The sequence below is a fragment of the Lagenorhynchus albirostris genome, chromosome 21, assembly GCF_949774975.1.
Source record: "Lagenorhynchus albirostris chromosome 21, mLagAlb1.1, whole genome shotgun sequence".
NCBI classification, from domain to species: Eukaryota; Metazoa; Chordata; class Mammalia; order Artiodactyla; family Delphinidae; genus Lagenorhynchus; species Lagenorhynchus albirostris.
In genome coordinates, this window is record NC_083115.1 from 24,899,057 (window position 1) to 24,971,145 (window position 72,089).

The 72,089-nt window shown below is 47.5% G+C and overlaps 1 long non-coding RNA gene across 1 annotated transcript; it reads left to right on the forward strand.

Annotated features, from left to right (window-relative positions):
• The first annotated feature begins 33,619 nt into the window (after nt 1–33,619).
• Nucleotides 33,620–37,045, forward strand: LOC132512722 (uncharacterized). The gene is made up of 3 exons (XR_009538301.1): nt 33,620–34,210; nt 35,898–35,942; nt 36,840–37,045. It is a non-coding gene; the product is annotated as an uncharacterized LOC132512722 (long non-coding RNA).
• Nucleotides 37,046–72,089: the final 35,044 nt, after the last annotated feature.

Sequence of the window (72,089 nt, forward strand, 5' to 3'; positions counted from 1 at the left end):
GGCTGAACACAGAGGTCAGCACGTCCACCACGCATGGCCACTGACGACGCTGGTCACAAGCCGAGGAATGTCCAGTGTGTATGTCCACAAACACAGCAGCTTCAAGGTCTTATGGGTACTTGTGCCCAAACCGGCCGACACCCCTGGAGGTCCTACTTCCTCAGAGTGCACGGGTTTCCACAGGGGTGTGTACAGAATGTTGTAGAACAAGTCCAGTGCAGTGCCCACTGCCAGCCCCCCCAGTCCAGGGAAAGGGGACCTCTTGAGCTCACAGGCTGCTGGCCACATCGCAAGTTGCAGGAACGAGACACTTGCCAAGCTCCCTGGACCCTGGGTCTCCCATCCCTTCCCGCTGCCTCTCCTCCCAGTGGTACTCAGGGAGCAGGGAGAATAGAGGCCACTTCACCTTCACCTCCTGGGCTCACAGCCTCTAGCCTTCCTCCAGCCCAGGCTAACCTGTGTCCTACGGTGGGCTGTAGCTTTTAGATCATCAGTGCTATGGTGCATTCTACCTTATCCGTGGTCCTTTGTTGTGGTTTGAAGTTCTTTGTCATTTATTCAGGACAGCAGAGCCTTTCTATCCAGCGGGCGAGGCAGGTAAGGTGTGCAAAGCCGGCTGCAAAATCAGTGCCCTAGGAGCGTAGGTGCAGGTGGCAGGGAGCCTCCTCGGGCGTCTACGAGGGACGCAGCCCCTGAGCGACGAGAGGTTTGTCAGGTAGGGGGTGGATGGAACACCGGAGAGGTGGCAAGTGTAGCTGAAAAAGGAGAAATTTTGGCACAGGTTGAAAATTCAGGAAATGCTCTTCTTTTATTTATTTCCTTTTTAACGTAAAGCAATGTGCTGACGCCCTTTGGAAGGGGTCCCTGACCATCGAACTCTCCTGTATCTCATCTTTGGGGGATGGTAGGAAAGGTTATGTAGTGATGCTGTAAGGAGGTGGCTCTCCTCAATTGTTCTACTCGGTGTGCAGGAGCTATTTGTCTCCAGTTGGGGTGGACTGTTTCTAGAACCTTCTAAAACACTGTGGTCTGTCTTCACCTTGTCAACATCTTGCTGGCTGGTGGAGGGAACGTGATCCCAGTTGACTAATTGCTGCTCTCATCTGCTGTTTACTGTTTCAAGTGCCAGATGTTGAGAGTTCAGTGGGAATCACTAATCCCTTGTTTGTTTTCATCACAATACGTGTTGATAATAAAAATGACCATCGTTGCCTCATCGAGGTGCCAGGGTCTTGAAGAAAATCACCTCTGTTCTCTCTGGAGTCCTCTCTCCATTTGTAAAATCGAGACAGTAACTCTTTGCAGGGTTATTATGAGATTGAAAAACAACTTGCCCTGTGAACAGAGCAGATAGGAGGCCTCGTGATCTTGAAACTGATGGCTTCTCCCCTCAGTCTTTGGTTCACAGAGACGTCACCACGTGCGAATATTCAAACTTTGTCAACTTCAGATTTAACAGTGATTTAACTTCCTCTCCCTGAGCTCTGCTACCTGCATTTCTAAGAAATTGAGACTTAGCAGTGAGCTAACATTTTCTTAATCCAATTTTCCAAGTCAGACATGGAAAAAGGATGGAGCAGACATCCATCCTTTTGAAAGGGAGCATGATTTCTGTCTTTTTGAAAACGTTAGCCATTTTTATCCAGTGTTGTCGTTGCATATTTCAGAACGAGGAGGGGAAAAGCTTTATTTTTAGAGCAGCCACCGTCCTGGGCTGCTCTAAAGGATAATGAAGAGACTGCTGTCTATGGAACAATTTGTGCCAACTTTCTGCCGGCGGCGGAGGAGAGGGTGAGGGTGTGGCTGACAGTTTTAGCAGGAACTTAAGCAACAGACGATCCACACACACCAGCTGTCCTGCTTGTTCTCCTGAAGGAATGCGCCTGTCAGCGCTCTTGCCTGATGAAGTGTATGCTTGTGTGGCTTATGTAACTCAACAGGCTATAAATACTCCCAAGTTCAAGGTCATCTCAGCCAGCATGTCTGGACGTGGCCTCTGGCCTCAGAACTTCAGGAAAATCATCCTTTAAAAGTTAAATGCCTCTTTCTCCTGTGTTGCCCTTTGCAATCCAGTGTAATTCCTGTTCCTTAAAGTATGGTGTTGACAGGTTGTTTAGGTGCTGTAAAAAAAAATTTCTTTAAAATAGCATTTAGTATCATTAATATTATTAAAATAATATTTAAAAATAAATTTTATCCATGAAATTTGTGTCAAAGTAGGAGAAAGTGGAGAAATTAGGAAAAAATAAGAAGCAAATGAGAAGTGTGTGTTTGTGTGTGTATATGTATATGTGTGTGTATATGTATGTGTGTGTATATGTGTGTGTATGTGTGTGTATATATGTGCGTGTGTACCATTTTTAGGTTCAATGTTTTGTTGTGTGGATCAAAATTTTCCTCTGGATTTCATTATTTTTCATTATTTAAAAAGAAAAGTACCCACCAAATACATAAACATGTCTATTTCTAAATGATTAATATATTTAATTAAAAAAATCTCATGGACCTTATTTAATTTACAATAAATCTTATCTACTAAGCAAACACAAATAAAATCATTTAATAAAAACAGTTCATGATTACACTGTTAATATTCTGCTATAAATTCGCTGGAAAATACATGTCTCTCAACTCTTTTGTGGAGAGTGAATTAAACATCAGTGTAGGTCTCTCTTTGCTCTGTCTCCAATCTTAGATAACCCATTTGTGCTTCTATCTTCCAAATATAAAGTGAGTAGCAACTTCCCAGGTGGTCCAGTGGTTAGGACTCCACGCTTCCACTGCAAGGGGCACAGGTTTGAACCCTGGTCAGGGAACTAAGATCCCACATACCTGGTGGCATGGCCAAAGCGGGGGGGGGGGCGGGAAATATATATATATACATAAAATGAGTGAGTATATAGTGAAGGTGTCTTCTGAGATAATTTAGAATAGATCAGAAATTAGATTATCAACAAGTGTTGGTGAGGGTGTGGAGAAAAGGGAACACTTGTGCACTGTGGGTGGGGATGTAAATTGGTGCAGCCTTTGTGGCATTTTACATGTAGAATTTAAAGATATATTACATTTCAACCCTATATTTGTTTTATATTTCTAATATTTTATCTATGTAGTATCTATTTTTATAGAGTATGTATATGTCTAATGTTCTGCATTTTTAAACTATTGAAAGTAATAAGTGCTCATTGTAAAAAAAAAATACTGGAAAGTGGTAAAAGGAAAATAAATCCTTGCTCATTTTTATTCCAGTTTCCTCTCTTGTGCTCCTTTCCTTACCTCTCAAACCACGTCATCAGTGCTAAGAATTTTATTTCTGTTCTTCCACATGGGTGTAGAGGATTAATAACATCTTAACTTATCCTATCTTTCTATCATCTATGTATGTACGTATTATCTATCATCTATCTAGGTATCTATCACCTCTGTATCGATCTACCCTATTTATCTACCTTCTATCTATTCATCCATTCATCTGGTAAGTCAACCTATCCTGCCCCTCATTTCAAAAGTGTTTACAAATTATTCTCAATATGTACAGTGCAGTGACACAAAGTGAGGGGAAGTTAGGTCAAAGAGAAAATTAAAAGGGAGTATTAAGATTAAAAAATTAACACACAGAAATTCATGCGGAGGTGAGAACTTACCCGATGACTGAATATGGAAATAATTTATCTCTGAGCTCAGTAGTGTCCAAAGACAATGAGGAAACCTGATCAAGACTTAAGAAAACACTGAAGTGATTCTCTGGGTGCCGAGTTCTTTGATGTACTGGGAAAGGTAACAAAAGGGAAAATAGCTTCGATCTTAACAGTTTTAATATATGTTTAATTAAATTAAAAAATAATAAAACCATCAGGCTGTGATTCCCTTGAAACATGTTCTAAGGGCCCAAAAGTATGTCCTGAGTGAAATGGCAACAGAAACATAAAATAACAGTGAAAGCTCCGGTTTTCCCAGCTCCCTTGGTGCGCCAAGCAGTTCTTTTTATCTGTTTATAAACGTGTTCATTTCTTCTTGGTTCTTGAAAAGCATCTTTTCAGGTGGCATCAGGAGGCCTGGCACTCAGCCTGAGTAAGTCGTCCACCAGGGGCTTCCGTGCAAAATCGCAGGTGGCAGGCAGGTGGCTGGGCAGTGGTCCTGGAGGGTTCTCCCCCGGGCTTCACAGCTGGTGATGCTACCGGGCACTGAGTGACAGGATGCCTGCCCTCTGTGTGAGAGGTCAAGTATCAGAAAAGAGAAGAAAAGGAAAAACCCCCAAGCTTCCAAAAAGCGTGCAGCTCAGCGAGACCCACACGCAGTGCATACATTCCCAAGGTCAGGTGTAATTTATCTGACTTTGAGGCCTTTGATGAAACACACCCAGAGAATGAAAAGTGTGTATCTGTGCAGGAACGGCTACTTCCCCAAGGCTTTACAAGCCGGTGCTGTATGAATATGTGAGTATATTATCCCGTGTGCACCCAGCACAGCCCACTCAGGACTTCTCCCAGCCCCGAATTGTTCCGATACCTGCCAGCTCATGCCGTCCAGGGTCTAGGAAGCCGTTCTGGCCTCCGCCCTGGTGGGGAGGGGACCCTGAGATCAGGCCAGTCCGCAGTCCCTATTTCCTAGGTGCGCTCGGTGGTGGAGTTTACAGTCCAAGGACCAGTGCTGCCGACCTGGAAAAGCCGGTGTCCCTGAGCCGAGCCCCCCTGAGCCACCTGCAGGAGGGGTGCCCCCTCCCTGCCAGCCTCCCTGGGGTGTTCCCCCACTCCAGGTTCCCGTGGTTGCAGTGTTTCGGGGGGTCCTTCTGTTCTTTCCAGCTCAGATGCTCCTGAGGGGGCTATGTTCTACTTTGGTGGGAATAGGACTGAATTGACGCCCTGCATTCAGTCTGTGCTTTTCCTGGAGTTTCTTTTCTGAGGAGAAGGGCCGAAAAAGCACCATTCCAGGGCGCGGCGCTGGGCTTGCCACATTTGGGAGCGCCGCCTGGAGTTGGGCGCACAGCCTCCCGCCGCCCTGCCGTTGGGCTGGTGGAGGCCGCAGCGCTGTTAGGGCTGCATCCGTTTTCCTGTTTGCACTATTTCTTTTTGTAACCATGGCCCCGTCTTAAGTATTTCCAATTGAGAAACGAAACCTCAGGAAACCGAACCTTAACCAGCCGCTCTCGCTTCTGTAACTACGCTTGCTGACCCCCCCCTTGTAATCATCCAACCAATCAGACGGCGACTAGTGTCTTTGTTTAAAGGTTAACCAATCAGTACTCCCCACCCCTGGAAAGTCCCGAACTTGATTGTACCTGTCTATGAAAGAGCTGAACTAAACTCCATCGGGACCTCTTAGCGCCACCGGCAACGAGTGCGCAGAGGTCCAGGTTCGAACCTGCAATAAATGACCCTTGCCGTTTGGCTTTGACTCTCGACTCTGGTGGTCTTGTGGAGGGGTCTCGCGACCGTGGGCATTTCACTCCCCCTGGAGTCCTTGGGAGCAAGGACAGGACGAACACTGAGCACACAGTCGTCCTGCCCCCGCCTTGCGTCCTCTGAATACAGCAGCTTCCCTCCTCTGGCCCGATGGTTACATGGACCGTCCTTCAGATGGAAGTTACCGCTGGGTGACGCAGAGGTGGGAGGTGGTCCAGGGTGCCCCTCTCTGTAGGAGGATAGAGGCAAGAGACACTGGCAGTGGTCGTAGCACCTCTCTTGATGGCGAACTCTGGGTCTCTGAGAGCAGTTCTGTCCTTGGTCCAGACAGGAGCCACCCTGACCCCTGATGTGACCCTCTCAGGCTGTGTTCTGACTGGTGGGGTCCAGGGGATGTGCCCATGGGGCCTTAGATGCCCTGGAGATTGGCCTTGATTCTAGGGGTTCTTGGGCTCCTTCCCCATTTGCAGGTGGACAGAGCCTGGGCATCGATGGTGTGTGTGTGTGTGTGTGTGTGTGTGTGTGTGTGTGTGTGTGTGTGTGTGTGTGTGTGTGTGTGTGTGTGTGTGTGTGTGTGTGTGTGTGTGTGTGTGTGTGTGTGTGTGTGTGTGTGTGTGTGTGTCTGTGTGTGTGTGATGCCACTTGCATCATGGGAGTACCCTGGGATGAGAAGCCCAGGGTGTGGGGTAGGGCCGGGGCCCAGCCCTTCTTGCAGCTCACCCCCCATCCAGGTGAAGCTCTGAGAAGACCAACAGTTTGTAACAGGGAAGAGACAATTTTGACTCCATCTTGGATCTGTTTCTTTGACTTTAATCTTTGCTTTTGTTATTATAATCATACATAATGGCCTGCCTCAGGGAACCCTGCCCCTCTGCCTGAATGTTAAACTAAAGGGCCTTTGTTCAGCTCACCAGGAGACAATCTGACCCTGCCCACCTGTGAATGGCTGCGGAGAGGAAGAAATTAACACATCCCCTCCCTGATGCTGGCCACAGGAGATGTTTTGCAAGATAAGTGGCCTTTTTACTTTACTTCCTCACCTCCTCCCCTTCTCTGTTCTGTAAAAGAAACTGGCATCCAGGGCCCGATAAGATGGTTTTTCAGAGACACTAGTCTGCTGGCTTTCCAAATAAAGCTGTATTCCTTGCCTCAACGCCCCGTCTCCCGATTTATTGGCTTGTCCTGCAGTGAGCAGAGTGAGCTTGGGCTCGGTGACAAGTTGTCAGGTAGAACCAGCTCTTCCTGGATTTCATGAAAGTGTATCTGCAAAGGGGAGTGGCCCCAAAGCTTTCTACTTCACTGCTAGGTAGCTTGACTTTCACTTTACTATATTTAGTGATGTGATACGTGGATCTCCTTTTCTACTCCCCTGCCAACCTTGCAAATTTTATGAGAGGATATGTCAAAACATGCAAAAAATGGACTTCCTGAAATACGTCTGTAGTATAGTTTGTGATCTTGCCAGGCGTGAAGGAATGAATTACCTGCGAGCACTGGGCCAAGTGAAAAGAGCTGGGAGGGCTTCCCTGGTGGCGCAGTGGTTGAGAGTCCGCCTGCCGATGCAGGGGACACGGGTTCGTGCCCTGGTCTGGGAAGATCCCACATGCTGCGGTGCGGCTGGGCCCGTGAGCCATGGCCACTGAGCCTGCGCATCCGGAGCCTGTGCTCCACAACGGGAGAGGCCACAACAGTGAGAGGCCCGCGTACCGCAAAAAAAAAAAAAAAAAGAAAAGAAGAGAGCTGGGATTCAGTGTTCATCCTCCTATTGCAGGAATAGAGCTGAGTGCTGAGGAAGGGACCCTGTCAAATCAGGATACCTTCTATAACCAGAACAGGTGGCCATGTGGGCAGGTGAGGCCTGGGAAGCATTCAGCATCAGAAATGTCCACCAGGGCTTCTGCAGGGGCCCCCCGGGGGCGGGGCTGTTGAGAGATACAGGCGGGCAGGTGGATCATAGCGAACAGATGGGCCAGGAGATGTCAGGATTCCCGGGTGGGAGATGAGGAAATCACAGGAGTGCCCATGGGAGGAGCTGAAACATGGAATGATGGTGTGTTCAGGACACAAGGACAAAGCTATGACCCATTTAATATGCCTGGGGCACAACGGCAAGGACCGTGACCAAGCAGGGAGATCCCTGAGTAAGGACCCCTGGCTTTTCCATCCCACTCCCCCCCTCCCCGGGGACAGGAACGGTCCCAGACCCTGGGTGGATACCTGGATGAGAAGGAGCCTTACTAAGGAGAGGGGCGCACTTTCAGGGCTGGGGGCTGTCTGCCTCTGGGGAGGAAGTGGCTGTGTGGAGTGTGCTGGGAAACGATGCTCATGTAGGACCTTCTGTAGCAGCTGATTTCCTGTTACTTTTCTTGTCGAAGAATCGTTTTATGTTTAAAAACAGGCAATGGCTATGCATTTTGACGCATCAACAGATAAAAAGAATTGTTGTCATTAATTAGCTTATTGCAGCGTGCTCTGTGTGGTGAACACTTCTCAGGAGGGACTGAACACATGTGATCACATTATTGTTAACCTCTGATTTCATTTATCAAGCCGACCTGTAAAACAGATGGGCTTCTCTGGATGTAACCTTGCTCCATCTTACAGCCTCAAGGAGAATTTTTGTTTATTTATTTTGCTAGTAAGGGATTTCCCCCCAATAGTGTTTATTTACTCACTCTCATCTTGAATTTAAATTACTTCCCATCAGCCAAAGGGGCATTTTCATTAAAAAAATTGAACACTGTTAGCACAAGGTGGCTACACTAATCCTGCCAGAGGTGTGAGTAGTAAGTGTGGTTCCTCAAATTTAAGACACAGGGAAAGGGCTGGGTTACTTTTGGTTCCATGTGGCTGAAGGATGCTGTTTGCTGAAGTGCACATGGGAACTGGCCCAGAGCTGCTAGGTGACATGGCACAAGGCGCTGCTTCAGGCGAGGTGATGTCAGAGCTGCATCCTCCACTGGTCAGTCTGTAGCAGATGCGAACAGCACCTTCCTGAGGGGAGGGGCCATGTCAGCCTCCCCCCGAGCTGGGCTCACAGCTCCCTGGTCCCCTCGGTCCCTCAGAAGCCTCTCCTGCAGAGGGAGGGGAGGAAGGAAGGGAAGTGGGGAGTCCCCTCCATCTCCTCTTCCCACATCACTTTGTAGTTAGACGGGGGACCGTCCACAAATAATCATTTCTTTACACCCAAAAAACCCAGGGAGGAAGAACGGTCACTTTACAGATAAAGACTCACACTTTGCGAAGGGCTGAGGGCGCAGGAGAGGCATTTCAACTCCTTGCTCTACCACGTGGAGTCCTTCTTTTCACTCCCGGTCCTTCCTGGGAAGTTCACCCGGGCAGAGCATCTCCCACCAGAACGGTTCAAGGTCACTGCAGAGTCTCCAAAGATTGATTTCATCTCCTCCTCCTAAGCCATTTAAGTTTTCTTTTTCTTTGTGCATTTCTCAGCGCTCAATGTATCATTTCTGCAAAATCGAAACAAACAGCAAACACACGTGCGGCTCTGTCATGGAATGCTGGAGAGCCCACGTGAAATGAATTTGGTGAAATCCTCACCGGACCCCCTCCTTTCTTTTAATAGATAAGAATTAGTCTCACTGTCAAGCTGCTTGTTTGGTGACCCCTGATATAATTAAGGGCATTTCCATGTTATAGGCACATACATCCCGTTCCGTCACCCCAGCTACCTCGTTCAGCCTAATGAATTATCGAAGTGCCTGTTTTGTGTTTCCCTCTAAGTTCGTGGAGACTTTAAATGCTGTCAGTATGTCCGCGCAAATTAATATGCTGAATTAAAAAAAGAAGAATGATTAAAATGCCTTTAAAATGATCTATAAATCTTTCATTTTAAGGAAGGGCAGCACACATTATCCTTACAATCTAAGCGGGAGTAATTAGTCTCCCTCCGATTAAAGCTTGAATTACGTATATTTTGGTAGATGCAGTCTGATATCTTGATATTTTTTAAAAAGACCATAAAAGGCACTTAGAGTCACGGAAAAGCTTCACTGCAGAACTCTGCTCTGTTTAGAGGTCATCGCGTTCAGAAACATACACTAGTGGTGAACCCCCAAAGGGCTACCAAACAACAGGACACAAACAGCTAAGCATGAGATCTTAGCCATCCCTTGCGGGTCAAGATTCATGCAGTGAAGGTGGGATCCCTGAATCCTCTGGAGTAAAGAGATATCCCTGGTTATTATTCTCTGTGATTTCCCACATGCTTTCATGTTGGGCGGGGTGACCTCTGAGCAGTATCTCGTGGGACTCAGAATGTCCCTGAGATCACTTAACCCAACCAGCCTGCACTGGTGATAGCGCAGGGGATGCAGAGCAGGTGTTGTGACCGTGGCAGGTGAGCAGGAGGGAGGAGCCCGCATGGGCCGGAATGAATTTCCTGCAGCTCACAGTATGGGTCAAGCACACAGTACGGACTCAATCCATTTCTATTTAATTAAATTCAGGAAAAAAATTATTTTCTCCGTCAACCTAGCTGCCCAGCGCATACCCCAATATCTCATGGCAAAAATATCTATAAATAGGAAGAGAAGTGGTACCTTTGAGAATGTGAAAAATTGTTTTGAGAGGTAATTCATGGTTATTTCTGTAGATAACAGATGTGATGCTGTTCAAATTTGGCTGAAATTATGGCATATAAATCAGCGATGTGATTTTTACGGCTATAATCTGAATTCTATGATATGATATGAATCATGCAGCGTGATTTTTCCTGCAGGTTCTCCTCGCTCGGTGCTCGGAAAATGAGCATAAATCTCAAAGGAGTAGCTACACTTAAGCAAGCTGAGTGTGATTAAGGAGAAACCGATGCATATTCATGACAGAAAAGAATAAATAAAAGGGGGTGGATAAACATATGGATGAAAGTTGCAGAATACAACAACTGTGCAATCTGGAGTCCCAGTACCAGCAGCTAACTTTGCACAGAGGTGCTCCTTAAACAGCGCTTTTTTTTTTTTAAGATTTTTATTTATTTTTGGCTGTGTCGGGTCTTAGTTGCGTTACACGGGCTCTTTGTTGTGGGGCATGGGCTTCTCTAGCTGTGACGTGTGGGTTTTCCCTCTCTAGCTGTGGCGCACAGGCTCCAGGGCGCGTGGGCTCTGTAGTTTGCAGTACACGGGCTCTAGTTGAGGCGCGTGAGCTCAGTAGTTGTGGCGCGTGAGCTCAGTAGTTGTGGCGCATGAGCTCAGTAGTTGTGGCACGCGGGCTCAGTTGCTCCGCTGCATGTGGAATCTTAGTTCCCCTGACCAGGGATCGAACCCGTGTCCCCTGCATTGTAAGGTGGATTCTTTACCACTGGACCACCAGGGAAATCCCAGCGCTTTGTTTATAACTTAGTAATTATCTGTGTTTTCTCTTCTTTGTTTGCTTATTTGTACTCTGAAAACTCGTTATGCTAATAATTCCTGAAGGATGCGTTCGGTGATGAATCATAACTAAACCTCATCACATCAAACTGGAGATACACAGCATTTTTCCAGATATAGGCATGTAGATGGGTTTTATCCATTTTTAAATTTTTAACAAAATCTTGAATGTGTAACAAAATGCTATATACATTGTATAGCAAGTTTATTTTCCTTTTAGCGTTATATCGTTAGAGAGCCCTATCGATTTATCTCCAAATTTCTGTGCACCCACATGGGCACAAACGCAATTTTATATGGATAGATTCATGTTACACATGCTGTATTTTTTCATGCATTTTTTGCTTGCCTTTTCTCTCTCCCTCTAACCCCTAAATCCACTGGCATTCATGGGGAATGGATGGGGTATGTGTATTGATATCAAAATTTCTAATTACCTACTTTAGCAGGCAGGCAGTGGTTTACTTTGCAGGCCAGGCTTCACAGAGGGAACCACAGTCACTGCATCTGGAAACCTGAGGGTGACAGCAAGCATTAGGTCCTGGGGTGCAGGGCTGAGGGCAGGACAGAGACGGGGTGTCGTGATGGACAGGGTCCAACAGCTCAGAGTCGTCTGATTCCCGTAGACCCGTGGCCTTGGCTGCTGGACCACGGTGCTCCCAGAAGTGAAGTAGGTGGGATGCTTACTAAGTTCTTATGTGGTTAACTAATATGAAATCAGCAAAAGTGGGGAGAGGTGCTCCGTTTTCTTTACATAGAAACTTTCTGGGGCTTTAGACTGTGTCAGTGGAAGTTTCCAGAAGGCTCGGCACGGAGCGGGAGTGATGTGTAAAGGCGGAGACGCACGATGAGATTTCAATCAGTTCCCCATTCACCCTCTTCGGAGAACCCAAGGCAAAGCCCGGTCCACAGAGTCCCATCCGCGCGCCCTGGGCCGCAGATCCCGGCTCTGCAGCCCCTCAGTGCCTGCCAGTGGCTGGCTCCTCTGAGCGCAACATGCAAGCTCCTTTTCACTTGACTCCAGCTCTCAGATCTGTGCCGAGAACTCGGAAGGCTGTTACAGCCCATTGTACGGCTCGTGTTGGTTTATTAGCCCCTGTCAGGCTGAGCTCCTTTCTATTTCGGATCCGGAATATATTAAGCCTGGTCTTTACTTAGGCAGTTCATCAAAGGCACTGCTGAATCGCTGCCCTGTATAAACACCAGAGCGGGTCCCCTCTCCCTCTCCCTCGCTGTAATTGATTCCAGGCCTTTCCCAGGTTCCGGGGGGCCTCTGGGATCTTCTATTTCCAGGTAACGCTTGTTTGGAGTCTCACAGGCCCACTTGGGCCACTTCCCCTAAGATGGTTTGTGGGGCTGGGAAGGTGGTTTTGTGGGGATACTGGGATTACTGACTGGTGTGAAATGTATTTCCACGTCGGTGGGAACAGCTCAGCCCAGGCATCATAAACTAGTAAGTGCAGCTGTGTAAATGTTGCTGAGTTTGAAAATACCCACAAACCTCACCTCTTCATTCTCTGGTGTTAAGGGCAACAGACAGATTCGGGTTACATGAAAGTGCTTGAGTCTCACGTTTTTTTCCCTTTAAAATTGTTTATTAGTATATTTCTTCTTTCATCAACCTGTCGTTTTACATAGTTAATGATGGAAAGAACTTGCGAACGTTAGAATGTGCCGGGCGCTGTTCTCAGCACTTGATACACGTGAAGTCATTTACTCTCCATGATGACCCACGGCGAGGTGTCACAATTATTGTCAGAGGAAACTGAGGCCCAGAGGTCAGTCCCTCCCCCAGAGTGTGTGCATCCTGTCCCCTCTGATCAGCATGATGCCATCGGTGCTGCGGGTCGCGGGTTCTCCGGGCTGCCCCGCTGGTCCAGACCCCCTTAGACCACAGCGTCGGTGTCCAAGTGGCGGCCACTAGCCTCCCGGGTCCATCCTGCACTTGACACGAGGCTGGTCTAAACTGAGGGGTGCTCTGAGGACAAAGGACACCCTGGTTTTTCAAGATTTAGTATGAAAGCAAAGTTGTAAAATTCCATGTTCATAATTTTTATATTGATTGCATGTTAAATAATATCTTAAATGTATTGGGCTAAGTAAGAGACATTACGAAAATTAATTTAACACTTTGCTTTTTAACATGTGGCTGCTGGAAGACTTAGAGTCACCCTTGTGGCTCCCGTGGGGTTTCCCAGGGACAGGGCTGGTCTGTGATGTGGGAGAGGACGGGGCGAGGAAGCGTAGCCCCGAGGCGGGGCTCTAAATGGAGATTACTGTGTGTCCCCTGGGAATCCAGCTGTTTTTCGTCCTCTTTTCTAATTGGAAGGAGGAAGAACGCCTTCAGCAAATCGATGGCCACACACCTTCTGGCCAGAGCCTCAGGAATGTGCTGTGGAAACAGCACTCGGGTTGGGTGCTACCTGGTGATACCGGGCTGGTCCACAGACGTTGGCCTGCATACAGCCGTCCCCAGCAAGCTAAGGGGGGTGGGACGGGGACCACCACCCTGCACCCCCCGGGCGCACCTGACAGCCCACTGGACCCCACCGAGCCCACATCCGTTCTATCAGTGCCCTGTGTGAGCCCAGCCCTCATGGGGTTCATGCATCTCTGGGGTGCAGAGCTGAGCCGTGGCCACAGAGATGTGGTGTCTGCAAAACCTGACATACGTGCGGTCTGACTGTCCACAGGAGAGGTGCGCCTGCCCCCACTTTACGTCTTTAATTAGGGCCCTAAGCTCCACTCCCCTCCCCGTTCCCCGGTGTGACAATGGTTTTGATTTGACATCTTGGCCAGGGCTTGTGGGTAGTTTCAAAGTTTCCCATTTGGCCTCTTCACTGCGGTCACCTTTACACCAAGGGCCAGCATCTTGGGTTCTCCAAAAAAAACAGAAGTAATAAGATGGATGGATGGATAGATGGATGGATAGTTAGATAGGTGGTAGAGACAGATAGATATAGCCAGATAGATGACCGAGATACAAGAGGAGATTTGTTAGGAGAATATCGGCTCTAGTGATTACGGACGCTGAGATACGCTGTCTGCAAACCAGAAACCAGCAAAGGCGGTGATGCAATTCAGCCTAAATCCTAAGGCCCCAGGACGTAGTCAGAAGATGGACATCCCAGCCCAAGAAAAGACAGGGAGAGAGTTCTACCTTCCTTCCGCCACCCACACTGGGGAGGCTGATCCTATGTACTGTCCGCAGATTCGAATGCTGATCTCTTCCAGACACACCCTCACAGACCTGGCCCAGACATGCCGTTTCCCCAGCCCTCTGGGCGTCCCTCAGCCCCGTCCAGGTGACACAGAGAATTACCGTCATAGCCGGGGACCTAGCGAGGCGGCTCCTGCAACTGCAAGTGCTTCAACCACGTGTATCTCAGCCCCGCACGCGGGGCTGGGGGAGGGACGGGGCCACCGTGCGCTGGGGAGCGGGTCGCCCCTCATCTCCTGGCCGTGCAGACCCTCACCCTCCACTTGGATGGGCGGCCGCGGTCACGCTCCGGTGTCCCCACCCGGGGTCAGCTCAGATGGGCGCAAGCAGCCCTTTGCCCGTTGAGTGTCCTCTGTCGTCCAGGGGACAGTCACCCAGCAAGTGGTCCCTCTGGTGGAGCACGAGGGGACTCTCCACAGATACTGCCTTCGTGTGGCCGGGTCCCTCCTGGGGTCCTGCTCACCACAGTGGAGTTGTGCCGGGCACTTAGCATGTCTGAGACCCAGATTCGTTAATTGTGTGATGGGAGCGAAGATACTTTTCTTTACTGCTTCGCAAGGTTCTTGGGGAATCGAAAGGCGTGATGCATGTGATATAAATAAGTGAAATAGCAACATCAACACCATTCAGCACTTGTTTTCAAAAACAAAATTTACAAACGAAACACGCCTTTTATCTGGCAATTAGGATCACGTTTTCTCCCTGGAGGAAGGGAAATGTAGAGGGTCAGAGACAGCGAGCTCTTCCTCTGTCAGGTCCTGCATCCCGCCTGAGTGTCAACCCCGTTCCAGCTTTCCTGCCTCCTAACTGCTTTAATGACACTTCTCACAGGATGAACATCCACTGGCAATTTCAGCGGGTGTGACCTCAATTTCTGAGCAATCATGTCTGTTTCAGAGGTGAGCACCGTTGCAAACGCTTCTGCACGACAGTTCTGAGGGATGGAGGCTACGGTCCAGCACTGGGATTTCCTTGCTTCTTGGAAACGTGGAAATCGCTTTGTCAATCAGGCTGCCTTTATCCTTTACAAAATGGGGACCATGACACCATCACATTTCCCCAGAGAGGCAAAATGATCATCCTATACCTTGAGACGTACGCCTGAACGCGCAGGAGCCCTTCAGCAGCATATTACTTCGCTCTCGTAAATGCATGGCAAGGGGAGGAATGCCGGTGAGACTCTGCACTAAGTCATTCAATACTCATTTTAAGCCTTTTCCCCTCAGCATCTTCTGGAATCTCTCTTCTCATATATTAGATCTGTAACATTACTGTGAACAAATTAATCTCCTCCTAGATTTAACCTGAAACCATTTTGAGTGATAAAGATGAGCTTATCGAGCTAATTTTATACGAATCCCACCCAGAGAGCAACACTTTGATACATTTCAGAGGAACGGGAAGAATTCCTGATGGTGAGGACGCCCACGGGTTTAGCTGGTCCTGTCAAATTGCCCCTTGAAGTCATTAAAGGAAATACAAGCTAACAGCTTATTTGTTTAGTGATATGGAGTGATTCTGTCCAAGTCTGTGTCTGAGACATAAGAAAACCCTGGGAAATTGTCTAAATTTCCACTTGAAGCTTGCACAGTCCGGGCAAATAAAATAGCCACCGGGGGCTGAGATCATTACATCTGTGGAGGTGTCTTGCTGCCCGGCTGACCTGCACGGGGATTGGCCCTGTGTGTTTGTCACCAGGGAACCCCAGCCTCTACTCGCCCGGTTTCACAAGCGCGGAGAGTGTCAGGCTCACACTCCACTCTTGTTTAAAGTCCCCAAAGCAGGTGACAGGTGTGGTGATGCCTAGTGGGGTTCAGGTTTTTAGAGCAAGAGACTCTGCCGATGTCTTGTTCAGGGCGGGAAGGAGGGGGCTGGCATGGGGGGAAGATATAGGATGGTCCTTGATAAGCACTTTTTGTTCTTGGAATGAAGGTGATTTTGCATCCCTGCCCATGGCCCACGATGCACATTAGCTGAGGATCTCGCTCTGATGCTGCCGGCTCCCCCGCCCCATGGAGTGGATCTGAACTCAGGTTCTGGATCTGCCGCCAGCTTTGTACAGCATCACGGCCTGAGAACTGGAAAGACCCTGGATTTGAACACTTCTGGTTTCTACAGGGAGTGAGAAGGATGCCGCTGAGAGAGGAGAAGGGTGACATCATTGGACCTCACCAGGGGAGGCATCTCAGTAATGCATCTGCTGATTTAAACCCATGGTGTCTTTCAGACTCAAGCCTGGGTTCCCTCAGCTTGGTCTTAGATTTCTCTTTTTCCAAATGGTAACGGCAAGCCCAGCACAGACAGACTTTCCCAACACACCAGCCCCAGGGACCAGTGCCGAGTGTAAAATCCAGCTAAAAACAATGACTACATGCAGTCTGGGTGTGAAGGGTGACCAAAGGCTGCTTCACGCTGATGAACAAACACGTGCTCCGTACAAGAGTCTCAGTAAGAGCGGCTGGGCTTTGCTGTGCGCATTTTTAAAAACTTCATTGAAACCTGGGTGCTCATTTGATAACGTTGCAGTGAAGGTCTGCACGCCTCCCGCATTTGGGCAGGAGATTAATGGAGACACCTGGTTGGGGTCTCTTTGGAGCCACAGATACGGTGTAGGTTTTCTACTAGACGTGTTTACCACACACTCTAATTAAGAAACACCAGCTTGAACATCGAGGCCGACTTCAGGTCAGGCAGTTCCCCTGTTCTTTAGAAAACTGTCCTGTTTTGTTCCCTGGGGTAGCTGGGACTGCCCCTGTGGGATGGTGTGTGGAGACTAGAGTTGCCCTCTCCCCACCTTATAAATATCTTTCCCGCCTGCCAACCAAAGAGTCAGTTTAGATTTTAGGGTGACATCTTCTCCATGTACCTCAAAACTCAGTTATACCTGGAGTCAGAATACACAGGGACCAAAATAGCCTCCCTCTTGGGATGAGGTGGCGCCTTCCCTGAGAGAATTTGGGGGAGAGTCACGTCTTCCTTGCTTGCGATAGTAGCTAGTATGCAATTACACTGACACCTTTCCCCGGATGTGCCTGACAGCTGTTTGCACTTGAGTCCTAGACCCGTGTGTGTTTATTATCTAAGCTTGTCACTGTTTCAGGTTTGTTACTGTACAGGGACAACGAGATGAACAGGAAGCAACTGCTGTGCATCGTGGGCGGTGCCCTGGAGAGAATGCTTTCCAGCTCTGTGACCAGTAGGATTGATGGAGATGAAGGAATCTTCAGTCAGGTGTCTTAGACCATCGAGATAAAGGATAAGGACCTTCCAGGTGGGGATGGAGTCAGAGGACTCACAGGCTGAATAGCGCTGACGTGCACCTGAGTCACCAACTATTGACACTCCAGGACACAGCCGCTGTGTCAACCCAGCCACCGGGGCCACCACAATGGGGATTTTGGAGGCTTTCAAGACCCCCACAAAGCCTGCTCTTGCCCTTCCTGCCGTCCTCAAACCAAATAATGGGAACCCCATCCGCAGGTGGTCAGGGTACCCCTGAGAAGAACCAAATGTCATCATCTGGTCTCCTTATCTGAAGGAGACATGATGGCAGGAATTAGGTCTTTGAGGAGAACCTGCTGTACGGGGGACCAAGGCTGGAGGACACCAGGGAAGCAGATCGCGCCTGAGGTGCTGCCTCTGCTCCTGCAGATAAACAGAAGGCTCTGGAACATGCCTGGAAGTCAGGATGGCTTCCTGGGCCTCAGGGGAGGTGGGGAGGGAGGGGCATCAGACCTGGTGCTCAGATGAAGGCAAGGGCATTACTCAGAGAGCAGAGGTCTCTCCCGAGCACTTTGGAAGCGTCTGAGGTCATCTGAGCCCTTTTAGAAAATCAGATTTTTCCACCTGCTGGTCTCTCTGTTGGCCACATGTGCGTTAATGTGTGCTAGAGGGGAATTCCATCCAACTTTCCAGTAGAAAGATGATCACTAATGTGCCCAGTTTAGCCCACATCTTAACTGCTACCTTAGGAGGCCAACTTTTTGATGCTGTAAATAGCATCACCGTTTAATTCCATTTTGAAACACTCACTAAGCGCTCACATGAGTCAGCTATTGTTTTGTGCGTGGGTAAACCGCTAATATGCCAGCCCTGCCTTTAAGGAGCTCAGTATCAACAAAGAAATCAACAAATAAGTACCATGATAACTCTGCATTGTTCTTAGTGCATCTGCACAACTAACCCCACGGAGTGTCGCCCAGGCATTGAGAAGGGAGGAGTCCTGCCTGCCTGAGGGTTTGCGGGGGGGGGGGGGGGCGCGTTTCCACAGGAAGTGATGCAGAAACTCAGCCTTGGAACAGCTGGGAGGATGGATTGGAGAAAGAGGCTTGCTGACTGAGAGGAGGACGGAAGAAAAGTCAGAGTGATGGAAATTTCCACTTACATCGTGGGAAATTCAAGACTGGATCTTGTTCCATCACCTGGTTGATATCAGTTGCTGATCTACTAACTCTTCTTGGCAGAAAACTAAATTCCTAGATAATATAATCTGTATTTCTCATAAAAGTATTGAGTCATGAGTGAATATTATTAAATCACACTTTAAAGACAATTGATAGAAAACGATTCCAAAACCCTATTTGAAGTTATTTTATACTAAGTCCCAGGAGATTGAAAGATCTGCAGTGTAGTGAAGAGTAAGTTTGGTTTCACTTCTCTGTTGAGAGCTAGTCCAGTCCCTAGAACATAAAAAGTGCTCAAAATGAAGGAATGGAAGTAGGTTCTATAATGTTTAGTGATTGTGATTTAACTTTTGGGGGCATATTTCCTCTAAATGTATAGTGAAAGGTTGGATTAGATCAGCATTTTCTGAAAGTACTCAAGGAGTATTGTAACTGGAAAGTAGCTGCTTTTTGCTGGATACCATGAAATAACGATGTATTTAATTGCATTTTCAAGTAAGGGAAAACTTTTCCACTCGGTGAGATACACACAAACACACGTACACACACACGCACATATATATACAAAATAAACTTAGTATGAGCACACAGTCCCAACAAACAAAGACAAAAAATGAAAACAAGCTACAGAATCACGAATGATGGTAGATCTTCACATTTTGGGGGTGATATTTCTTTGTGACTTATTTTGATATTAATCTTTAATACTAGATAAAAAGGAACAGATGTCAAAGATTGGAGGGAAAATAGCAAGAGAATTCTTTCTATAGCTTTCCCTTTCCACCTCTGTGAAAGGTGGGAAAGAATCCCTATTTTGGGTTTCAGAGACTGGAGCCCTTGGTTTGTCTCTAGGGTACGTGTATCACAGTGTTGTGGAGAGACACTGTGGGAATGACAGGATTAGGGCTTTCCTTCCAGCTTTGTTGAGGTGTAATTTGGCATATAAAGACCTGCACATAATGAACATGAACAGCTTGGTATGAACCCATGCACACATCTATGCCACCATCACCACGTTCCAAGGTCCACGTTGCCTATTCCTCAACAAACTCACTTGGGCTCCCCCTAACAGCCATGTCTTCTGCTTCTCTCTGATGGTCCCTGTCCTGTTTTAGATCTAAATTGTTATTTTGAGTTCTTCCTTTCTTTTGTAAATGCCTCAGATCCACTTAGGAGGCCCAATGCATATGACTAATTAAAGAAAATGGGGCACATTTTGCTTTCGCTAATGAAACAACCCAAGTCTTGGTTTACGCATCATATGTAGATTTGATCCAGAAGGATTATCGCAAAGCATCATTTATACTTTTTACACCTGTAGTTTATCTTCACATTTGCAGGCGTCTTCATGAGAGTGTCTTGACTTCCTTGTTACCTACAGTTGACCCCCATTATTCAGATTCCGCTTTTCCACACCAGCCTAATTGCCGACATTTATTTGCGACGCCAAACTCAGTACTCGCGGTGCTCATCCCGTAAACCGTTCTTTCCGTGGTCTATTTAGTGCCAAGTTTCCGTGCATTTTTGTGCTTTTTGGGGAGATGTCACTGGTTACAGTGGCCCCCGAGGCCCGTGCTGCAGGGTTGGCCAGCGCCCCTTAGGACAAGAAGGCTGCGACGGGCCTCACAGGGAAACACGCATCAGAGAAGCTTCCTCTGGTCGTGGCTTATGGTGCTGTTAGCGGAGATTTCACGTGAATGAATCAACGCTATGTATTAAGTAGGATGTCTTTGAACAGAGGCCCACATAAAACCAGGTTCTGTATGGACTGACTGACGAAAATGTTGTGCCCCGTGTTTCCCCTACGAGCAATGATTAGGTATTTGCTAGTTCAGTGTTCGTGGGGCCTTCGTAGCACAGAACTACCATGAATAACCGTCCTTTTGAGATTTCCTGTCACTGAGACAGCGTCACTGGGATTTACTCGGGCTGCCCCTCTGACTCTCCAGACAGGAAGCATATTTATTCCGTGTTGACTGAGGAGAGATCACAAAAGACTGTGACGCAGGAACAGAGAGACTGCTGTAGCCCAGCAACAAGCCCGTGATTTCTAACCTGTATTGATCTGTAATTAACCAGTAAGATAAATCTCTGTTTTCAAGGATGCATGGAAACATCACATTGACTTAATGCAAAACTTACTATAGAAAATAGAAATGTGGCAATGACAACGCAGAGACAAGGACTCGTTTGCCAAGGCGAAAGTATACTGAGCATCTTCCCCTCCCACTGGCCAGGGACTGTATAATCATTCGCGCTTTTGAATTATTTGCGTCGTGTTTCATCAATACGCCCTCTTCTATCCTCCTTTTTTTTTTATTTTTTATTTTTTTATTTTTTTTAATTTTTTTTTTATCCTCCTTTTTACTTTCAGTACGGCAGTTTGGAAGCTAAGTGTCTCAGAAGAAACTGAAATGAAAATAGATTTATATCAGGAGGAGCTGACAGTTCAGAGTTTGATAGTCTCTAAAAACTTGAAAATTTCACTCTTTTTATTTGGCCCTGGGGCATCAACTATCGACTGAGCTGACAAATGCAAGCTGATGGACGGCAAGAGCATTTCATCAATAGTACCTCTTTTGCTTATCCAGTAGGTAAGCTCAGTATTAAGGGGAAAAAGATTGCTTGGTGAAAATACCTACTCCTAAACCACGGTAGATTGAAAAGGCTGTAAATCCAGTTATGATTCAACTAAAGGGTATTTGGAGTAGCTTCCCTAAGAGAAATTCCACAGGGTCATTCCGTCAGAGATGGCTGAGGAAGGACAGCTAAGAGGACCCACCACCAAAAGGGCCCCTCTGAAGCTGGGCGTTTCCAGATGAGGCCACGTCACGACTTTTCCGGATTACTAGTCACTGGTAAGGGCTATTGCTTAATTTTCTTTTTTATACTTTTTTATACTATTGCTTAATTTTTTAAGAGATGCAGATTGTATCCTGCCTTATGTCCTGAATCTGTGAGGATCTCCGATTCCTAGTTCATTAGGATTTAGGCTCCAGATTCTAGAGAAGAAAAGCATTGAAACATTTTAAACAAAAGTATCAGATAAGAGCATTGGAATCTCTTTAAAATTCAGCTGGGAATGAGCACCGCTGAAAAGGACTCTCCAAGGTGAAAGAGATCTCCTAGTGAGAGTGTTTAAAATAATTATAATATGGCAATTGGGGTCACTTTTTCCAATTTTAGTAATTTTGTGTTACTAGCACTGTATAAAGTAGGGGTAGTTGACCCTTTTACCTAGTATTATGTCATTTGGAGAATGAGATAAGATGGCGTTGACAAAAGTCTCCAATCTTGAAGTTCTATTTGACATGCTGTGCATGTGAAATCTAGCCCCTTCTCCCAACCATGTTGAGGATTTCGGGTAAAACCTCTGTGCGTTTGGAATTTCTTTAAAATGTAATATAAGAATGGGCCCAATTCTGCCAACCACGCCCTTCGGGTGGCTGCCGGCCCTGCAGCCTCTGCGCTGTTGTTTGTCCAGACGCATCTCACTTGGCATGTGACAGACACACCAAACTTCCTGGTCTGTCTTCTCCTCCACCCACAGGTACGTTGCAGAGCAAATTTACACTTTATTAATACCCAGAGAAAGAAAAACCTCAAATGTTTTTAATGATAAACAAAACAGAATTTTGCAGGTCCAGAATGACTGAAGGTAGGATTTGTAATATGACATTCCCTTTGTCCCATGTTAGACCAATATTATCCTATTTTGATGAACATAAAAGCAATTTCCTAGATTTCTACATCTTCACTGTTATCCTTGTTCCTACTAAATCATCTTTTAAAAATATATGTATATAGGTGTTTAGTTTATTCCATTCTATAAATGGATATGAAAAGCTGAAATAACTAGTCGTTGCTATGTGTTTTGTGTAGACCAGAATCATAGAGATGGTTTCCCTAGTTTTATATTCTCTTTCCATTTCATTTTATGAGAATTTTTTTATGTTATTAGTAATCCTCAGCAGTGCCGCACTGAGTGGCATAATAATATTTCTTCTATGGATCAACTATGCCTGCTTCTTAACCATTTCTCTGCTCTTGGGCATTTGGATTGTTTGTGGTGTTTTATCATCAAAAATATTTGACAGGGCTTCCCTGGTGGCGCAGTGGTTGAGAGTCCACCTGCCCATGCAGGGGACACGGGTTCGTGCCCCGGTACGGGAAGATCCCACATGCCACGGAGCGGCTGGGCCCGTGAGCCATGGCCGCTGAGCCTGCGCGTCCGGAGCCTGCACTCCGCAACGGGAGAGGCCACAGCAGTGAGAGGCCCGCGTACGGCAAAAAAACAAAAAACAACAACAACAACAACAAAAAATATTTGATTGTCCTTGGCCATACATTTCGCTGACTACTTTATAATAATATTCTCTTACAGATCTGTACTCACTATTTGCATATTCATGGTATGACCCGTGTAATATTTTCATACGTGTTAATCACACATATGCATGTATATACTCTATACATACACAGGCATTTGTGCAACTTATTGGTTTTCTTCTCATTTTGTTTGTGCTGTTTCCAAGGGTTTCAGCTCTTGTACAGGAGGCTTCCGCATGCTTGGTTTCCTGTGATCCTTCCTTCCCACAGTCTCGTGAGATGGGTTTTATTCTCACCGCTGTGCTGGGAGTGCCTCCACCCAAGGGTTGGTGCAGCTCCAGGTGCCTTGCACTCTCCTTCTGCTCACTGCATCTCTCCAGCGTTATTACCAGCACGGGATGAGCTAATTCAAGGGGACAGGATCCACTCTGGAGAGGGTTCTTACTAAATTCTCCTGGGTTAAGTGCAGTAAAGAAGAAGGCTCTGAAAATCCCCTTTCCTTCTACTCTTAGTGATTCTGTGACTCCAGGTAATATTTCTACGCATATCAAGCACTTTGTTGATTTTGAAATCACTCTTGCAGCTCAGGTTTTCTAAAGATTTTACAAATCAATTTGAAGGCATTTATATAATTTGAGATTAATCAGTCAGCTGATCCATTATGGAAATGAAACATTCCCAGTGTGGCCAGTTTATGACTCTGAAGCACCGTTTTGGTCCTTTGCTGGTCTGGACATCACTCAGCCAGCTCTGGCTGCCTTTCAAAAGTTTTCTAAGCAAATCGATGAGAATGCCTTTATTTCATGTGAGATTAATGAGTACATTGATCAGTTATGGAAATAAAACATTCTCAATGAGTTTCGTAGATAAAAAATTTAAGCAACGGAAAGAATTAATCTACATTTTTTTTTTAGTTCTGACACCCTTGCATGTTGCAATTAAGACGGAGCAAAATCATACAGACACAGACGTGCCACTTAAAAGGACTTGATCTTTTTCAGTTAGTCTTTTCAAACGAAGCTTAAAGAAGTCAGAAATTAAAAACTACGCGTTTCTCGTTAGAGCCTATGCAAAGGATTAAAAAAAAATCTTACAGAGAGAATAAACATCAGAAGAATGACGACGTTTCCTAGGCAGTGCTGCTTCTGGCGGCTTTCCTGTCCTCATATCAGATACCAGGCAGCACCCTTGATCTCCACTTTTATGTGCTCTGCTTTGAAAACAAAATGGGTTATAAATTGACTCACAAACTCCTGGAAAATCCACTTGCTTTTAGGGGGGGAGCTCAGGATGGGGAATTGGGGTGATGGGGGGTCTCCCATCTCACCTCTAGGGGGTGTGTGGCAGAGTGGACTTCTGTGCATCCCAAAGCTGTTTTGTTTGTTTTTAAATAAAAACGGAGGTTGGATTCAGTGAGGTTTGATGGTGTTATCTATTTTGTGGTTCCTTACCTCTCTGGACCTTCCAAAGGAACCAACTATGTAAATTCTCTCCTCTCTGGCCGTTTTTGTTGCTGTGAAACAGAGCAGGATTTCGGTTAATCTTTTCCAGTCCTCCGTGATTCCCAGAAGCCAGGATACCTAACGGTATACCTAACGGCCACAGCCTGCCCCACCATCAACATCCCCACTGATGTGCAGGTGACAGTGGGTGGAGCCTCACCCGAGTCCACAGCGCACACAAGAGCCCCTCCGAGTGTGGTCCGCACGGTGAGTCTGCACAAATGTATCTGGGCTTCTCTTCCTTGAGCTTATCTCAGGCAGGTACTCTGTCCACCTGGTGTCCTCACCTCTGTCCGGGGTGGGGGGGCTCTGAGCCCTGCAGATGGAGGGTCCTGCATGGAGCTCCTGAGGGGGGAGCAGGGGCAGGGGTCCCGGGACATCTAGTGGGTCCCATCCTGTCCTTGCAGCCGAGTGACTGACCAGTTCCCTGGGCGTGTGGGCAGCTGACCCCATCACAGGAAGGGGTGTCCATGGGCTTGGACGAGGGCTGACATCCTTTTGTCCTGCCCCGTGTTGTGGTGAGGGAGCCAAGGTGTGGAGGGCTGAGCCGTGTCACCCACAGAGACCCAGGAAGTCCTTCCCTGACACCGTCGTGGAGAGAAGACGGTGAAGGAAACACCAAGCAGTTCTCTGGTTCTCAGTGGACACCAACTGCGTGTCCCACAATTTAACTCAATTCTGACACTGATCCCCTGGGGTTAGTGTGGACCCACCGGTGAAGGGTCACACCCATCACACCCATCACAAGTCCAGGGCTCCGGTACCTCTGACTGGTGGGCTATAAATAGGGGTTCACACAGCCCCATCCTGGGATTTGGTCATTTGCTAGAATGGTTCACAGAACTCAGCAAAACACTTACGTTTACCAGTTTATTAGACAGGACACAACCCAGGAACAGAGATGCACAGAGCAAGGGGGCGGGAGGGCCGGGAGCTTCCCTGCCCCCTGGGTGCACTGCCCCCCCTGCACTTCCAGTGACCACCAACCAGGAGACCCTCCAGCACCTTTGTGACTGTCGGGGATGAACCCAGTCCCCAGCCCCCTCTTTTCCCCAGGGTCGGGGGTGGGGCTGAAAGCTCTGACCCTCTAATCGCACGCATCCCTCTGGCCCCCGCCCGTCTTGAGCTCCTCTCCTGGGCCCCTTGGGACTCCCCTCATCGGCACAGACTCAGGGTGGTGAGACGGGCTTGTTATGAACACCAGACGCCCCACCCCCCATCACTCAGGCAGTTCCAAGGGTCTTAGGGGTCCCAGGCCAGGAATTGGAGATGAGGGCCAAACGTCTATGCCTTACCGTGTCCCACGGGGGTAGATGCAGAATGCTCGAAGTGTAAACACATCCCTGAGATTAAAACCATCAACAACACCACTTAACCACAGGAGTCTGACGCCTTACACTGGTAAGTTTCCAGAGCTTCCCTTCATCCCGTGGGCATGGCCCCCGGAGAAGACGAGCTGTGAGCTTCTCCACAGTGGTGTAGGCGCACTTGGGCCCTCATGGCTGTGATGGCTGGTGTCATCACCCAGGGAGCGGGGGGGAACAGGAGCTCAGGGACTCCTGGGGTTCGGCTGCGTGTCCCCCTCGCCGGCTGAGTCACGGCTCCAGGAGCCTACTTGAAAACTCTGGGAAGTCAAGGCTGATGCATGAGACTGTCTCGTTGAAGAAGGGCACACACGTCAGCAAGTCCCCTGGGCTCATTTACACGATAGGCTCTGATCCCCTCCATTGGGCCACGCGGAGCTCTGGGGAAACACAAGCAAACACGGGGTGGTCCCGACCCCCAGGTCTTCACAGCCTGACAGTGAGAACCATGTCATGATGTAGTCATTACAACAAAGTCCTGTGGGGACGCATTCTGGATGAGTCAGTGCAATTACACAAGTGCTATATGTGCGATTTGTATATATATTTCCAGCTCGTAAAGTCCCGCTTTAGAATCTCAGACGGCCCCGCGTGACACGGGCTTATCACCACCGGTCGTGGATGACAAGCAGGGCTGAGACCTGAGTCTCCAGCTCCAGGCTTTACCCTCCACTTTCTCCCCAGCCCGTGACCGTCCCTTCTCTTGTGGCTAGTGGATGGGGGGAGAGGGGGAGAATCCAGTGGCTTCTGCGGGATCTGTAGGCAGACCTGTGTGATGCTGGGCACGATCGCCAGAGCTGCCCTACAGAAGATGAGGGTGAGAAGGGCCTTGACTAATTGCAGCTTCTGGGTCAGCTTAGGACAGAGAGGTTGGCTCAGGCAGGGTGTATCGGGGGCTGTGAGGGGATGGCCCTCTGTGTGGCAGCCGGTGATTGAAAGAAGCCATCATGTTAGCCTAACCAGCTGTGCTATGTTGCCCCCTAAATAATAATGTCACTGCTCTTGTTTTTTCTCACTCTCTTTCTTTTTTGGCCGCAAGGCATGTGGGATCTTAGCTCTCCAACCAGGGATGGAACCCGCACCCCCAGCAGTGCAAGCGCGGGGTCTTAACCACTGGACCGCCAGGGAACTCCCTCTCACTATCTTTGAAAGAGTTGACCTATGCATATATATATAAGTATATGTGTATTCTTTTTTTTTTTTTTCCTTGCGGTACGCGGGCCTCTCACTGCCGTGGTCTCTCCCGTTGCGGAGCACAGGCTCCGGACGTGCAGGCTCAGCAGCCATGGCTCACGGGCCCAGCCGCTCCGTGGCACGTGGGATCCTCCCGGACCGGGGCGCGAACCCGTGTGCCCTGCATCGGCAGGCGGACTCTCAACCACTGCGCCACCAGGGAAGCCCATATGTGTATTCTTATTTCTTCTTCTTATCCATAAATTCACAGACTGTTTAGGTTGCTGGAGGTCTTAGAGACTGTAACCATGATTAGGTTGACGCCTGCCATTTCGTCTGTTCCTCTTTTCTTCCTTTATCTACTGGGAGGAAGCACCGCTTTCTGATCCCCCCTATTCTGGATTGGCTGGCGATGACCCGGTCTGTGTTCCAGGTGGCCTGGCTGGCCTGCCACATCCGTGGGACGCTGGGATGGACTTGGAGACATTTCCCGCAGGCAGGACCATCGTAGTCACTTTATTCTGAGCTGTGTGGCTGTCGAGAAGGAGAGGGATGGCCTCCTTCTGGGTGGAGAGTGTTAGGAGTACATCCAGGGGACGTTGAGAATCTCACGGACACCTTTGCGGGGGTCTGACCCCTGGGAAATAACACAGCGTGCTCAAGGCCACTGAGCTGTTTGCCCTTGGTACAGAGAATACAGCGCAGGTCCCCACGCCCCTGATACATGATGGTGGTCACGCATTACAGTCATTCAGGGTAATTTCTCAGGCACAAGCAGAGTGTGAATTCACAAATACAGGCCATCTTCATTCACCGAGTTCTCGGGCATATGGTACCATACGTCTTCCTATGGTTCCTGGGAAGTGAGGAGAATAAGACCCTAAGTTATTAAACATTATTGAATAGGTTGTAAAGGAATCTCATGCTTGATTTATACTTTCAATGTTTCTTTAGTTAGCATGCAAACGCATCCTGCTTTCTCCTGGGGTCTTCCCTGAGACCAGGAAAATTGCCCGCTTTCAATTCTCTGTTAACTGAGATTTCCTCCATAATGAACTAACGAATATCTTCATTAGCGCCTCTCATTTCCACTTCCAGTTTGCTCGGAATTAAGCAACACGAAGCTTCCAAGGAGGCTGTTTCTTAGCGTCTAAATAGAGACATGCGGGAATCAAATTCTCATCTCCCTACAGATGATCCGATTACACGGAAACCCATGCAGCCAACTCTGAATTATCCATGCTAATGGAAGCAGAGCTGACTTGAGAAAATGAAATCCATAGCGCTCAGAAGCCCTCCCCCCGCCCCCACATTTATTTCCACCTTTCCACCCCGCAAGCATTTGACCAGCACCAATAACAAGCAGCAAAATGGACTGGCTCAGATTCCATCTTCCCTCCGTCCTTTCAGCCTGGGTGAATGAGCGACCAGATCACACACAGGAGGCAGAGGGAAGAAGCAAGATGCCTGATGATCCCAAACCAGGGCTCTGTCCTGGAGGAACTGCTGTCTTACCGTACGCACACAAGCTGGATTTAAAATCTCTTAGAAAGATTTGCACCGAGAGGGCTGGCATTGAGAGTGGTGTTGGGATAGAGAGAAATCTGCTTCTTATTATTCTTCCTGCCAGAAAATCTCCCTCCTACTTGGCAAATACATCGTCCAAAACTGGCCCCATCACGGCTCCACTGTGTCAGATAACTTAACTCCCTGTTTTGTCTGGCGGTGGGGTTTTTACTCTCTCCCTTTCAAGTAGTGCTTCCTATGCTTGTGATTTCATCATATTTTAACGTATACTTTTTTCCTTTTGAAATTTGAACCTGAAATGTACTTTGTTTTCAAAATTTTATATTTTCACACTTGGCTTTTTGTTGTGAGTCTGTATAAACACTATGTTAATGCTTCCCTTTATCTTGTTTCAAGTTGAAGTGGGATTTATATCTGCCCTGAAACCTCACACTCAGAAGTAATAACTTGGTCATCATGTTGAACTTAAGATTTCCTTATGCTATGATTGGTATGGTAAGTTCTGAGAGAGGGAGAGAGAGAGAGAGAGAGAGAGAGAGAGAGAGAGAGAGAAGGGTAGCCAAGATCATCATGAGCTACAAAGAGGATAAATTCCAAGGAAGAAATTAGGAGGCTATTGTTGAATTTCTATGTGCAAAAGCCAAAGGTCCTTTGTACTATGACTGTAAACACTGAGCACTTACTATACCTGCTAGGAAGTCTACTAAGCTAATTGCATGTATTATCTCATTTAATTTTCACAGAAATCTGATAGGGACATTCTATTTTAATCCTTATTCTATTGTAAAGGAAGCTGAAGCTTTGAGAAGTTAAACTACTTGCCCAAGACCTCATAGGCAGTAAATTCAGTAATATGACCCCCAGATAAGGGCTCTTATCCACTAGTATTTTTTTTCCTTCAAATGTCATGAGAAAAATAGGAAGTTAGAAGTTTTAAAACCAGATTAAAAAAAAATAACATGCATTTTCCACATAGAGGAGACCTAGGCATGTGTATAGACCTCTGAGTGAGTCAATCAAATGGATGAAAATGAAGGGACAGTGAGAGAGGAGAACTTTCTTTAAAAATTCCTTAAAAAGAAATGCAGATACCACTCACTACACACCTATGAGAAGGACCAAAATCCGGAGCACTGACAACAGCAAATGCTGGTGAGGATGTGGAGCAACGGGAACTCTCATCACTGCTGGTGAGGATGTAGAACGACAGGGGCTCTCATCGTTGCTGGTGGGGATGCAAGATGGTGCAGCTACTTGGAAGACAGTTTACCGTTTCTTATCAGACTAAACATACTTTCACCGTATGCTCCAGTCATCTCTCTCTTTGGTATTTATCCAAAGAAGTTTTGTCCAAGGCTTATGTCCACACAAAAACCTGCACACAGATTTTTACAGCTGCTTTATTCATAATTGCCCAAACTTGGAAACAACCAAGATGTGCTTCAGAGGGTGAATGGACAAATAAACTGTAGTCCGTTGAAACAATGGGATATTACTCACCTAAAAAGAAATGGGCCATCAAGTCATGAAGGAAACTTCAGTGCATATGACTGAGTGAAAGAAGCCAATCTGAAAATGCTACAGACTGTATGGTTCCAACTCCACGACATTCTGGAAAAGGCAAAACTATGGAGACAGTAAAAAGAGCAACGGTTGCCAGGGGTTGGTGGTGGGAAGAAATAACGAGGTGCAGCACAGGGGATTTTTAGGACAGTGAAATGACTCTGTGTGACACTATAATGATGGATGCATGTCATTACACATTTGTCCAAACCCACAGAACGTCCAACACCAAGAGTGACCCCTGACGTGAACCATGGACTCGGGGTGATGGTGACGTGTCAGTGTAGGTTCATCAGTCGTAAAGCATGGACCACCTGGTGGGGATGCTGATAATGGGGGAAGCTGTGGGGGAGGGAGGGGGTATACGGAAGCTCTGTACCTTCTTCTCAATTTTATTGTAAACCTAAAACCAGTCTAAAAATAGAAATTATTTTTTAAAAGTGAAATATAGAAGGCAGAGAAGAACCAGCAGTCCAGGTGGTGGCCAATTCAGCCCCAAGCGTAAAAAGATATGGAGACATTTTGAGGCAGAGGAGAAAGAAGTTGAGGACACACAATGGGGTGTTTTTACATCAGTAACAGATTAGAGGTGAGAATATTTGCTTCTGAGGATCTTTTTAAGTGGGTAAGGGCTTTTTTGGTGATTGTGATCATTATGAGACAGTTATATTTGGCTTTAAAATATTTATTTTTAAACATTTACTTATTTTTAAGTTTACTTCTTTATTTTTAAATATTTATTTTCACATATTTATACCGTGATAAAATTAAAATTTAACTCCAAGGGGGAGAGATACAGTAACTAACTTTTGGCTCAAGTGGTGATCACGGAAGCCTGTCTTGGAGACAATGATTTATATTAGGGTGTTTGTCCCAGAAATTCAAACCTTGCCATCAGGTCAGTTTTCTAATTCTTGAGGATACCACGCTGAGCGCTATGGAGAAATAGACACAAGAAAGGAAATAGAGAAGCACAAAAGTGAAAGAGTGAAGTGGCAAGGGGATCAGCAAGTGTCCGGATCACTGGACTTGAGCTGCAGTGGAGAGATCACAGTCAGACAGAGCCAGGCGCGGCACCTGGCCGAGCTGCCCGGAGGAGAGGAAGCCCGATGGACGGTCCGCTTCACCCCCGAGGGTGCGCCGGGATGCTTAGGTCTGGCGTTTCTGTGGCAGCTCCGTAGGTGGACCTCAGTCCCCCGCACCGACCTTTGCTCTCACACTGGGAGGAAAGCAGCTGTTCCTTCTGCAGCTCCCTCCAACCTGGAAATTTCTGGAAGGGACATGGTCCCCTGTGCATCTGACGCGATAAAGGGACGTCTAGATATCTGGGCAGAGAAACCAGCGCGTTCAGCGTGATAATTTGCGCGAAGGGCTCGCCTCGGCTGCTTTCCAGAGGGAAGCATCGCTCTTCCTTAGGTTCCACCTGTCATCGTGTGTAGAGCTTGCAGGTGGGCGTTTCAAGTCAGTGTGGTGAAGCCCCTGGATCTCCCTGGAAGGAGCAGGCTTGTTGAGCAGGTGAAGTTTCCCCAGGTCAGGTCAGGGAGTGAGCAGAGGGGAGACCTGGGCTGCTGCGCGGCGAATGCTCGGCTGAAGCCCGGTTTTCTGCCCTGATCAGGGGGCAACGCGGTCACGAGGAGGGTCTGGCTTTGCTCTTCGTGAAAATGCGCTTACGACCTGCTGGCGTCTCGGCTCCCGTTTGTCCTGAGCGTGAGGCACTGGTGAGCCCTGAAACCCTCGTTTCAGCTCCCCGGACACACCCCTGCACTCACTCTAATCCTGGGCTTTGCTCTGATTCTTCCGGAGTCCTCCCTGCATCAGAGGCCTCCGGGGAGACCGTCAAGGTCAGTCCCACGTGGTTCGTCCCCAGATGCCTCTGGCCTGAACATCTAGGGATGGGCCTCTGCTTTGCCCCCACAAGACTCATCTCCATCCCTTCCCTACGAGACTCATCTCATCGCCTTCCCTTCCATCCTCTATGCCGTCCTCCTGTTGTTATCCCCCCAAAAGGTTCAATAGGCCATAACACCTGCTTGAATATTTATGCCTAGACCTTCCCATCTTCCAGTTTGTTTTCTAAGATTCCTGTGTCCGCACGAGGTCGTTTGAGGGCGGGCGTCGCTCGTTACTGGGGTCTGGGGTCCGTGGGCCCCACTTTCATCAGCGACTCAGCTCTTCCCTCTGCAGACGCTCCCCCATCTTTCTCTTCCCCTTCGGCTTTCCGACATCGTCCCTTATCCTCATGGATTCTGATTTACACACTTTTCAAGGTTGAACGAAAGATACGAATGTTTGGAGTGAAGCGCACTGGATGTGGGTGAAGGCACCCAGGCACCTGGGAGGCAACCAGCTCTGAGTCCCTGGAAGCCCCCCACCCTGGCTGGGACCACCACCAGCACCGCCATCTGCTTTGGCTTCGAGTCAGGACCGAGGTTGCGTTGAGCGGTGAGCGGGGCCTCTCAGCAGGCCTGTGTCCACCTGTCCACGAGGTGGGAGGTATAGGACCTCCCCGAAGGTGCCCCCGCTGTAGAGCTCGCCACGCCTGCATGCCTGCTGTGAGGCGCTTGCCTTCCACACTGGGGGAAGTTGCTTTTCTTCCACATGGGAGGAGCTTGCAGCTCCTCTGTAGATGGATTAATTACATCCTCCTTTTGGGGTGTTTGTGGGGATTCAAGCAATCACATCTAAGGGGCAGCTGGGGGACTTCCCTGGTGACGCCTGCCAATGCAGGGGACACGGATTCGAGCCCCGGTCCAGGAAGATCCCACAGGCCGTAGAGCAAAATACCCGTGTGCCACAACTACTGAGCCTGCGCTCTACAGCTCACGAGCCACAACTACTGAGCCCACGTGCCACAACTACTGAAGCCCGCGTGCCTAGAGCCCGTGCTCCACAACAAGAGAAGCCACCGCAATGAGAAGCCCACACGCAGCAACGAAGAGTAGCCCCCGCTCACCGCAACTAGAGAAAGGCTGCGCGCAGCAACGAGGACCCAATGCATCCAAAAAAAAGTAAATAAAAATTAAAATAAAAAAAATTAAGGAGCAGCTGGCAGGTTTGACTGGAACTGAATTATAAAGTCTCAACAGATGGAGCCTCCCAGGGGCCGGGGGCAGGCGGGGGAGGCTGCAGGCAAGGGGAGGGGAGGTGGGGTGAGCAGGGAGCGGGCAGCGGTCGGGCCTGGGCTGCCCAAGTTCACGGGTAACTTCCCCGCAGAAGGGCTGGGCCTGCGGTCAGATTCAGGTGTCGCCTCTGGGCCACAAAGCTTGTGTCGGCCGTTCTGAAGACAAGAGGGAAGGTGCCGCCTAACTCAAGATTTAGGGGCATTTGCGGGAGAAGGGCAGAAGTCATTCTCATAGTCAAATGTCGTCCACAGCCGGGTGATGGAAACTTAGGAAAGAATCCTCCTGGATCCCGCTAAGAGCCGACGATGGGGCCGTCCAGGCCCCCGGTCAGGGTGGCTTGGTGATTCTGCTTCCAGAGCATGGTGCCCTCTGCCCTGGCAGCCGTGGCCACAGCCCCCGTGCGGTCCTGGGCCCTGCCCGGGCCACTCCAGCTCACGCCTCTGCTCACGCCACCCCTCGTGCGTGCCAGGCACGGGCTGCATCTTAAATGCCATTATTAGAAATCTAGACACCCAGTTCATTTCCTTTATGTTCTGTGTTCCCGCGCGTTCAGGAAGGAGACGTGTCCCGAGCCGGCAGCTTCTGCACCTGTGCATCAGGGGGTGTCTTCGGGGATTATTAGTTCTGTTCTGCTGCTTTGTAGGCGGGAAGTAATTTGCTTCCTTTGTTGTTTTTGATCCATGTTTATCATCCTCTCCAAGCTGCAGTTATTTATCCAAACAGTGCAAGTAAGGAACTGGGAGAAGAGAGATTAAAATAAGAAGAATGTTCCCGCCCTAAGAATGTGCAGCTGAGCAGGCATATCTCACGAGATGAGTGGCAGAGGCCTGGGAGGAGGCATTAATTAAAACTCGCGGCTGGGATGGGGAATTGAAAGTGCGTTTGTAAACGATTATGTTTTCTTTTCTTTTTTGAAAAAATAATTATTAGTAGGCAATGAGGCTGAAAGGACAAATGAGACATTTACTCACTTTTTTTTTTTTTTCTTTTGCGGTACGCGGGCCTCTCACCGTTGTGGCCTCTCCCGTTGCGGAGCACAGGCTCCGGACGCGCAGGCTCAGCGGCCATGGCTCACGGGCCCAGCCGCTCCGCGGCATGTAGGATCTTCCCGGACCGGGGCACGAACCCGTGTCCCCTGCATCGGCAGGCGGACTCCCAATCACTGTGCTACCAGGGGAGCCCTCTATCCATTTCTGGATTTCCAATGTCTGACCCATGGTGGGTGCTCAATATAGGTTTTGAATGAGTTGATTAGTCATTTATCCCAGTCAACAGAAAGCAAGCCCAATGTATGTACATTTACCCTGCCCAAGTCATGGTAAAGTAATATAAAATGCAGTGATTAAGAGTTTGGGCTGTGGAGTTTGACAAACTGCATATTTAGTGAGTTCAGTTCTGGGTCTGTGGCCATGCACCCTGTGTCCTGGAACAAGTTACTTTGATCCCAGATCCCGCCTTTATAAAATGGACACGCTAACTGCCCCTCGCTTATAAAGGCATATCCACCCCCCCCCCCGACACTTATCGCTCTATGCATTTTATGTCTTTGTGCACTTATCTTCCTTCTGGTTGACTAGTGTTTAAGTCCCAGATGAGGGCAGGACCACGTCCGTTCAGGTCACTATTTTATCACTAGCGCTTAGAGCAGAGTCAGGCTCTCAGTGTCTGTGTGTTGAGGAAGGACCCCATAAGGCTGCAGTGAGGTGTTGAACAGAGTACCAGCTGCATCCCAAGCCCTGATTTAGTGTTGGTGCCACTCTCTCTGTTAGCATCACGAATAGGTACTAGTCAGCATAGAGAGGAGGACAGAGGGGAGGCTTTGTACATTTTTCTACACAGAGAAAGTTGAAGTAGGTTAAAAGTGTATCAGGTTTGAATTAACACGTGGATGGGATTTGTTTATAATTAGCATATTAATTACTTTAATGCAAATCAGAACTTTAAAATAAAAGTGTTTGAAAATAGTTTGCTCTCTTAAATGGATGTTTAATCGTTGTTCCTGCCATCTTATATTTATTGCTAAACAATCTCCTTTTATGTATTAAAAATCTTCAGCTATTGAAAGGAAACATCTACTCATACTCTTAATTCCTCCTTTTTACCACCTCTGATTCCAGTTTGAGCAGAATTCTAAATTAGAAAAAGAATTCAATTTTTTTTTTTTTTTGGCCGCACTGCGCGGCTTTACAGCTTCTTAGTTCCTCAACCAGGGATTGAACCTGGGGCCATGGCAGTGAAAGCACCAAGTCCTAACCACTGGACCACCAGGGAACTCCCCAAGAATTCAAGTTTTTATTTCAGGCTATTTCCAAACAGACACTTGCCTCTTAGATGATGGTACCATTTCTACTGTAATTCTTAGTAGGGAAACCCCACGTGCCATTTGGGCTGCTTAGACTGTATTGTGAATGTGTAGTTTTTAGAATTCAAGAACTAATTTCTGATAGGAGAAGACGATGACCACGATAGCCTCCAGAGGGAACGGATTGTAACATTAAATTTTAGTGGGACGTTTACGTTCCCTCAGATGGTTGAGCATCGCCTGTCAAAAGCTTTGTGTCTTATAGAGCATTTAATTCCTTGAGTTTTAAGGGCAAGTTATTACTTTTATACTGTGGACTCTGAAAAAAATCTTCCATACAGGGAACAATAGAAGGAGAGGCACTGTATTAATTATTTGGCTACTTAAGAAGGACTCAATTGTAATAACAATTTGCTGCATGAGCTATAAGGCATATTTCCTGTGTTTATTAATAAAGGAGTTACTCCAGCAATTATGTAATGAAACGAACCTGTTTATATTTGAGCTGAACATATTCGAGTGTTTTGTTATTTTTATGTGTTTCCTTAATTTTCTTTAATTCTTCTTCCTTCCTTAATTGGTCTTCTATGACGTGTTTTCCAGATTTCACATTAACTGGTGACGGCTCTCAATCATTTGGCTGATAAAGTAAGCAAGTTTATATACTGAGGGTGTAAAAGAGACAACAGAGGTTTTATCTATTTTGAATTAAAAATTATTCTGCATTACAAAGTCGCTTCCTGGCGTGAATCCCTTCTTTTGGAATATTCAAGACTGATGGCTGATGAAAGGCCCGAGAGAACATTCCGATGAGGTCAAAGTTGAGATCTGGTGGTTTTCTAAGACAGCCAGGAAGTGGACGTAATTCCTACCGCCAACTTGATTATGACCAAACACTTAGGTTTCTGTTATTGAAAAGAGCCTGGAAGCTCCCTCAGGAGACCCTAGCTATGGGGAGGGGTCTTACACTGACGACTTTCCCTTTGGGGGGTGGGCACTCTCACCTCTGAGCGGCCAGGGCCTCTGGGTCAGGTCCAGGTGAGGGAAATGTCCTTCTCCTGGCTTTCCTTGAGGGGGCTGGGAGGATGCCCCAGGCAGAGGTAGCCCATGTCCTGCTAGGAGCTCGTGCTGGGCGGGGGCGTCCTGCATCCCTGCCCACCCTCCGCCAGCCATCACAGCATGGGTCTGCACCAGTGATGATGCATCTGCAGGACCGCGGTCCTGTCTGCTGAACAGGAAGGCCCTGGTCACAGGGCGTTTGGGGACCACAAAGAACAGGGTGGTTCTCTCCTTGGCTGGGAACCAGCTCCCAGGGATGTGCCAGGTGAATTAGCTGGGCTTCCTGAGCCTGCCTTTCCTCCTCTGTAAAGTTCAGATTTGTTATTTAATCAGTAAGTTCAACATCCTCTGCAGGGGATCCTAGGGTTTTGAAGAGACCGCTTTGGCTCAGCCCTGGGTGGGGTGGTGGTAGGAAGCGTGGTCTGATGTCCAAGCCTCCGCACGGTGAACCAGGACGACCCTGGGTTCATCTCTGTAATGTTCCAGGTAGAAGTTGATCTGAACAAAGAGATCTTCTGCTTAGAAGAAAGAAGAGATCTGAGGATACCCTGCAGCCTTAGCCTACGACTTAGACTTCCCAGGGAGGTAATTCTCAGGCTTCTGCTCCTCTGCTCCCTGCACGACCAGACCAGGCGTGGCAGACGCGGTACCTCCCGCTGCACCCTCGAAGGCTCCAGGGAATAACAACACAGGTCGTGATTGTTGCACTGCGAATTCTGTAGGACTTCTAGAAATAAAGTTGGAAAATGATTTTAGATGTCGTTTCACATTCTGTAGCTTGAAATATCTTATGCATATGCGATGCAGTGACACTTCCTGATTTGTGAAATATGGGAAGATACTGCCTTTTCGTAGAACAGACGTTAGAATAACCCCTGAGATGATGATGACGCAGGAGAAAATTTTTTGAGTCAGATTGGTTCTGTTTCTGCTCCCTTTCAGCCTTCCTTGAAGGCATTAAGAAGTACACATTTTAATAAAGAAAACAAGATTAACTTCCAGCAGGACAAGACCATCACTTCTGATGAGATTCTTTGACATGAAGAACTGTAGCTTAATTGATTAAAGAAGAACATTAATAGGTAATTAGTTACTTAGGGACAAAAGTAATCAAAATAGAAACACCTGTAGTTGCTATAACAGCAGGAATCCAAAGAGAGATGATTTTTGTATTAGATCTTGTCTTAAAAAGACGCTCATCTCATCACTGGACTGAACAACAGGGCCCTGGGTTTGAGTCTGGGCTTTGTAACTGTTCAGCTTGTGACTCAGGGGAGGTGACTTCAACTTTCTGGTCCTGGGTTACCCCATCCCCAAAGTGATGTGGTGGTATCAGATACCCCACTACATGGGGTATTTCATGAATCTGTGTTTCAGCAGTTTTCGTTACATGGTTTCCATACTTTTTTTGAGATTTTAGTCAGAAACAAGTGTGCATCAAAGAGACCTCAGTGCCTGATACTCACATATTTATATCATATGAGGGGATAAAAATATGTTTGTTTTTTTCAAGTTGCCTTTTCAATGGTTATCACTGTAGGAAAACACATAACCCTGCTTTTATTCCTAATTTATCAAACACAAGAAAATCATACTGAATATAGTTTAGTAATAATTTTCATCACTTGCCATTATATTTTGACTTTTGTTCTTTTAATTTTCTTAACTTAGAACTTACAGCATGTAGTTAACTCCGGCCCCAGCTAGGGTGGAGGATTATAAACAGCCCTGGTTTAGTCGCAAGGCTAGAAACGGCCCGAGGGGCAGCCCTGTCCCTTCACTGTCATAATTCTCCTTCTGTCTCTGCATCTCTCACCCGGCCCTGCATCGCGCCTTCTTCACCTACCGCCCTAAGTGGGAGAGAAGCGGTACCTTCCTGGAGGCCGAGCTGGGCGCTCCCAGCACCCAGCCTCCCGGTCAGCTGCCTCTGGAGGGTGCTATCTGGGTGGGGAGCTCCTAACGCATGGGTCAGAGGCTCCTCAGGCGCCGTGCTGGCTGGCAGGCAGCACTGGGCCAGTGCTTTCCTAGATCCACCAACTCAGATGTGAAACTCGTCCAAATCCGTCCTCACAGACACACCGAGAATGTTTCACCAAACATCTGGGTCCCCCTGTGGTCTAGTCACCTTGACACGTAAAATTCACCATCACGCTAGTCAAGGCTCGGACCCTAGGCTGACGCCAGCACTGAGATTCTACCGAGTTCTGCCATGAGCATTGCTGGTTACCCTCAAAACTAAAGGTAGGGCTTCCCGGTGGCGCAGTGGTTGAGAGTCCGCCTGCTGATGCAGGGGACCTGGGTTCGTGCCCCGGTCCGGAAGATCCCCCATGCCACGGAGCGGCTGGGCCCGTGAGCCATGGCCGCTGAGCCTGCGCGTCCGGAGCCTGTGCTCCGCAACGGGAGAGGCCACAACAGTGAGAGGCCAGCATACCGCAAAAAAAAACCCCAAAACTAAAGGTAAAGTGGTATTTTGAGTCTTGTGGTTGTTCATCTGTACGAGTCTGTTGCAGAAGCCCTCTGGGTAGGGGTACAGTTTTCAGAGCAGCTGTGATGTGAAACCCTCAGGAGAATCCTCTGCTTGGGACCTGAGCTGTCCTGTCCCTGCCACGGAGCAGTTTCTCCTGCCAGGGGAGGTGCATGGAACGAACACACCGAGATGGTCCTCTGTGTGTCCAGTGAGCCAGAGAGCAGTGCAGAGCTTGTAACCCAACTGCCCAACGTTCCCAAAAGCCCTCTTTGCTTCAGAAGTTATCCTTGTAGAATCTCACAGAAAACAAAGAGCAGCTGTACCCCAGGTCCCAGACAAAGAAAGGGAGCTGTCATTGTATGTCACCTACCTCAGACTCCCAGCATTCGTCCTAAAGAAACTCATATATATTTATAATATAGCTCACCGTCTTCTCCCTCGTAACAGCTGTCTACCTGTAGAACTTCTAGAATTTGCAAACCCCAGATGACCCCTGGCTCTTCACCCCAATTCCTATCAAGTTAGCAATGAATTGGAAGTGAAGTGAAATGAAAACTTCCACCTTCAGGGAAAGGGCAGCAGCAGTGCAGATACTACACGGGTGCCTTTTGGACCTGACTTAGTTGAGAATAAAGCGAAAATGAAACCATTTTCAAGTTAACAACATAAAAACCAGACAAAGAATGATCTTAGTCAGACAAGGCAAGTGTCCTGTGCGTGGAGGGTCCGGGATTCCTGTGTCCAGGGCTCTAGTCCCATCAAAAATCACTGCACCCTGCTTTTATTCCTAATTTATCAAACACAAGAAAATCATACTGAATATAGTTTAGTAATAATTTTCATCACTTGCCATTATATATATGTGTGTATATATATATATATATATTTCTTTTTTTTTTTTTGTGGTATGCGGGCCTCTCACTGTTGTGGCCTCTCCCGTTGTGGAGCACAGGCTCCGGACACGCAGGCTCAGCGGCCATGGCTCACGGGCCCAGCCGCTCCGCGGCATGGGGGATCTTCCCGGACCGGGGCACGAACCCGCATCCCCTGCATCAGCAGGCGGACTCTCAACCACTGCGCCACCAGGGAAGCCCTGCTCTTGTATATTAATAGAGCGTTGATGATTTTGATGATATGGGTCACAGAACTGGCGTTAAAACTTGGTAAAATCCCAAAGCATGCTCACATAGTGAAGTTCAATGAACTCAATGGCATGTTTAGGAGGAAGGGGACTTAATGGCACTTGTGACAACAGAAACAAGAATTTCATCTAGAGTAGAGTCTGATTTGAGTCTGCTTTTTTTTTCAATCCAGGCATAAGGACATCTGAATGTAACCCTTGATTGTAATTTCCAGCTAGCTGCGTGGTTTCTAATCCAATGATATCTGAGTTTCTTACGATACGTGTCCTCTGTTCTCTGAGAATCACGAAGCAGCTGAACTGCCGTCCTCTTCCCCCTCGAGGTCATGGGTGTCACGGTCACTCACACGGTCACCTCAGCAGCAGCCAGTGTGCTCGGGACCGTGCTCCACGCTGCTGGCTGTGCAGACGGCTTCCACGTTCCGAGGGCCCTGATGCAGCGGGCGCCAAGCAGACCCTCCACTGCTCACGTCCCTCCCCTCTTCCTTCACTCGGCAATTTCTCCTGCATCCTTCAAAACTCAACTCAAACGCCATATCGCCTGTGGAAGCTCTCCTAATTCCTCAGGGTCAATAGCGCATCTGTAACAATGTTCACACCTTAAATTCAGTAGTTCCAATCACCTCTTCCTTTCTTTCCCTATCAGAGTTTGAGCTTTGGTGTCACAACTGTATCTCATTTGTTTTTGCATTTTGGTGCTGGGTCTTTTCTGTCCACTCTGTTGAAAACTCTGACCCTCTGCATCCCGAGAGCCCCCGGTCTCCCCCTCCTTGCCCGGCTCCGCATGTTCCGTATTCGCGGGCTCACATCTATTTCCTCTGACCATGATGTCCCTTCAGGAGGTGGGACCTGTGTCTGTTCTTCACTGCCGTATCCTGAGAGCTGGGACTGTGACAAGGAGATGGTGGGCATCACAAAATCGTTCCAGAAGAAAGGAATAAATGACAAAGTAGAAACCAAGTACGTTCCAGGAGGAAAAACCACGCAAAACTCAAGTTACCTTTCCTGGGCACCTGGGTTTGGCCCAGAGCTAACTTTTTGCATATCTGTTTTTGTTGTTTTGAACAAGTTACTCAGCCTCTCTGGGCTCCGGGATCTGATCCATGAGATCGGAACCCTCTCTAGTTCTTAGAGGCTTCGAAAATTCATTTTTTTCCTCCTGGTTCGTTATCAAGAGTGTGTCCAGTGGGGCCTGAAAGACACACGAGATCTTGTCTTAAGAGTGAGAAGCCACTTACACGGGTTGTCTAAAGGAGGCAAGATGCTCCTTGTCTGAGACTGAGTTCTCTTTACCCTGAAACCCCCAACAAGAGGGTCACTCTGCAGCCCTGCGGCCAGGAAGCCCTTGCTCAGGTGTGTTTGCTCCAGACTGAGGGATTGTCCCCCAGCTGGTAAGCTTCCCTAGTTCTCCCTGATCAGGAGGCTGAGGTCCTTGGGAGACCTAATAGGACAGATCACTAAGGGGGCGAGGGCAGCGGGGAACGAGAAACTGATGAGGTTCTGCGGCCTCTGTCCCTGACAGGCCCTTCTGTGTGAACCTTGGTGCCGCACCTGCCGCCCCTCTGACTGTCCCCCTCCTGGGGCGCTTCCTGATGTGTCTGTTTCCCCTCAGCCCCGACGGGCCCCTCACTGCCGGGATCACCCCAGCCTCTTTGGCCTCCCCTCCCCATAGAGCCCTTTCGAGGTGTTGCTTGGGGTTCTGGTTAAATGATCCAGGGGATTCGGTCCCCAGCTTTCCTCCGCGGCTCCCGCTTGCCTGGGGCAGCGGTGCCCTAGCTCTGGGAGGACGAACCATGAGGCTGGTACTTTTGGGGGCAGTGGGGATCTGGAGAGGTCTTGGGGGCAGCCGTCAAGGACTACAGGTGAGCACCTCAGCCGTCCAGAGGCTGAACCGGGGCTAGGCATCCACGGCCCACGTGGGAGCCGAGCAGAAGCTCACGGCCTCCTCCCAACCACTGGCCTGGGAGCAGAGGTCTCTGCAGAGCCAGCAGCCTGGGTCCTGGCGTCAGAGGGACACGTCCTCGGAGGAGCTGGGCAAGGGCTGCAGGGGCGGATGCACCTGTGCAGGGACAGCCTGACTGCTGGCCGTTCGTGGTCCTCTGCGCAGCCGCTGTGGAGGCTGCAAGAATACACTGCCGGCGTCAAATCCTGGCTCCAACAGACACTGCTTCCGAGAGTTTTGGAGCATTGCTTCACCTTGCTGACCGGACACACACACTATTCTCATTGGTGGAAAAGAGAAAACAAGTTTGTTTTGCAAGGTTTAAATGAGATGCATTACATAAGAGTAGGCGTTGAGTGCATTTAAGACCTCAGAGCTTCTCCACCTCAAGCCCTTCTCGCTTTTCTCTTTAAGTTTTCACGACCACCCAGTTATAGCACACGTCTCCGTCCTTATTGTCCTTCTGTTTTTCTCCTTCCTTGATTATGCCCCAGGCCTGCCACCAGCTCTCAGAGGCTACACCACTGAAAAGTTGTGGACTTCAGAAGACCAGAGAAGCATCCCCAGGGAACATCCACGTCACGTTCCCACCCACCACCAAGTCCACGGAGGCAGGACCGCATCTCCCCAAGAACTCGGGGCGCTATCCTCTACCCCGTTACTTCCAGAGCCTGCAGAGTTAATGCCTGCATATGGGGTTCTCACGTCCCTTTACTTGAGTGTGTATTTTTATTTTAAAGCATTTAAAAAAACTAGATAGAAGTCAAGATTTACTGATTCTCTTTCAAGTAGTTCACCACAAGATTGGTAAAAAATTCAGCGGAATGTGACCATAATTTCGACTTACTGGCCCCCAAGTATGAGCCTGTGTGTTGCTTTGTTTGAAGCCCAAAGCAGGTGATCGCTGACAGGAAGAAATTGTTGTTGTTATTCTCGTCTCAGAGACAAGGATGTGCTGTTCCAGGTGATGCACTCAAGGTGCCTGGCGAGGAACCCGGCCCCAGCCTCGGGGCCTCACGATGCCGCAATCAGGGCTGCTGTTCCCCTGCAAACCAGCAGTTCCCCGGTGGCCTGGCTGGTCCCGGGCCGTGGTTACTAGGGAGGAACCACATCCCTAGTGATGCCCCCTCAGGCACACAGACGGCTGGACGGACGTGACTCCAAAGAGCCTCTAGAACCAGACGAGTGGCAGCGTGGGCGTGTCGGGCTTTGCCTGTCAGAAACTATCAGGGATCTGACAGACTGAAAATGTCAATGCTTTATTTTTCTTGCTGAAAAGGAGACTCAAGTGATCACGTGTGGAGAGGGGGCCACGCCATCTAGGGAACCATCTCCCAGGGGAAAACCTGCAGCACAGGAAAAAAGCTTTTGACTGTCACGTGCCATTTACCGCCTGACCTGTGTGAGCAGCAGTGACTGGGAATTTTCAACAGATGTTGAAGGCAGACAGGAGCCCCGGGACCAACTGCGCTCCAGACATGCCTGCAACACAGAGAGAGACAATTCCCATGGAAACACACGTCCCCCAAGGAAACATCTCCCCAGGCTTCAGCTGTGGAGAAACGGTGTCAGATGGTATCTAGATGGGCATCAAGCTCCCTTGCTCCTTTTTCTTTTTTTCAAAAAAGAATCTTCCAGATTACAATCCAATTCATGATAGTACGAAGTATCCTCCCTGTACAATCAAGGCCTTGAATTTTATTCTAGAAAAACAATACTTTGGGAGATTTAAAAAATATATACTAAGTAAGAGAACATAACCTGAAAGAATCATTATAGTGATTACGCTTAGGTTACATTATTATTAATCTTACTTTTGTCTAGTGAGACGTCTCCTAATTTAAATTTAAAACAATTTGAACATATAGAATCCAGTGGAGTCCAAGAAGGAATCTCCTGTGGTTTTGACCTCCAAGCCTGGTGATCCCACTAGAGCAAAGGAACCACAGACGAGGCACGGCCACAGAGCACAGCCCCACAGGCTACACACATGTTCCATAGCTCAGCGCCCCCTGATTCTTGCAGGCAAGTGCTGGTGAGCTAGTCTTCTTATGATCTTGTTGAGGACAAGTATTTTGGTTTGGAATCGAAGATGCTAAAAATATTTATAACTAGGCCCTCTATGGAACACTTGAAAGTGAGGTTTTATGAGTTTTTCTTATGAAATACAAATAAATGTCATCACCCTAGAGTCTTTCGGGAGAGTTTGAAATAAAAATAAAATCACTGCAAGTAAATGAGGACATGTTTTAACCAATTTATTGCAGGGTCATGAGTCGGGTCTATGGGGACTGAGGGGGATGCGTATTTGTAACGTGGCAGCTCAAGAAGGAAACCTGCTCGGAAAAGTTGCATTAATCACCCAGAGACCGCGCATAAAGCAAAGAAAATACGCCTCAGAGGAAAACTGACTTTCACGCTCCCAGTTTGGTTGTAAAAACATACGCTAGACGTAATCGATGAATGATCCCAGCTTCCGTACTTAGTCCTTGAAAATGGGACACTTGCTCGTGAAACTGACCTGGACGGGCTGGAAACGTGTTCTGGTTCATTCTAAACAGAACGTGGGAGTCATTTTAAGGTTGTTCAAAGACCATTTGAAGTAGTATTTCTGAGTCACGGTGTATTCCCAGCAAGAAAGGGCACTAGGATCCTTTCAGTTCAAGGTGGTCATTCTACAGGGGAGACCGGGGTGACCGTCACGGGACTCCTGGGAAGATGTCCGAGCTAAGCTGAGGGTTGGCCGACCCCTTGCACCGCAGGGAGCCCGGCTCTGGGCAATGGCTCTGGGTGACGATCAGGGCCTTGTTTCCCAGAAGAGGGAGGCAAGGCTGAGGACGTTAACAGTGGCTACACCCCATGCCGAGGAGCTGGGCTGGGGCTGGACACAGGCTTCCAAGTCAGAGCGGTGCCCACGGCCCTGTGCACACGTCTGCACCACGGAGATGGCCCCCTGTCCCTCCCCCTTCCGCCAGGGGTCGGCTGAGGACCGCCATGGGCTTCATGACATGGTCTTGTGGTGGAATCCAGTGCCATTCGTCAGGGTTCTGCCCAGACCTCAATCCCTGCCTGGGCCTCAAGTTTCCCAACCGTCCTGACTGTCAATTCTCTCTTCAAGTCGGGCCCTCTGGTAATCCTCTTCCTGTTTTTGAGTTCAGATCAGTAATTTTAAAAGTTCATTTTGCATCTGGGACCCATGTGTCTGAGCAGGAAGAGGCCATCTTGCACAAACCTGTGTCTAGATCATTTCATGTCTGTGTGGATAACTTTTCTCCTGGATAAATTCACTTGAAGGACAGGAAGTTTGGATGCTTTACGGTCTCACAATATTTCATATATAAATGTCATGAATAAGAGGAAGAATAGTTTTGGAGATAGTTATGTTTTTTGTAAATCTCTGGGTGGTGCGATGTGGTATATTCAGAAATGGACAAGTTTCTACCTTCTCAAGCTTGGTTTCACCACTTGTAGCAATGGGAGAATGAACGCGGCTCTATTTCTAGTACCAGCTTTGTATTGTAGCTGCGCTAGCCGTCCTGTGTCTGGTACCCGACAAAACCCAGAATTTTCTGACCTGTTTTCATCAGCCTGCGCTGCCCTCTGACCTGCAGCCTGAGTCAGCTTCCTTGACCCGTCCTCCTGGATGACAGTGTATGCCCAGCCTGGCCCGTGCTCCGTCATGGGGATGGATAGCTTTACAGCCCCCAGCCTGGTTTCTATTCCTGCTAGGGATTTGCGTTCCTGTAATTGCATTTTCACTTGTTCTGCATAAACACTTTTCTTCTTTTTTATCCGTCCCAGACCTGGCAAATCCCTATGCATCATCTTTCGCAGCGCCCTGGTAATTGTGTCTTTGTATCCACAGTGCCTGGGAAACTGCCCACGTAACCTTGAGGGGGACAATGTGAGAGGGGAATGGGGGTTATTCTCTGATCAGCCCACAGCCCCACGCAGAACGGGATGGACAAGAACAGATTGCAGATTCCAGGCTCACACGCTGGGATCAGCTTAAAAACCGCACTGTGAGGCCAGACCTGATTGCAGCCCTTTATCACCCACAGGGAACATCACATTTGGTAAGATGTTAAAATTGAAGAGAGGTTAGAATATGATTTATCAAAAATACAAGAAATAGGCTTTGTATTATCCCTTTGTATGATTAGCTCATTGCACTAATGCACTGAGTTAATGTCTATATGACCATATTCTTAATTAGAAAATTATTTTTTCCTGTATCTGTCTACAAACATATAGGAAAAGGTAATCAGTCATCGTAGTTACCTCTGTGCTATGTTCCAGAAAGCTTGCTTTACTGCAACTTTGTAAAAGAAGCTGTGCTCTCAGAAAATAAAGCTCCTTGTGACTCAATGAGGCTCAGCCCTTGCTTATTACAGAATTTCGGTTTCATCCCTTACACTGTGCTGGATTCAGTATGCTTACCCCTAAAACATTAATATATCCAGGGCTGCAATCATGAATACACAAAATAAGGTATGTTCCTGTACAATATATCCTATACATTTATACAGAAATGTGAGCTACTATGACCGCTGCCTGTATGTGACTTAAGGCTCTTGAACATATTTCAAAATTCTCATAATGGACAATCTCAGCTTTGGTGTGAGTCTGAGGTTAGAGGAGCTGACAGAAGCTTCCAGGTGGCTGTGCTGAAGGTCATTACACCTGCTGCTAAAACAAATGTGGGGGAAGAGGGCTGGGACACACTCCACGGTCTGGGTGATGGGAGTCAGGACTTGCGTGCGCGTGTGCGTGTGTGTATGAGCATGCGTGATCTATGGAGTTGTTATCTGGGACTTGTATTTTAATTATTGTTGCATCTAAGGTCACATGGGCAGGTATTTAAAATGTTAGCTTTGGACTTCCCTGGTGGCACAGTGGTTGAGAATCCACGGGCCACTGCAGGGGACACGGGTTCGAGTCCTGGTCTGGGAAGCAACTAAGCCCGTGGGCCACAACTACTGAGCCCATGTGACACAACTACTGAGCCCACGGGCCTAGAACCCGTGATCCGCAACAAGTGAAGCCACCGCAATGAGAAGCCCGCGTGCAGCAATGAAGACCCAATGCAGCCAAAAAATGTTAGCTTTTTAATAAATAGGAGTGTGTGTGTGTGTGTGTGTGTGTGTGTGTAACCATCTGTCATCTTTCTAACAGCAAGTGTTACAATCTCTTATTCGACACCGTTTGCCTGGACGAGAATTCACTCCTTGTTTTGGGAGTTATTTTTCATGTTTCTATAGATTTTTAAATAAAAAGCAATTTTACCTGGTTTTATAACATATGTGTAGTAGACTTTATCACAAGCCCATTTGTTTTTATCACATTCTCCAAACCTATTTGAAACTTTGAGAGGTATGTGCACAGCCGACCTGGAATTCGCACAATCGTGGCCAAGAGAAAAGCTTTCTTCGAGTTTTGCTTTGCCGTGAAGATTTCACCCTCTTGCTCTTTTCCCAAATCATCCTGAACATTCACTTAGTCACTTGTGTGTCAGATACCGACCCGTATGTCTGTCCAACCCTGTGACAGGTGGGCCTCCCCTTACTGCCCTTGTCCCACCAGATACAGTAGGCTCTTTCTGTAGCCGCGGAAGTGCGGATCCCACGAGGTTAAAAGGAGGCGCGAGGCGGGAGGTTGCTTTGGTGCTTCGGTGACCAGCCCCAGGCTCACTGCAGACCTCAGACTGATAGTGATTCACCGGCAGGGAAATAGGAAAATCAGGACCAAGAGTGATTTACGGAAATGAACTTCACTGCGGGCTAACGCCCCCTCCGGACCCAGCAGGGAGGAGTGTTATTACTCCTTATTTCTGTGTCTTAGGTGAGTCTGAAACAACTTTGGGGACAGTCTCTCCTCCATTTACTTCTTCCAAGGGTGTGGAGATGCTTCTCAGAAGTAGCAGCTGCTTTTAAGAATTCAGGTCCTTGATGATCACGTTGAATGTTCGTCACTCCAAGATTTGTTAAACCCCTATGTGACTTCCCGGAGCCATCGACTTTCTTAAAAATAAATTTATTTGGATTTCTAAGCAGAACTCCTTATACTGATTGCTGTGGAAGCATAGAAACCTCTAGGCACAGTGACTGAATGCAGATAATCTGTTTCAAAAGAACTAGTTTTATAGTCACAACACGGCACCTTCTTGCCATCACAGATTTTAAAAGAACAGTAGCGTGTCGGGGTGCAGAAGAAGTTAAGCGCTCAGAGTCATCCACCAGGATAAGTTACACAGCTTCGCGCATCGTCTCCATCACGGCATGGCCTCAATGTTCTTCACATCTGCCGTGACATTGACCTTGCTTATTGGTTGCCTACTCGCCCACGTTTCACACTTTAGCCATTTGCCTCCTGCTTACTGCTCTGTGTGGGGTCAGTGGGACCGAGCGTCCACTTCCAAGGAGCTGCCATGTTGGTGTAGCTGTGGGTTGGGAGCTCAGCTGGGCTAGTGGTGGGGCCCCTGTTCTTCTCCATGACGCAGTCCCAGGGTCGCTGGACTCTTACACGGTGGATGGCTTCCCCCAGAGTGCAAAGGTGGAAGCTGCCTGGCCCTCCTGTGGCTTAGGTCCAGAACGGCACAGCACTGCTTCAGCTGTGTTCTCTCTTCTCAGAAGGCTGCGGGGCCACTTCGGGGTCAAAGGCAGGCATGAGGCATGGCATGAGGAGTCATGGCTCACTGGGGACCACCAGACTGTGTACCTTATTTGCCCTAATAGCTCTTCTGCTTTCAACTGGCATTCATAAAAACACAGCTTGAGTACCAGGTTCTTTATGAAGATTTTCCAGACTCTCTTAGAAGAAGAGAAAGAGGTACTAGGGGTGCACACACAGAGGGATGACCACGTGAGGACACAGGGAGAAGACGGCCATCTACCAGCCAAGGAGAGAGACCCCAGCAGAGACCACCCCTGCCGACACCTTCTTCTTGAACTTCCAGCCTCCAGAACTGTGAGAAATACATTTCTGTTGTTTAAACCACCCTGGTCATTAGTACTTTGTGATGGCAACCTGAGCAGACCAGTACTGTGATTCGCATGAAAGAGAGGCTCGATGACCATGGAATGAATGATATCAGTCCTCATTTTAACTAATTAACTAATTAGTTAATTAATTAATTGAAGTATAGTTGATGTACAACATTATATAAGTTACAGGCATACAATACAGTGATTCACAATTTTCAAAGGTTATACTCCATTTATAGTCATTATAAGACATTAGACTGGCTAGGGTGAAAGGGAATATGAAAGGCAGAGAAGAAATGATAAAATACCATGTTTCAACTTGTAATCTTGTGAGAACTTAGGAACAGGTGGCCTATTTGAATAGAAATGTTATATTTCTTATGAAAATAAATCTTATTGCAGGCAAACGTGGTAGCACTTGACAATCACCGCTCTGATGAACACTGCAGCCGTGGTCTGGGCATGAGAAAATGTGGAGTTTAAATATGATAAGCTACTTTAACAGATTTTTAAATGCATATTTATTCATTAAAAGGGGATAAAAGCATTTGCGCCAATATAGCTGTTATAGCAGGAAAAGCGTACTTGTGAGAGATAGCATTTCTCAAAAGCTGTTTTATCTTTTTCCTGGACGGGGGAGCTGCACCGCAAGGCATGCAGGATCTTAGTTCCCCAACCAGGGATTGAACCTGCAATGGAAGTGTGGCGTCTTAACCACTGGACCCCAGGGAAGTCTTTCAAAAGCTGTTTTAAATGGAAACAAATTGTTTTTTCAAGCATTCTGACTTTGATGAGTGTTGACATAAGTTACTAATAAAAACATATGCTTTCAGCTGTTTTTCATTCTATTTCTAATAGACATTTTGAAAATTGCAAATTTGAAGTAGAGATTTAATCGCCAGGATTGGGCGACCGTGTCTATATTTACATTGACAGCTCTTCCGATATTCTGGGTTCCTTTATTTTTTTAAAATTTATTTTATTTATTTATTTTTGGCTGCATTAAGTCTTCGTTGCTGCGAGTGGTCTTTCTCTAGTTGTGGCGAGCAGGGGCTTCTCTTGTTGCAGAGCATGGGCTCTAGGCACATGGGCTTCAGTAGTTGTGGCACACGGGCTCAGTAGTTGAGGCACACGGGCTCAGTAGTTGTGGCACACGGGCTCAGTAGTTGTGGCCTGCTGGCTCTAGAGCGCAGGCTCAGTAGTTGTGGCGCACGGGCTTAGTTGCTCTGCGGCACGTGGGATCTTCCTGGACCAGAGCTCGAACCCGTGTCCTCTGCAATGGCAGGCGGATTCTTAACCACTGCACCACCAGGGAAGCCCGATATTCTGGGTTCTTGAACGGGGCAGACTTCTTAAGAAATTGACTAGCTGGAACTTGTCTATAATTGTACTGTCAATGCTGTATTTTTAAACAAAAGTTTCCCTTTATGGTTGCTTTTTAATGTCAATGGCAGAGAGTTAGAAATTCTTACACTTCTGTATAAAGAGTCTTGGTAATATTTTTACAATTTTCTACATTAAGTAAAAGCTTCTAGCTTAAGCAATGCCATGATTATAGCTATTAAATAATTATTCTTCAAAATCCAGTTATAAAGAGAGACTCATGAGTTTGGAAATAGTTTTTTATCTGTGATTGTATCATCCCAGCCACACCGCCCATAGGCCCTCAGAGTGCCCATCCTGCTTCCTGTTTCTCCAAAATACTGGCTGGTTTAGATCATTTGTTAGCCTGACTAAATATAGGATGTGGTCTTTTAAAAAATATATATATTCAGAGATTTTAGTGCCTACTTAAAGTTGGAGTTTGCTAAACACTTGCTGAGATAAACTTACATAAAATAGGATCTACTGTCTTGACTGAAGCATTGATTAGTGTTTCCTATTATAGACGATATATTTCTAAATCACATCCCCCCTACAGCTCCCCTACACACAAACACACACACATAATTCTATGACTACTTGCCTGAAAAACTGTGTCTTTTCAGAGATTCAATTTTTCCTTTCCCAATAATTTATTTGAAGCTTTATTTTTTAAAAGAGGGCTGACAGAGATAACATGTTCATGACGTCTTTCTTTTATTAAGTTAGAAAAAGTATTGGGACACACTTGATCACAAGTCCCTCTGCTTTCTTGCCAATACACAGGAGTAGCGAAGCATATTAGAAGAAAAATTGTTTTTTTCAGAGCAGATCTCTCTGTGTTTAGACTTTGTTTCACAGGACACTTGCCGATCTGAATTATGGTCTAGAACCTGCTGATTTTGATAGGATTGTGCAGATTCCAAACATCACTCGAGGCTTATTTCGATGATTGTAACCATGAACGGTTCCCTCATACCATATCCACGGAGTGTTTACTGGTGTTGCCCTGTGTGTGTCAGGCACGCTGGCAGGTACGGGAGACGTACAGGGTGGGCGGCAGGCAGATCCCTGGTCTTGGGTGGCTCGCAGGCCACACAGGGCGAGTGTTCTCGGGTGTTCTGAATGCCAACGGTACACACTGACCTGGAGGTTGGACAGCCACAACAGGACAGCCACGTATGTGGCTTTGCTTGGCTTTGGGACAGGACATCAGAAACACCATTATGGGAACCGGGAGAATGTGGTCCAGGGCCGCGCGGTCCCAACCAGCGCATCTGCAGAGACGAGGAAGAGTGAGCCCGTGAACTCCATCTGGCGCCGCGAGCTCCGGACGATGTCAGCTGAGCACGCCAGCGGCCTGTGGCCAGATACGACAGGCAGAGCTTGGAGGGAATACAGAGAGGCCGGGACCTGCTGGGCTGCAAGAGGAAACTGGCTTTCAGTCTCCCGATCCAGTAAAATATATAAAACAAAACAGAACAAAGTAGAAAACAGGTGGGGACCTCAGATCCAGGGCGTGGCTGCAAGACCCATGTTAAGGAAGTCTAAGGCAATAAAACCAGCTAGACAAGAGCTTCCAGGACTCTTGGTGGTGTTATCCCAGAGCACCCCAAATGCCTAAATTAATGGAAAATCTAGAATTAAAGGCATTTTTCCCAAAAATGTCTGTAGGTGTGGTCTTTGTCTGATGGAGTCGATTCCAATACGTAGATAGCTGCTGACCCACTTACTTTTCCATTAAACGTTTTTGAAAAAAATTAAAGTATAATTTTTATAATAAAACATGGAGATTAGAAATATACCCTTCATACATTTTGACAGATAATCTTTAATCATCACCCTCCTCCAGACACATAACATTTCTATCCCTCCAGAATTTTCTCTAATTTTCTTCCATCATTACTCCCTGCCTTTGAGGCAACCCCTCTTCTGATTCTCCCATCACACATCAGTTTTTCCTGCCCTAAAACTCCGTCTCGATGGAGTTGTACAGAGAGTCCTCCTAACGGCTGGCTTCCTGCACTTAGCGGAATGCTTATGAGATGCATTCTGTCCTTGCAGGAGTCAGATGAGCCTAGGTCACTGCACTTTGTTTTCCACTCTGTTAATGGACATCTAAGTTGTTTCCCCTGTTTAGCTATTTTGCATAAAGTTCTTAGGAGTTTTCTTGAACAGATCATTTTATCAATATTTATTTCCATTTCTTTTGAGTAAATATCTAGAAGTAGAATTGCTCGGTCAAGGGGCCTGGGCATAGGTTTAATCTTATAGGAAACTTCGAGGCTGTTTTCCAAAATAGTTGTATGATTTTAGATTCCCATCAGCCAGCGCGGAGTTCCCGACGCTCCACGTCTCTGACGATGCTGGTGTCACTGACCTTTTCATTTGGGCCATTTTAGCAGGTTCCCAGGATAGTCACTGTGGTTTCAACCTGCATTTCCTGGTGATGGGGGGCTGCCCACCTTTCTCAGCTACTTACCTGCCATCTGTACGTCTTCTGTGAACTGTCAGTTTAGGTCTTTTGCCAATTTTTATCAGATTGATTTGTATTTTTTTTAATCTATTGAGGACAAATGCCTTTTGTTAGATATTATGTATTGTAAATATTTTCTCCGTTCTTTGGCTTGCTTTTTTATTTTCTGAAGTGTTTTTTGATAAGCAGAAATGTTTAATTTTGATAATCCAATCCATGCCCTGTCTTTTTTTCCTTCTAAATGCTTTTATTATTATTATTATTATTATTATTTTCCGTCTTAGAAATCTCTGTCTATGACAAAAGCATGAGGATACTCTCCTTGGTTTTCTCTCGAAGGATCATGTACTTTTAGGACTGTGATGCATTTCAAATTGCCCTTTCTGCCTTTAACAAACATCAATTAACTGTGTACGTATGGGCTCATGATCTATAGTATTTGCCTATCCTTTTATGAATAACATACTGTTTTGATTTCTATAGCTTTATAGTAGGCCTTGATCTTAGTGTAATTTCTCCAATTTTGTCCTTTTCAACATTATTTTAGTTATTCTAGGTCCATCTCATTTCCAAACAAATTATGTGATCAGCTTCTTGATTTCTACAATAAAACCTGCTGGGACTTTTAGTTTTAACTGGGGTAAACTTTACACAGAGTGAAATGCAGAGAAGTTGTGTCAATGTGATGAGTTTTGGCAAATGTCCGTACTTGAGTAACCATCATCTTGGTAAAAATATAGACAATGTTCCTCGCTGGAATGTTTCCTGTCACCATCTACTCACTCCCCTTCACCCATAACTAACTGTTTTAAAATTTATGTTATGAAAGATGAGATTTTCCTGTTCTTAAACTTTGTATAAGTAGATGCAGACAGTATTTATTGTGTCTTATTATTTCTCTGAGTATCATGCTTTGAGATTTATAGATCGATATAAACATAGATTTATAAAAGAACTATATTAACAGGTTTTTCCTTCTTTATTGGCAAGTTGTATTCTATTGGGTGTGTTTATATGCTCGATTTAACTGTCCACCTGCTAATGACCATCATTCCCCCCCAATCTTGTCTCTTATAAACACTCTTTTATGTGTCTTTGTGTGGACACACGTTTCCTTTCTCTTGTGTAAATACGTAGAGTGTATCTGCTGACTCACAGGGAAGGTGTGTTTTTAAGTTTATAAGAAGCTGTCAAACACTTTCTGACCTGGCTGTACCATTTTGCCCTTCCACCAGCCATGTGGGAAAGTTCTAGTTGCTGCCTATTCTCAAGAATATGTGGTGTGGTCTGTCTTCCTAAGTTTAGCTGTTAGGACACGATGTCCACTGTGGCTGTAATTTGTGTTTCCCTGATGAGAATGAGGCCGGTTATCTTTCATGTGCTCATTTTCCATTCATATCTTTTTTGAAACTTTTATTAAAATATTTTGTCCATCAAAAAAATCTGAGCTTTCATGTTTATAACTGATTTCCAGTACTTTTGACATTCTGCAGGTATGTCGATTTTCAGTGATGTGTGTTGGGATTCTTTTTTCTAGGCTTGACTTCTCATTTGTTTTCTAAACGGATTGTTTGATGAACAGAAGTTCTTAACTTCAGTCAAGTCCATTTTATGATTTTTAATGATTAGCACTTACCAAAACATCCTGTCTCAGAAGTATTTGCCCACCTGGAGGTCGAGATCATGCTCTCATACGGTTTCTTCTGGAAGCACAGACGCCTCCTCTTTGTAATTTTTCTGTCCCCAGGACGAGGGGCCCCATCTGCGCCGATGCACATCACGGGTTCCTGGACGTGGGTCAGATGGACCGGAGTTTCGTGGGCGAGGGCAGGAGTTGAGGGTCCTTTGCACGCGGCGGGATGTGGCTGGGGTTGACCGGTGGGAGTGCAGAGATGAATTGCTCCTTCCCTCCCCGTTCAGTCTTAGTGTCAGAAGTTGGAGTCTACGTCTGCAGCCCTCGAGTCCAGGCTGACCAGGAGAAGGAGGTGGAGGTGATCGCATGCTCTTTCTAAGCCTGGGCCTTAGGGCGTCTACAGGATTCTCTTTCACAGGCTACTACCTAAGAATGTGTGCCGCGGCCAGACCAGCTTGTTGGGGGTAAGTCATGCAGCTGGTCGCCCTACTGTCCAGCTGACTGCAAGCTCCCTGCTGACGTTGATGAGTCCGTCCTAGACCACCCGTCCCAGGGTGACCTGCCAGCTGACTCCAGATGCGTGTACAAGCCCTTCGTGTGGGGTGGCTTGTTACACAGCACATGCAGCATGTGAAAAGGAGCCCGGCGTTCTCTCTAGCTGGGGGACACTTTGATGAACTGGGGTGTAGGTACCAATTCCTCAAGCAAATGTTGACATGTAAAGAAAGAAGTTCTCAACCTATCTGTGGGGCTCACTGGGAGTGACCGAGGAGCTGGAACTTGACCACAGGGGGAGCCAGGCCTCAGCCAGGCAGAGTGGATCCCGGGGGAGGCCTGAATATGTCCTGCTGCTTTTCCTCAAGGTCACAGGTCGCAGCTGAGCCCGCTGGGCTCCTGACCACAGCAGGGACAGGTCATAGAGGGGCAGCTGTTTTGCGTCACCGGGACGCGGAGCAGGCAGCAGGTGACCGAGGCCCCTCACACCTCCCGCCCACGCGCTTCACCCCAACAAAACGCACAGGCACCATCTGTCACCCCTCAGGTCCGGTGTGACTCCTCTCGTGAGAAAGCCATCCCGCTGGGACCCTTTCCCCGAGACAGGCCCATCTCCACCTCCCCTGCCGTAGCTGGGCCTTCCAGAGGGGACTTCACTTGTGTCCAGGACCCCTGAGGAAATCAGGACAGTCCGGCCGGGTCAGTGTGCGTGAAAGTGTTTTTCCTAAGAAGCAGAGGTCAGTGTGCAGAGTCTACAAACCTTCCTTAGATGAAATGACAGAAAACTCGGGTGACTGAGTGAGGAGATGGAAATACCTGCCCCCCCACCCCCCCGCCAACCCCTCCATCCCGCCAGCTTCCAGAGCCACCCAGGCTCTTAGCTTTTCTAAAATGTTCATTTCCAGGGGCAGTGGCAATCAATCTTGATAGAATTAAACTTCATAAGACAAAGTAAAAGTGATCAAATTCAAGATGGAAACATGAAGGACAGCCAATCTCCAGGAATTTGATGCCTGGAAATCAGGGTAAGTAAAACGGAGAATCCAATTAAGGGGGATTCGCAGCCCCCCTGCAGCCCTCCTGGCCAGCAGCACAGAGCAGGTACCTGCCAGGAGCCGGGCCCCCAGCCCGAGGGAGCGGTAGGACTGCGGCCCATTTATTTTTCTGAGTCGATTCAATCATTCAGGTAACTTCACAAGCTCCCTACTGAGCAGGGTGATAGAGGACAAAGTGATTCATCTTTGCATTGTAAAGCCAGATGCCTGGGAAAATGCAATGCACCGCGACGCTGAAGACCAGCCCGGCGCAGGGAGAGACACCCGTGGGCCGGGGGTTCCCCTGTGAACTCCTCTGGAGGCTTCCACAAAATCGAGCCCAGTGGAGCCTTACAGCCCTGGGACATTTTCATTAATATGAGTCCTGGCATTGCCATCTTTGACCAAACTGTATGGGTGATCTGGTAATGAGTGCCTTTTTCTTCCCTAATAAGCGTGGCTGCTTTAATTTAACAGGATGGGGGAAAATATAAAATAAGTGATGAAACACAGCTTGCAGTTATGACTGTGAACATTTAGCTCACCTCTATGGCTTGTGTTTTTATTGTGCTAATTAGCAACTCCTATTATAAGTTAAATGGGAAAGTTCTCAAGATACCTACACGTTTAGGCCCTACTCCCCTTATGTATTTAAAAGTCAGATAGTCATGAAATAGTTTAATAATTTTAACCAAAAAATAGTAACATGTCAGAGTTCTGAAGCAGGCATTCACCGTATTTCTTTACTAGAAAAGCAACAGCGTGTGTGTAGCGTTCTTCACGTGGCAGGACAGTGTCTCTTCTTCCAAGACTGGTAACAAAAAGTTGAAAAAGTGATACATACATTTGATAGATGCATTGAACACAGGTGCAAGACAATTTTCCCCTATATTGCCATCATGCTGGGATCACGATGTTTCTTGTAGTCAATGGGCACCTTACCCCCATTGTTAACTATGGGGGCCCCTCACCCCATTTTCTCTGGCGCCTTGTAAACCTGCTGTGTCACGGGACTATGTGAGCCCCTGGCCTCTGGGCTGCTTAGACTGTATCTAGAACACAGATGCCACCAGTGTGCCTTCAGGTCTGACCACAGCAAGGAGGATGAGTTTGTGACATGGAGCCTTTGAGGACCTTGAAAGTATCTGACGATTAAAAAGAAGTGTGGGCTTCCCTGGTGGCGCAGTGGTTGAGAGTCCGCCTGCCGATGCAGGGGACACGGGTTCATGCCCCTGTCCAGGAAGATCCCACAGGCCGCGGAGTGGCTGGGCCCGTGAGCCATGGCCACTGAGCCTGCGCGTCCAGAGCCTGTGCTCCGCAGCGGGAGAGGCCACAATAGTGAGAGGCCCGCGTACTGCAAAAAAAAAAAAAAAAAAAGAAGTGTGGCTGCCTTGGGTTGGTTCCTCCCAGCGAGTTGAAAGCTGCCTTTCTATCATTTCACCCCTCGGTCTGTTCTGTCTTCTAGGATAACAAACAATGTCATAACTGCTCTTCTGTGTAAGAACCTGCTGAATTATTCAAGTTCAGCCCGTTGGGCAGATAGCACAGCCGCTAGAGCCGATTGCACGGCCGGCGGGTGGGATGGACATCCAGCCTTGGCTCAGCTGGGCCTGGGTCTTGGGCAGCGGTTCAGGTCCTGTGCTTCTGAGCCAAACCTGCAAAATGAGGCCCACAATTGTGCTGCATCTCAGGGCCCAGAAAACCGTCGTAAAATCGCACCGTTCCTGGCACAGAGTAAGCAGTTAATGAACGATGACTACTTTTTACTCTTTGACATTTTATTAGGTTAAAAAGATAATAGAGTCTTCATACATGGCTGGAAGAAGGTCATGGTCCACTGGGAGAAATGGGCCTATACATATTCATGAAACAAACACATAAATGCCTGGAATATAATAGGATCAGTGCTATGAGAGACGTGGATAAAACAGGACGGAAGCGTATCCATCAGTGATCCAGAAGGGTGGGGTGACCTTCTTGTGCCCGAGAGTCGGAATGGGAATATCAGAGCCTGCCTAGTCACTATCTCATCTCACAAGGTGTTTCAAGACAAAACAGAAAAAACATACCAGGAACACTTTGTTTTCGAGGGGGCGTTGCTCTAGAGAATGTCCTCCTGCTGATTTAAAAGGCGTAAATGCAGATAAGGATGAGAAGTGGAACTCGGTTTGATTCAGGACCCTCCCCGCCCCCATCTAGCACATGGCGTGGTCGTTGCAAACAGGCCCGAAGGCCTGGAGCAGGTGCGGCCACCAGCAGCCCCAGTGCCACGTGGGTGGCCCTGTCACTGCGGTGCTGTCCCCTGCCTTGCCCGGTCCCCGGGGAATATGCCTGATGACAGGGTGGCCCCTGTGAGGTCACTCACCAGGTGTAAGTCTCAGTAAACCAGTCCTTCAAAAGAGGGTGCCCAGCTACGGAGACGGAGACACAGCACAACAAAGCAAAGAATGGGACGTGAGAGAGCTTTCTGTTGCACAGCTCAGCTTGTCTAAATTACTCTGTATCAGTGGGTGGCCCCTCATGAAGGCTTCACATTGAAGAAAAGGGCTGAATTAGTTTTAAAAGCTGCTGAAAGTGCAATGGGAAGAGAGAGAACACAAGAAGGAAATAGCTTCTCCGTCTGACTCACTTCACTCAGTATGATCATCTCTAGGTCCATCCATGTTGTTGCAAATGGCATTACTTCATTCTTTTTTATGGCTGAGTAATATTCCACTGTACATGTGTGCCACATCTTCTTTGTCCATTCCTCTGTCGATGGACACTTAGGTTGCTTCCATGTCTTGGCTATTGTAAATAGTGTTGCAATGAACATTGGGGTGCATGTATTTTTTCGAATTATGGTTTTCTCTGGATATATGCCCCAGGTGTTTGTTATTTCTGAGAAGACTTTCAGGAAGCCAGAAAAAGTGACAGCTGCCTAGATCGGCACCTCCCAATAGTTCTGGTAAAAGCAATACAGAAGAATAAATAAAAATCCATGAAAACAATATTCACAGCGTAATCCAAAGGCCAAAAAATGTCCGGACTTCAAAATAACTGTAAATTAAGAGAGAAAAACTCCAAGGCCCAGGAAGCACTCTCTCTCACTCCTTCTCCAGAGGCTTTAAGCTTTTGCAATGAGCAAAAGAGCAGGTGGAAAAAGTTGTAGGTAAGAGAGAAGAGTTGTGATTGTGATGGATCTAATTTGATCCAAAACCACAGTGAGAAAGAGTAAGTTCACACTCAATGTGGAAAAGAAGAATCTGTCTCGAGAGACGAGAATAAGATATACAGGAAGGGAATGGAAACGATATGCAATTTGAAGTGTCACCTCTTGGTACCTTGAGAGAAGAAAAACATTAAAATTATAAAAGTACTATGTGTGGAGTAAAGAAATAATAGACACTGATAACAGAGAGGTCAAATACAGAATAAAATTTCTGTTGTAACGGTTTTAAAAATAAAATCTTAAAGACTAGAACATGGAAAAGAAGAAAAGTAGGCAAAACCAAGCAAGGAGTGAGATTCTTCACTGGGTTGGTCTCTCCAGTCCCTTCCTGAGAATGATATTCCCTTGAAATCTCACCCAGGGTTAAGCAGTTGAGGGTGAGATCATTTTCTTGGCATCAGTCATGTTTGAAAGATGCATCTCTTTTAACAGAATACTGAAATTAAAAGTACAGGCGTTGAGCAGCAGAAAAAAAAAAAAGAAAGAAAAGAAAGGAAATAGCGACCAGAGTCCGTGCTGATCTGAGGAGGGAAACTGCCGGCAGGATTTCTTTTATTCATCAGGTTGGGAGCTGGGCCCCTGGGTCCCAGGACTCACCTCGGTCTCCTTACCGATGGCTTAGTCACTGAATTTCCCACCACACGGTTAGTTCCCACAGAGAGAAGCATCATCCCGTCGTGTTCTCTGTTGTATCCCTAAGGTATAACACGTTAGTAGATTTTCAACTCTTATTGAAGGAGTGAGCTAGCACTGCAGCTTGTGAACGATACAAAAATGCAAAATGTGAGATTTTCCTTGAAGAGCTTCAAGTGTGTGTGAAAAACACCAACAGGAAGCGATGAAAAGACGAAGGGAGACAACGTACCACCGAATATCTGGGTGAGCTTAGTTATTTGCCGGCTGCCACGTCCACTCCCAGAGTGCAGACACCACGCGCGTTTGTTCCTCACAGTGTGCCTTGGTCCCACGGTGGCAGGCACGCAGCAGCTATCGGTGGAGAAAAGGAGAAGGGAGCACGGGCTGAGGGAGACGTGAGGCGCGGGGTGTGCAGGTTGGTCAGAGACGGGGAAGAGGCAGTTTGGGGGCAAGTGCATCCGCTGAGTGCCCAGTGGGGAACCTGCGCGGAAGCCTGGGGCAGGCAGGGCCTGGGCGGGCTCTCTGTTAGGGGGCGAGGTGCAAGAGGGGCAGCGGCATCTGGGATTATGATGATGGTTGGCGTGGATGGACTATTCCACAGTTCGGGTAGTTTTCTAACGTAATCCTCTCAACACATGGGAGTTCAATAGAATAAGCATAATTATTTCCATCCTATGGAAGAGCAAACGGCGACTTAGGAAGGAGAACAGATGCCTCTAAGTAGGGAAAACACTGTGCTCTATAGGCTTGGCTTCTGTGTTTCGTGTTTGTGTCATCCTCTGATCTTGTTTTTTTAAATACATATTTTAATGGAGAAAAGAATGAGATAAAATTATGTACACAATGCCCAGAGCGCTATTGGGAGAGATCTGACGCAGTCATGAGAAGAGTCTCGTTATACAGACCACACACAAGCTCATTAGCAGATATGCATGTGCGTGCAGGAACACAACTCGCGTGCATGCACACATACTACATGGTCACACACATACACACATGCATAGCCACACGCACACATGTGTACACACACATGCACACACACATCCACTTGCTGAAACACAGAAAGGACGCAACTGAAAGGACAATTCGGTCCTAAATGACATAAAAAATGTCTGGGTGGGAAGACCAGACCTGTTGTGGAAGTGAAACCACTGAAACAAGTGCATGAATTCTTGGTAGAAATTTTCCACGTTTTTATGTAGAAACCTGAGTGGTGAAGCAAAGGCAACACGCGGCATCGCACTGCCTCTTCCCTGAAAATCATCTGAGAGAAGGTGGGGTTTCGACCAGCCCTGCGTCCCTGGAAGCCTCCGGGGCATCGCCATCAGCTTGAGGAGGGGTCCTTATCTCTGGGAGGTCCCTACCCAGGTTGAAGCTCGCACTGCAGCGTGGACTCTGCTTACAGGTGTGTGTCACCCTTGTCGGGAGGTTCCACAGCTCTGCCCTCAGAGTAGTAATTCTGGGAAACAAGATATTTTCATTTGCAGCAAACATGACAGAGTGGGAGAGTGCATTTTGTTTCTTCCGGCTATGCCACTATAGCATAGACGAAATGGAAAAGTAATTATCAGATAAACTTTCTAACCCCCAGTTTACAAAACGACCTTAGATATGTTTCCACTTTGTTTTTAAGATAAGACAAAACACCTTTCTTCGCATGCTCAGACAGTGTATTTAGGTATTTCTGTGGAATCTTATAATTAGACCTGCTGGCTGTAGGATTTGCGTTACCTGTGACTTCCCCTGAGGACTAAAAAAATAACAGTGTGGTAGAAACCAGGGCAGGAGGACACGTTGATAGGGCTTTTCTTTGAGCAAACACCAGGCTCTTCAACAAGGTACTCAATTTTATATAAATGAAAGGAAGTTACCACCATGCAAATAGTTTCTTACCATCTTATGTAAGGGCGTTAAAATAATATGTTGTAGTATCAGAATCAGGAACGTAATTTAAAAGGCGGTGATTGCGTAGGGTTGGGTAAGGCCGGAGCCACAGTGTCATCCTGGGGCTCCACGTGCCGGGTGGTGTAGGGGCCGTGTCCCCTGCGATGACTTGGGCACCGCAGCCCCTAGAAGGGAAAGGATGGGAACCTTGACAAGAACCCCGGCAACAACTGATCCAGCCACCAGGTGGCACTCTTGCTCTGCGTTTCGAGGCTGTGCTGGTCCCGGCTCCTGGCAGGGACTTTCTCTGCAGGATTGAAAGACTCTGTCCAGGAGCATTCTGCTTGAATTAGTCGGCTTATTTTTAACCCCGGCAACACTAGCCAGGGAGGCTCAGAGAGAGAAACTTATTTTGTCGGGTTAGCAGCACCCAGGCATTCAGACGTGTCTCTACTTGGGTGTTTAGGAAGGGAAAGTGTGTGATAAGTTTTTGCTTTCTGAATATTAAGGAATAAAGTGTTTCTCCCCTTTATTAATTTAAATGGGTCTTTGAGAAACAGCTCTTTCTTTTTTTTTTGGCTGCGTTGGGTCTTCGTTGCTCTGCGCAGGCTTTCTCTAGTTGCGGCGAGTGGGGGCCCAGATCCACGGGAACACAGCCCGCCCCCAGCCCGGGGCTCCTCTCACTTGGTGACGATTTCTGACAAAGGGTGACAAAGTAGGGCCCTTTGCTGTGCTCAAGTGTCCCGAACCGGGGGTGAGATCACAGCTCCTTCCAACTAAAAACAACAGCGCTGAGTGGGCTCCGGGGCCGAAGGGCAGCTCGAAAGTGCTGAGTGATAATTAATACCAATTAGGGGAAGACACTTTGCCAGCTTCTAAGTGGAGCTGTGTGTCTCCTGACACACTGATGGATCCTGTCGCGAGGAAGGCCTCTGCACCTTTGTCGTTTAGAAGATGGGCCCCTGTAACAAAGTAATCCTGCTGGCAGGGCAGGGGTTTCATCTGCTCATGCAAAAAAGAGATCAGTGAAGCGATCTGTCTGAAAACCGAGCCTGCGTAGCTTCCTTGGAACAGAACCAGAATTGTAACAATGGCTTGAATGCTCATGAGAAATGAGCTCCGGGTTGCCAGCCGTGCGCCCCTCTTTCATGCAACCATCCAGGACGCAGGGCAGGTGGTGCCCTAGCTGACTGAGCTCCTAGGACGCGTCACGTTCTGTGGGGACGAAGTGGCAGCCTAGGAAGAACCTGGTGCTGGGCTTGGGGCTGAGGTGGAGGCAGAACAGACGCAAAGCCCCCTGGATGGGGGGACACCCAGGAGTCTTGTCTTTGGAAGGACATGTGCACGCGGGTCCACTGGAAGCAGCCCGGGCAGTACGTGACCCGTGAAGGATGCACGGTATAAGGTGGGTGCAGCAGGCCGGGGTGGTGTTGGCGAGACCCTCACAGTGGGGTGCTCACTAAGGGCTAAAGTTTGGGTCGATCTGGGAGGGAGAAGAGGAGAGACCAAGGCGGCTGTTCTGAGATCAGCGTAACCGCGGAGGAGAGCCCGAGGCAGAGGGGACCCCGCCCGGACCCTGAGGGTGGGTCCCCACGTTCTCTCTAGGCCTGCATTTGTTCACGTCCTATTTGTAATTTTCAAAAGTTATCCAGGTCCGTACTTCACTTAGCACCGAAAGGTCCTCACGTTGGATGCAACAGGAAGCATCAATGTCTTCTGGACTGTCTTCCCCTTTATTTCAGGTACATGAACTTTTGGAAAGATAGATGTTGAATCCACTAAGCATCTACTTTTCCGTAGTTGCCGCCCAGGCCCTAATTCTGCCTTCTCACTGAGCTGAATATTTCACTTTTAAGCTCAAAGGTCACGGCTGTGTGAGCCTTCCCAACTCCTGTGGTTTTTCACTCTCTACCTGGACACCTACCTTTAGTCCCCAAACTCACATCTCTTGAGGAAGCCGTCACTCAGCCTCAGCGGTTAGAAAACTCTCAGGTCGATTCAGAATGTCCTTCCCTGCGTCTTCTCCCATGTACTGTCTGTTCTGCGTCTGAAGCCGTCCCAAAGGAGATTATTCTTCACAGGACGACTTTTCCAAGTTCTGTAGGTGGCGTTTGGGCATCTTTACCCCCAAATCAACGTGATCTTCTCCAAATCCCTTGACCAGACCTCGCTTGCCATTTCCCAGATGACACAGTGTCGGACCCTTTGCCCTTCATACCCTCCTTGAAGAGGGTCCCTGACTGGTCATCAAGGGCATGTGTCAGCGGGGGTCCTCGTCACCCACACGTTTCCCAGGCTCTCCCACTTCTCCCGCATCTGCTGTAACATCCCCACCCGAGTGACTCACCCCTGGAGGATGGCGACAGTCCCCGTCACTGCATCTCATCTCGACCACCTGTCACTGAGTCGTCACACTGCCAGCGGAAGGCCTTGTGAGAACGGTCCTTTAATCATGGCTTTACGTGAAGATTGGTTCTTGTCTTTCCCCTGCCCTTGGGCAAACGTCCAAGTCCCTTAATATGCCCACAAAACCCGCTGCAGAGCCCTGGCCGCTCACCTCGCCCACTGTGCTTCCCCCCATGCCCCCGTCAGCGTCTCTCAGTGACCGGAGCACGTGCCGCCCAGACCCTGGTTCCCGCACACGCGGTCCCCTCTTCCCTCCCCGCCCGCATCTCAGTGGGACTTACTTCTGCTCATCTTGGCTTGAACAACCCCGAGGGTCTTTGCCTGACCTCCAGGCTGAGGTGGGCTCCCACTCTATGCTCTTTTTGCCCCCGTTTCAGCTGAACTACCAGCTGAGTGTTCCCTTTACGGCCTGTGAGTGAGCGGGGCGATGCAGGGGGCACAGCTCCTCCTGCCTGGTGCCCGGCCCTGGTCCACAGAGCTCCCCGCGCGGGTCCGGTGAATGGTCGAGCGGTATCGCGAGGTGGTTCTCCCGAGCTCTTCTCCGTCCAGCACTTTGGAGGCTATGGGGACCCGGAAGGCACCTCTGCTCGCCTGCGTGTGTATAACTACCCTGTGCTCCCGAGCGTTCGTAGACTATGACATCATCTACTCCACCCAGCCTCGTGGCCGGCGTGTCTCCATGTGATTTCATCCTCTGTCACTGTACCTTGCGGATGGCTCAGCTGATCAGTCTGGAAAGTGCACCAGTATCTCACCTTCTAAAGCAGCATCTTTGTCAAAATTCTGACAGCAGGAGGGAATGTTGGACTGAAATGATCACTTTTTCTAACAATGTCTGTTTTGATTGGAAGCCTTGCTACAGCATTTTGTGTCAAGCAGAATAAGTGTTATATATATATTTTTCTTCCTGGGGTGCTTTATAGTTAGGTTGTAGGGAATCTTCATAAAATATGCCAGCAATGCATCTTGGATTCAATATTCATGTATTCTCCCACACACCAGATTTCAAGGCCACACTTAAGGGGAATGAAAAAAAGGTCCCATAACGAATGACGGCTTATGTGGCTTATTTAAAAACGAGGCTCTGATAAACTGCTAGCTCTTCCAAACTTCCAACTTTTAAACCTGAAATCCACCAGACCCCAAATACCTACATTAATCTCTAAATTTTAATTGCTCACTCTCGTGGATAAGATTACAAGAGCACATTTTTTTAAACTGGTGAAAAACACATAACGTTGAACTTACCAATGTAACCACCTTTGGTGGACAATTTAGTAGGGTTAATTAAGTACATTCCCATTGTTGTGAAACAGACATCTAAAACTTCTCCATCTTGCAAGACTGACACTCTATCCCCACTAAATGCCAATTCTCTTTAATCCCCTCCACCAGCCCCTGGAACCCACCGTTCTACTTTTCTGTCTCTATGACTTTATCTACCCCAGGGACCTCACAAAAGTGGAATCCTCCAGGATTTGCCCTTTAGTGACAAATTTCACTTAGCGATGTCCCCGAGGTTCATCCATGTTGTACCAGGTGACGAGATTTCCCTCTTTTTTAAGGCTTCATGATATTCCACTGTGTGGACAGACACACTTTCTGGATCCGTGGGTCTGTCAGTGGGCATTTGTGTTGCTTGCTCCTCTTGGCTTTGTAGGCAGAGCTACTGTGAACACGGGGGTACAAATATCTCCTGTAGATCCTGCTTTTCAGATAAATACCTAGAAATGGAATTGCTGGGTCATATGGTAATTCTATTTGGAATTTTTTGAGGACGCTCCATACTCTTACACAATGGCTATACAATTTTACATTCGAACCTGATTATACCGGCCCGTGTTTGACAAGTGCTATAAATTGTTGTTCTTTGTTCCACTGCATAAGCTTGTTATTGATTGAAATGCTAACTATTTCTGATGGATCAATTTGCAAGGGCAAAAGAAAGTTGTCATTCACATGCATGGGCTTGCAGCTCCAGGAGGAGGTTGTTTGATCTTAGAAATGTAGTTGTTTTCTGTTTGTTTGTTTGTTTGTCTGCTTTTTGAGAGTAAATGAAATTCCAGAGGCCTGACACCAGAGCAAATTAGAACTGAATAGAGTTCTCAATCATTTTTAATAAGTTTAGGGTAGGCAGAGCCTTATGCAGTTTGACTTGAAGATTTGTGCAGAATCTGGAGTCCCTATGATAGATGGTTCAGGAGGCCCGTGAGAAGACATACATGCACGTCTTGGGAGGAGAAACACATGAGTGCGTTAGTTAGAAATCCAGTCACAATCGCGGGCTAACCTGGCAGGGTGCAAAGTCAGGCCAGCTAAGATCCTGGTGTGCAGGAGGGGACAAGGGGTCTTGGTGTGAGCTGTTTAGGACGGGAAACTCTGTCAAAGAAAGGATAGAGTCCTGATGCCAGGGAGAAATTGTCCCCATTCACAGTTTTGTTTAGAGCCGGACACAAGCATTGAAATTTTATGTGAAGCATTACTAAATAGTAGTTCTCAAGAATTATGCCACATGCAGAACAACCTGAAGAAGGAGCTAAAATACTTATAACCTTAAAGCATAACTCAGGTGCTTAAAGAAATAGGGCAGAGAACTTTAGCAGCCTTCTTAACTGTATGTCATGACATACAAGGTCTAAAAGAGGTTTCCCTTTTCCCCAAAGCCTAGTATTTTGGCTACAAAAAAATGTTTTTATTGGTGCCTGTCTGTTATCTGTGTCGATAAGAAAGGGTCTGAGTGACTCCTTTCTAGCAGGTGGATGTCAATAACTTTTTATTTATCAGTGGATTCATTTAATTCCTGGATATGACAGTTCTCATATATTTTTTATAAGCTGATTTCTGTCTTATCATAAATTCCAAGTCAACACTTCTAATACCTAAAAGAGCATTTAAAACTTATCTCCACGAATCACCCTGATATGACGAGGACTTTATCAGAGTTAAGTAGGAGACACACGCTCCATATTCATCCAGCAGAAAGGCTGACTTCTACGCTGTTTGAATAAGCACCGACCTAAAGCACTGACTTTAAAAGTGGGGGGGTTCAATCCATTTAAGGGTTTTGTATACTGTGCTTGAAGTGGGATTTGTTTAGGCTTTATTTTTTCAGAGACTAAAATAAACCCACCCAGCAAGCATTCATTTATTTTTGAAAATGTCACCACTTCCATCCCCAATTAGTGCTTCACTTACCCCAAATGGCACGTTGAGGAGATCTCATCAGATACAGTGCGGTTCAGGCCTTGTGGCCCAATCACGGAAGGTCAGGGCTTTTGCATTCAGCTTAAAATGAATTAAGACTTCAAGTGCTTTTTCCTGCCACGAAACACCCTCCAAGGGACCGTCTGATGAGGGTGGGGAGAGCGGGGATGGGAGGAGGTGGGCAGCCGGCCCTCGGGTTCGTCCTGATGCCTGGGGAAAGGGTAGTGCCCAGGTCACAAGCGTCTGTCCCTCTAGAGACTGGCCGTGTAGTCATCACTGTCTCATGTTTTATTGTTGTGGCTGTTTGTTTCATCTCTTGGATTTGGCCCTGAGGATGTTTCGACTTGGGTAAAACTTTGGATTCACCAAAATGTCTGACGAAGCACCCGCCCCCCTCCCCCCCCCCCCCCCCCGACCATGGCCACACGATGCTCTGTGACGCCCCCTTCTGATGGGCGCGTTGAATGACCTGCCTCACAGACCACCTAAGGTTATGTGGGAAGAAAAAAACCCCTTCCACTTAGAGAAATGTAACATTACATATGCAAATGCACTTTTAAAAAACAGACAAAAGAAAGTTTTGGTTTTGTTACCTATACCGAATTTGCCAGATTTATTATTTAGTATCTAAATATTTAATTCAAAACCTGTAATGAAGTCCTGACTCAGTCATTCACCAAACACTAATTGAGCATAAACTGTCTTCTTAGCTTTATGGTATACATTTGTGGGATACATTGAAAAAGTACATTTAAAGATGTACCGTCTTTAAGACATTTAAAATATGCATTCCCTGAATCTGTCCACACGCAAATTTAATTTTGACCAGCAAGTCTTTGAAAATGAAAGATAGACACAATTTTTTTAATTGAAATGAAAAAACAGTCTGAAACCTCCTTAAAATTCTACAGAGGTAATTTAGGCTGCGATTAATAAGATTATAACACTTTCTCAATGTGGGAATGATTCTACCCCAGAAGCCACCCTTCTTTTCATTAAATCTAAATGCTATTAACTGGGAGACGCACCTCTGCTTCATGGACCACCAAGAAAAAATGCTGCTAATGAAATTATGACCCGACACTTCCTTATCACTCAAAATTTTAATCTGTACATTCTGAAGAGCTATTTAAAAAGGCATAATTGGATACAGGTTTGTAACCCATTAGCTCTTGGCACATATATGTGTGTGTGTGTATAATGATACATTGATAAAGGTACTCCTAAAACTTCACAGGATCTGCCTTTTCTGAATCTTAACGCAGACTCATGAATGCCCCTAATTTTCCACAAACTATTGTTTTCTGCCATCAGGAAAAGTCTTCACTAGCGTCTCAACGTTCAGTTCCAAGCCCCTCGCTCAGGCTCTGAACATTTTTTTTTTTTTTTTGCGGTATGCGGGCCTCTCACTGTTGTGGCCTCTCCCGCTGCGGAGCACAGGCTGCGGACGCGCAGGCTCAGCGGCCATGGCTCACGGGCCCAGCCGCTCCGCGGCATGTGGGATCTTCCCGGACCGGGGCACGAACCCGTGTCCCCTGCATCGGCAGGCGGACTCTCAACCACTGCACCACCAGGGAAGCCCGGCTCTGAACATTTTGACGCGGGCACTGCCTTGAATTCTAATTCTATAGACGGTGTCAACAAAGTGTTTTCAGAAAACAGGCTTTCTCCAAAAGTCTTGTGTGAGTCCTGGATCACTGCGTGTGTGAGTGAGAAACGCCAACACTCTTCTGTTTCCCTGTGGAGTAATCTCCCTGGGAAGAAACCTTACCAGGTACTGATGCAAGCTGGTCTCTTCCAAAGACTCTCTCACAGACTCCCTGGGAAACGCTGCTTTCCCAGCCGTCTGGGCGTCCCCCAGCCTGTCCAGTGGACACAGGCAGGCACCCATCCCCGTCCTGCCCTGGTGTGTGGCCTGAAGTCAGGCCTGTGGTCGCTCTGTCCTGTCCTACCCCTTGGGTGATGATTCCATCCTGGGTTCACCCCATGGGCTTCCTCCTGACTTTCCAGATTAACACCTCAGAACACACTAGAAGTTTATTTCAGATGACGATATCCCAGTCCTACATCTTGCCCATGGAGACAAAGCTTGGAGCTGTCAGTTTCATCTTTCTTTTTCACAAGCATTAAATATTCTAGTTCTTTCTTTTAGTAAAACAACAACAACAAAAACCAATCTTTTGATAAGAGTTCTGAAGGATTCTCACTTTAGTCCAGATTGCCAGCCCAGAAGCCCCTGCAGACACGACCTGAATACCAAGCCTCGTATCACGCTCTGAAAGATCCCCAGATAGAAGGAAAATGCAGTGGCTGCATCATCTTCTGTCTCATCTTTTGCAGCTGGGATACAAGAACACAATCAGGGATTTCTTACTTGATTCATATCTTGGATTGGCTTAAATTTGTAGAGATTTGAAAGCCCTTTTTCCTACTTTGCCTCAATTGATTTAAAAAAATAAAACCTGTAGGTGAGCAGCGAAGCCTTGTTATACCCGTTTCACAGATGGGGAGACCGAGGAACAGAGGGCAGAAGAAGGGACTTACTGGAGTCCCTGCCAGAAAGCACCAGCTCTTCCAGGAATAAGGGCCTGGCTTCAGCCTGGCGCCCTGCCCGTGACCACCAACCCCTTTCAGTGTGGGACACGGAGCAGGGCCAGAAAGTGGGGCCCAGGAGGGGGCGAGGAGGGGATGCCTGTGGGACTGCTCCTCTCCCAGCCACTGTGGCCTCCGACCCACCACTGACCTCGGAGTCGGCCAAGTCAACTGCCCTTGCATATTATGAAGACTTAATTGGAAATTTCCTATCAAGCTATGGAGAATTTAATTAAACATGAGGAAGAAATCTCCAAAAATCAAGCCCTTGATTATGTGTGTTTTTGCTCTGGACTTAGAAAATTCTAATTTTCACCCCGGTTGCCCTTTCTCAGAATGAAAAGTCAGACGTTGTTTTTTCCCAAAGGTGAGACCTTGGCCTCTGCTACCAGAGACACTCACATCCTCTTAGTCTCTCTGTGGTTTTCCTTCTCAGCTGGTCTCCTAAGGCATGGAGACTTAGTTCTTGCACTTTCCATCTCCAGCAGGAATCTGCAAGGTCAAGTATATTTTAAGAACTATCTCTGGGCTGCTCAGAGAAGTGGGCCATTTTGTCGTCAGGGCGCGAATAGGAGTGTGTGATATGCCGGGGGTTTTGCTGCCCCGTGGGTGCAGCCCTGCATCTGGGCTCATGGGAGGGGGAGGAAGGAAAATGCAGGGCAGCTGTGATCTGTTCCAGAACGGTAAGCTGTGCTGTGTGAGGGCCTCATGGCCGACTGTGGAGCCCTGGTGCCAGGAAGCCAGAGGCATCGAATTGGAGCTGTAGGCGGCGGGGGCTCCTGAAGGAACCCAGGCAAATGGGTCCCTTGGGTGCTGGCGCTGGGCAGGGATAGTTCCCTCTGCCCACAGGCTGCCTGAGCCTCTCCTTCTGCAGAAGAGGACAGGGGACAAAGCAGCTGACCTCCGGCACCCAGGGCAACGGCTGGCCTCTGCCCAGGTCCAGACCGTCTGAGAGACTCCTTCAGAAACGGGGTGGACGCCACAGGACGGCAGCACAGCTGGGCTCACTTTCTCCGCAGGTGCCCAGAGACTCAGGGCTGCTGGCTGCTGGGCTGTGACGGAGAGGAAGGTGGGCCGGGGGCCACCAGCTCACATGTGGCAGTGCCATCCCATGCGTTTAGATGGGACTATACACACAACCCTGGTGTCCTAGGGCTAATTCCACACCCTGTCATTTCTTAGTGGAATTTCCACTCTGCTTCAACTTTTTTTTTTTTTTTTTTTTTGTGGTACGCGGGCCTCTCACTGTTGTGGCCTCTCCCGCTGTGGAGCACAGGCTCCGGACGCACAGGCCCAGCGGCCATGGCCCACGGGCCCAGCCGCTCCGCGGCATGCGGGATCCTCCCGGACCGGGGCACGAACTCCCGTCCCCTGCATCGGCAGGCGGACTCCCAACCACTGCGCCACCAGGGAAGCCCTGCTTCAACTTTTTAAAATAATTTATTTACTTTTGGCTGTGTTGGGTCTTTGTTGCTGCGCGCGGGCTTTCTCTAGTTGTGGCGAGCAGAGGCTACTCATTGTTGCGGTGCACGGGCTTCTTATTGTGGTGGCTTCTCTTGTTGCGGAGCACAGGCTCTAGGTGCGCGGGTTTCAGTAGTTGTGGCCCACGGGCTCAGTAGTTGTGGCTTACGGGCTCTAGAGCACAGGCTCGGTAGTTGTGGCTCACGGGCCCAGCCACTCCACGGCATGTGGGATCTTCCCGGACCAGGGCACGAACCCATGTCCCCTGCATTGGCAGGCGGACTCTCAGCCACTGCGCCACCAGGAAAGCCCTCTGCTTCAGCTTTTAACCCTTATTATTGATATTACTTATATCTCTATGAAAATATTTTCTTTCTGTTGACAGTGTTTTTAAGTGTTAAAATGCTTTCACATTTTAAATATTATATTTGTGAGGCATTTTTCTTCTTTTTATAAGCCAGTATCTTACTTACAACCATTACAATTCTTTTTTTTAATTGTATTTTTTTATTGGAGTATAATTGGTTTACAATGTTGTCCTTTAACTATTACAGTTCTTAAACAATTACTCCTAGTATCTTGTTAATTCTTATGTTTTTAATTTCTTTTATATTAAGAACAAAGTTACTCTTATATATTAATAACAAAGTGTAACTTTTTTTTGATTTCTCATGAGACTTCCTCATAATTTTATTTCTGTGCAATTCAACGGAAACATCTTTTATGATTTTTCTTCTTTTACTTGGGATTAATATTGTTTAGTGAAGACTGGAGGGTTTCAGTATCGATTAACTCACGCCTTAACATCT